The sequence below is a fragment of the Zingiber officinale genome, chromosome 7A, assembly GCF_018446385.1.
Source record: "Zingiber officinale cultivar Zhangliang chromosome 7A, Zo_v1.1, whole genome shotgun sequence".
In the NCBI taxonomy this organism is placed as follows: Eukaryota; Viridiplantae; Streptophyta; class Magnoliopsida; order Zingiberales; family Zingiberaceae; genus Zingiber; species Zingiber officinale.
This window is the reverse complement of record NC_055998.1, coordinates 136,820,816-136,892,904: the sequence shown is the minus strand read 5'-3', so window position 1 is coordinate 136,892,904 and position 72,089 is coordinate 136,820,816. Positions and strand designations below refer to the sequence as shown.

The 72,089-nt window shown below is 35.7% G+C and overlaps 2 protein-coding genes across 2 annotated transcripts in view; one reads left to right on the top strand and one right to left on the bottom strand.

The window, feature by feature from the left end:
- The first annotated feature begins 20,085 nt into the window (after nt 1-20,085).
- LOC122002750 (integrin-linked protein kinase 1-like) lies at nt 20,086-39,596 on the top strand. Its single transcript, XM_042558054.1, has 11 exons — nt 20,086-20,503; nt 21,173-21,247; nt 21,366-21,482; nt 27,628-27,722; nt 36,240-36,360; nt 36,456-36,535; nt 36,736-36,795; nt 36,866-36,987; nt 37,075-37,160; nt 37,241-37,356; nt 39,062-39,596. The coding sequence occupies exons 1-11, from the start codon at nt 20,174-20,176 to the stop codon at nt 39,186-39,188; spliced, it is 1,329 nt and encodes a 442-aa protein (XP_042413988.1). The 5' UTR covers nt 20,086-20,173; the 3' UTR covers nt 39,189-39,596.
- A 29,446-nt stretch (nt 39,597-69,042) lies between these two features.
- LOC122002749 (CASP-like protein 5B3) overlaps nt 69,043-72,089 on the bottom strand; it is a 6,814-nt gene continuing 3,767 nt past the window's right edge. Inside the window, exon 3 of the mRNA XM_042558053.1 lies at nt 69,043-69,274. Within this exon, the coding sequence (XP_042413987.1) occupies nt 69,074-69,274 (201 nt within the window). The 3' untranslated portion in view covers nt 69,043-69,073. The remainder of the gene's footprint in view (nt 69,275-72,089) is intronic.

Here is a 72,089-nt window from a genome sequence, read left to right as displayed (position 1 = left end):
ATCCGAGGTGACTCGATCTATGAGTGGTGCCCACACTAGGTCTCCACAGCGGTGTGCAGGTTAACAACCTGTTGGATTCAGCCATAACTTTACCAAATTAACTCCAAATCAATCTTGGTTTGAACTAATGTAATCCTTATCTCTATACATATCCATTGGATTTAGTTCAAACATGATTCAATTTTAATTTAGTGTCCTCACTTCATGTCCTAAGATTTACTTAATCCATTTATTATTATATATTTTATTTTAAAATTCAATACTTAATATTTCAAGTTTCAATATTTCCTAATGAAAGGGTACTAATAGATAGCTAATTAGATTATGGAATTTCCAAATATGTGATCAATTTCAATTTTTGGTAACAAATGGTGATGAATTGACCAATCAAAGTAATGGTAAGAGCTTTCAAATATATAATATTATTTTATAACCAAATATGAGAGGGGGCAGTCGCACCCTCTCTTCTCTACATCACCATGCCCCTGATGTGTTCAACAAACCTGTTAGGTTATTCATCATGACTTGTTCTTGTTGGATTAGATAATTTAATTTCTAAGAAAAGATAAAGATTTTGATTGTCTATTCAATGACTTTGATGTAAGATCAACCTAACATGACCCTTTAAATTTTAAATGGTCATAACTTTTGTCTTAGGACTCAGAATTAGGCTTTATTGGTGGCCACACATGCAGAATTTGAAAATCTATATTTGTTATAGGTACCCATAATCGCCAATTTTTAGGTTCAAATTCCACCGTTTAGCCCCTCATCCAAATATTCGAAGATTTTATTACTACTTTTAGTAATTTTTATTTGTATGATATTTAGGGTATTTTTAGTATTCTTAGTATTTATGGGTCATAGTGTGTCATATTTTATTTATTTTAATTTTTGTCAAGAGATTTCCTTCTTTGGAAATATTTTTTTCTTTCTCTACAAGATTGAAACTAAGGTCCAAATATTATGATTTCTTTCCTTTCTTTGTCTTAGATTGTAAAGTCTATATAAACATTCATCTAGTTGTATGAGGGATCATCCCTCTTTCATTAACAAAGTTTCCTTTTTTGGTAAATTCGATAAATTCCCCTTATTTTTTGGTGTCTCTCTTCTTGAGTTCTCCTCTAATCTCCCCTCTCATTAGCTCGCAAGATAATTGCTCTCATGCTAGACATCAGTTGGTATTAGAGTCGGCAGTGTTTGATTGAGGAAGTCAAGCATTAGATTCAATGGAGGGTCGTTGTTATCGTAGTCATGGTCGCAACAATAGAAAAGTTCTAATTAAGGAAGTCGAGCATTGTGGACATAGTATCCAAGACATGATGACGATTGAGAATTTACGGACGCAAGTTACAGAGTTAACCTAGCAGATGACAACAATGGTGGTGCACGAAATCTTGAAGGTCAGGAGATTTCAGATTAAGGAATTTAGTCTACCTTCGAGAATCCTTAGTACCATTAGACTACTAGCCAGGAACATCGTGTTCGAGAGGAGCCTTATAAAGACCTTAATTTTCGGTTGAACTATCTAAATTTTCTAGTACATTTGTAACGCCGAAAAGTCTCAAAATACTTTTATAAATATCCTAGTATTTTTCTGGAATTTTAGAATATTTTTACAGAATTTTTAGAGTAGCGGAAGTAGCAAAAATAAATAGAAACGAAAAATAGTCTAAGCGGGAATTGAACCCGAGACCTACAAGACTCTAAGTCTTATAGATAACTCTAGTAACCAAGTGAACCCAGTAGGGCCGTGTTGAAAGAAAAGGGAATCAATTATATTTATGTTAGAGTTGGGCCGAATTACCCACTTAATATAAATAGAAAAATTATTAAGTGGAGAATTGTTTAACGATAATTCTTTTCCCTCAACCCTAGTCACGTCGCCCTCTCCCTTCTCTTCTTCTCTCGGCGCACCAAGCCCCAAGGGCTAGGTTTCCGTCCCAAAGACTCCAGGAGCACTTTCCGGCGACAACTCCGGTACGAGGACGCTTTCCTCCGTGAGAAGAACACGTAGACGTAGGAGGATCGTCGAGAAGATCGTCTTTCCGGAAAAACCTAGCGATCAGATCGTAAGGAAAACTAGCGCAGGATGTAAGAAACCCCTCACCTGCAGTATAAGTAGCTATTCATGTGTTTTATGCAGTAGTTTAGTAGTAAGCAGATTTTCAGTACGTAGGGTGTATTCTAGTGCACACCAAGTGCTTGATATAATGTTTAGCTCAGTAAAATACTACAGTATGCATTTTAATAGTTCAGTAAATGCAGTAGAAGCATTTAGAATAACATATTTAGTCTTGCTACATCTTATATGGGACTACGGTCCAATGGGTGGGCTCCCACAGTCGCCTCTAGGTTCAGACAACCTAGCTCTAGGTTCAGATCACCTAGAAATAGCAAGATAAGAACAATTCAGCTATAACCAGTATTTTATTTTCAGCAGTGACAATGTACTGGACTAGATGTCCATTGGGTTGGGCTCCCATAGTCGTCCCTAGGTTTAGATAACCTAGTAAACCCTACTAGATGCGGAATTTGCAACCCCGGGTTTAGCTAGGGATGCGCGCACAGCAAGTACAGTTGCCGGGCCCATCAGCAGCATGATTATATATTTTTATCTATTTATATGATAAATAGTTTTTCAAAGCTTCACAATTTAGTTATGTGATTACAGTTCAGAATTTGTATCAGCTTAGCATTAGTTTAATTAGTTATGGTATCAGTTTAGTTCTACCTTGATGATACTATAAGATATGATCACCATGATCAACTTTTGATTTCTATGTTGTATGATAGAATGCCATGTCATGCTCTAACATGTTCAGTATATATTTCAAATAGCATGTTTTAAAAGCATAAATTGCATCGTATGCATGTTTTGTGAGGTAGATGATTTCTTACTAAGCTCCCAAGCTTACAAATACCTCTTTCCTTATACTGCAGATAAAGGTAAAAGAAAGATGGATTAGCGAAGGCTGGAGGACAATGCAATGAAGATGTGTGTGGATAGGAACTTGGAATAAAGATCTTTGGAGAAACTAGCAACCTAAGAACTTAGCCTTTCATTATGTTATTCCTTTATGCACTTTAGTTATTTAAGTGTCTTGGATTATGAAAGTTATGCATAGATCGTTAATTGCCATGACATTAGATAGCTAATCATGAGTAATGATAGGTCTAGTAGCTTTGTTTTGATTATAGAGTTGATATATGTGAGTTGGGCACGAAACAGTGTTGAAATCAGACTTCTGATATGAAATCAGAAACCCCAATCGATCAGTCGATCGATTGGAGGCTCCTCAATCGATCAGCTGATCGATTGGGCAGCTTGTTCCGCGAACAGTAAGCTCCTGGATCGATCAGCCGATCGATCGAGGAGGAACTATCCGCGTACAGGAAGCTGATGGATCGATCAGCTGATCGATCGATCATGGATCGATCAGCCGATCGATCGGGGAATTTGCTCCCGCGAACAGAGAGCTTCTGAATCGATCATTGGATCGATTGGTCAGTCTGGATCAATTAGCCGATCGATCCATTAATCCTCCCGTGCACAGTAGCACGCTGAATCGATCACTGGATCGATTAGTCAGCCTGGATCGATCAAACGATCGATCCAGAAATTCATCCGTGCACAGTAGCACGCTGAATCGATCAGTGGATCGATCCAATAGCTCCAATCGATTGAGTGATAAGCTCAATTGATCGGGGAGCTGGATTTGACTAGAAACCTTTAGTTGTAGCTCCTTGATCATGGGGGATGAAAGATATGTCATGTATATCTTAGATCTCATCCCTTAGCACAAGTAGAACAAAGAAATTGCCCTAGCATAAAGAAAATTTAAATTAGATCAATTTTTCGCACCTTATAGTTTAGCACAGCATAATGTGACGGTCTGACCTCGCAGCCTAGTATCAGTAGGAGGCGGGTCGTTACAACATTATACGTAGAGAGTTTTGTCGAATAACTAAATGAAGTGGAGCAAATCTTTGAATATGAGCAGGTTCTGGATCGAATGAAAGTGAAGCTGATTTCCATTAGACTCAAGGGGTGAACACCGACGTAGCCGAACACAAATAAGGCGTTCACGGAATAGACAGGGTAACTTCAAAATAAATGACTGGAGAAGATGAAGAAGAAAAGGCTGAGGGGTCACTTTCTACCTTTCAGCTATACCAAATTATGTTTCAATAACCTCTCTTGTTGTGATAGGGCGAGAGATCGGTTGATGATTATAAGGATGAGTTCCACAAGCTAATCACCTGAAATGATCCATCCGAGATAGAGGAGCATATGATTGCACAATACATAGGGGTGTTATGATTGCACAATACTTAGGGGTGTTATGATTGCACAATACTTAGGGGTGTTGTGTTAACCCCTCAGCCTTCATTCATTTTTGACGACGTCTAAAGCTTATCAGCGCACACTAGTTGTTGAAAGCAGGAGTAGGTTTCCTACATCAATTAACCTTGTATCCTTGTTTCCCACAACGATAACACGTGACAAGAGCCTATGCACTCATCGCAAGTCCACTATGTGTATCTCCTTTCCAGAACTCTTTCGAAGGCAGATAAACCTCTTACAGATTTGTAAAGACAATCACATATATGAAATAGGAGTAGCAGCATAAGGATTAAACATGTAAGTAAAAACAAACTCGTCATAGACCATCTGGAAACCCTGAGTGTCATGACGCTTCTTCTGGTGCTTCTTGGATCACATGAGCAGAGTTTCGAGCAATTTTTTAGCACTAGCACGAAGATGGATGTTTGCAAGAGTTACTAGAAGGCGCTGCCTTGACTCCCCTTTATACAAATCAATTGGTACTTTCTCGGTCGATTGGAGGCCCTCCAGTTGCCTGGACCTCTGCCGACTTAGTTGCAAACTCAATCCTCTCCGAAATAAGTGTTTACCTCCCGGTCCACTGGAACACCATCTAGTTGATTGGAACTTGGTCAAAACCCATCCATTAACCAAACTGCCTAAACCTAATAAAGTTCCTCTCGGGTCGATTGGAAGCTCTAGGGTCGATCAAACCTTAGGTCGTTTAGAAGAGTTTTAGAGTGCTTAGAACATTCGGGTCGCCAAAAAACTTCTAGGGTCAACTGGAGCAATTTACCCTTCGAAACTTGGTCCAGATTGTTGGGTTACGATGGTTGCAGATAAAGTCCCATATTAAAAACACATGGAATGGATCATGGACTTATAAGGAAAAGATATTTCCATTAGTATGAAATTTTTTGGGGTAAAATCTAAAAATAAAATCATGAAAATTTAGGCCTAAAATGGACAATATCATACAATTGTAAAGATTTCTTAATTTCTTCGATCATAACAATTGGTATTAGAGCCCGAACTTTCAGAAGAAATAACTGCTTATTGTGTATAAGAGCCATGATCCAATCTAGTCATATGGATTATTGATCTCGAATGAACGAAGTGCGGGCTCCCATGTCTAGATCAAGACAACTAAACACTAGGTAGAGAAGCCCTAGTTGTAGCTAGGGAAGAATGACTTAGTAGGTTGGTTGGACTGAGAGGTCGGTCCTAGTAGGTCGGGTGGACCGAGGGGCAAGAAATCTTAGTAAGTGGATTGAACCGAGAGACAGAAAAAGTCCTAGTGGGTCAAGGATCAGATAATATCAAATGGATAGACTTGAGAGAGTGGTCCTTTGTTCAAGGGGGGGAATTGTTAGATTGCAGTGGTTGCAAATAAAGTCCCATATTGAAAACACATAGAAAGGACTATGAACTTATAAGGGAAAATATCTCTATTGGTATGAGACCTTTTTGGTAAAGACCAAAAATAAAATCATAAGGGATTAAACTCAAAGTAGATAATATCACATTATTGTGAAGATATCTAAATTCTTTTAGTCCTAACATAGTTCTCCTGAACAAGCTCCAATCTCCCGAGTCTTCGTCCAACTGTATCTTCCTATAACACAAACATGGAAGCAATATGCAAAACATGCAAACCTAATACTTGGTTTATCTAACCTATTAGGTTTACTTGCTTGAAGTTCTCAACCTGAATTTCCACTGCCTAGTCCCACTAGGACTTACATTGCATGGTTCTAAACCAGGACTTTCACTGCCTAGCCCTGCTAGGACTTCCATTGTGTTGGTGTAGTTTTGCACAAATGGTCTAACTCAGGTTTTAATGAATGACAAGTAAATTAAGTTATGTTCTGTTGTGATCTAACCACATGATTAAGTGTGCAGTGCGAAGTCCAGATAAGTCGATGGGTCGACCGGATAGCTGATACGAAGTCTAGATAGGTCGACGAGCTGATCGGATGTCTGGTAAGAAATTTAGTTAAGTCGATGGGTCGACCGGATAGCTGATATGAAGATCAGATAAATCGACAGGCTGACCGGGTATCTAGCAAGAAGTCCAGCTAGGTCAATGGAACGACCGGATAGCTGACATGAAATCGAGGTAGGTCGACGGGCTGACCAGATGTCTGACAAACTGGTAAGTTAAGGTAAGTTACTGGAGGAGAGTGACCAAGTGAGGATGTGTCCCGGTTGAAGGGACAGTAGACATCGGTCCAATTTAGATCAATTTGGGATCCCTAAGCTGAGACCTTGACTAGTTCTTGGTCCTGGGAGGACAGGAACTAATTATGACTCTTTATTATTAAATTATTATTTATTATAATACTTGTTTTACAGGTTATTTAGACTAACGTTGTTTTACAGAACAAAAGGGAAAAAGTTGCATTAGGATGAACAATGTCCGAAGACGCCTTCAAGTAGTGAAGGCGCCTTCGTACTATTCATAGAAGGTGTCTTCCATGGCTATGGGAGGCGCCTTCCGCAAGATAAACTTTAGCCGAAGTAATGGATAAGTGTCGGGCTGTTTGGGATCGAATTTGCTTCATTGGAGGCGCCTTCCATGCCTTTTATAAGACTGTCTCAAGAAGGCATTGGTACACAACTGATATACGAGCTACTGCGCGTTCATTTAAGCTTCTGACTGCTCCAAGCTTCTGCTACGACTCTGCTACAAAGCTACTGCACCCGATGACTGTTCTGAGGACTTTCGATCGTGGTCGGTAGACTGGCATTGACGCATGAACACTTCTACATTCAAACTCAAGGTGTCGGTAACAAACTTTACTGTTGTACTTACATTCTGCAAACCGAAAGTGTAGCATGTTACATTTATCTGAATTATTCTCTATATTTGATTCCCTGTTCTGGGAGTACCAGAAGAGATCTTTAGTGAATTACCTATCGATAGGTCCGCGGGACCTGAGTCTTGGAATAGGAGTCGCCGAAGGCTCTGAACCAAGTAAAATTGATCGTGTTTTCTTGTGTTCTCGTTCTTTTTAGTTTTTCGCTGCATTCGTACTTTTATTTTAAAACTAAAAAGATAAGTTTTTGAAAACCACGTGATTCACCCCCCTCTCACATACAATTGATCCAACAAGTGGTAACAGAGAGAGTTTTTGCTCTAAATTGGTGTAACCATCAATCAAGCCGGGGGAATCATTTTTAGATTTCCTTATTTTTTGCATTCTATTTGAATTGGTAAAACTTTATATGTTCAGATATTTTTTTTTATTTCGTTCGATTTTAATTTGAGATTGGTGCAACACCTCTCAAAGTTTTCTATATTTTTATATTTATATCTTAAACTCTGCTAATCCAGAACCAAGTCTTGGTACCTTCTTGAGTTTATCTTTTTAACACTCAAATGACACAACTTGAAGGGTACAACACCGTTCGTCCTCCCATATTCAACGGTGACGACTTCTCGTACTAGAAGAAGCGGATGGAGGTATATTTGAAGACTAACTTCGACCAGTGGTTTAGCTTCACCAGAGGCTACAAAGCTCTCATCGGCAACGCCGGAATTCTAATAAACTTGGAACATTGGAATTCGAAAATGAAGAAAAAGGCTCAGATCGACTTCAAGACTCTCAACATAATTCAGTGTGGGCTAATGAAGGAAGAATTGAACCGTGTCGGCCCACACGAAAATGTGAAGGAGCTGTGGAATAAACTTATCGAATTATACGAGGGAACCAACGATGCGAAGGTAACAAAAAGGGATATTTATGTAAATAAATTATTTAACATAAAATTACAGGAAGAAGAATCTGCAAGTCAACTGCACACGAGGATAAAAGACATCCTCAATGGACTTCACATCATTGGTCACCAGATGGAGAACCGCGACTTAATAAGGTATATTCTAAATGTGTTTCCTTGAAATACACTGTGGCCATCCATCGTGGATGCCTATAAGATTTCGAGGAACTTGTTTAAATTTAAATTAGATGAGTTATTTTGTGAATTAGAGCTACACAAATATACTAATACCAAAACCGAGAAGGGTATTGCTCTTATTGTAGGGATATCAAAAGAACAGTCCAGAACCAAACTTGAACCTGAAATTGAGTCTGACCAAGAGTCAGAGGATGAAGAATACCTGGTGAACCTGGTAAGAAAGATGTTCACTAGGAGAAAGAAGAATTTCAGCAATAAGGACCTGCAAAAGATCAACTCCTTCTCAAATTCCAACAGCAAGAATGTGACCTGCTTCGGATATAACAAGAAGGGGCATTACAAGACTGACTGCTGAATCTGAAGAAAAAGAAGGCCCTCAAAGAGACGTGGGGCGAATTGTCCGGCGATGAATCAGACGGTGGAGAACCGAAGCACACCAACTACCTCGCGTTGATGGCTTACGAATCAGAATCGAAAGATGGGTCCGAACTCGAATCGAGCCATAAGTCCGCACTCGTTTCCGAAGGTTTCGATGAGGTACACTTTACTTTAAGCAAAAGATTTTTCAAAATTATTGCATGTTTAAATAAGAAATTAACTAACTCTAAAAATTACATAAATGAACCAACAGAAGAAAATAACAAACTTAATGAACAATTAAAATCAAGTTCAATAATTGAACCAATTGAAGCTGAAGTTCCAACTCAAGTTGCAAAACTTGAGCAGGATAATCTCAGACTGAAAAATGAAATAATTGAACTAAAAGAATTACTACAAAAATTCACAACTAGATCCAAGTATCTCAATATAATACTTGGGTCACAAAGAGCTGTGTACAACAAGTCCGGACTCAGATGCAAGTCCAGCTCAACCAACAAATCTTTTATATCATTAGTTAAATAAAATAAGACTCAAACTAAAGCTTGGGTTCCACAAGCGTGCCTAACCACACAAGTAGGAATCAACCAATATTATAGACCTAAAAATGAGATACACTACATAAATTCAAATCCAACTAAAACATTAAATTCAAACTAAAATAAATTTGCAAAACTAAATTCTAACATTAAAAATAGAATAAAATCAAACAAATTTTATTATCATCAAGTCCACTATAATTACAAAAGTAATCGACACAAATCCAAAACTTGAACATCAAGCTCAATAATTCAGGGGGAGACTCAAAATTAGTTGCACCTCTAAAATAATAACTTACCTGACAGGGTAATTAGGACTAGCTAAAATAGGGACAACAGTTTAACTTGACAAAAGTACTGGTGAAGTTTTGGATGGTAGTAGGTTAAAAAACTATATCTATGTATGTCCAGGAAGATATGACTTTCACCTAGTGCTTTTGATTTAATGGAACTATCTGAAGCTACCCCTTACGGATCTTAACTAGTTAGACTAAGGTTTTGTACTAAGTTCAGTGGATATGACTATTTGGAAAACCTCGATGGCATGATTATTCTAATGATGTTCAGGTGACTCACCACATCCAAAGAATGTTTGTTTGTTGAACTCAAAGCTAAACCTGAATCTAACACAAAGTTAAACCAAATCCTGAAATTAAACTTAACTCATCTCACAAAATTATAGGATTCTCTGATTGAAAATGGGTGAGACGACTAAGGAATCTAAAATTAAACTTAAAATTAAACATTAAACATTAAACTTAAAATTAAACATTAAACTTAAAATAAAAAAATAAATTTAAAAATTTAACTCAAACTAAAATATTAAATTTAAAATTTTAACTTAAATTAAAATTAAAATTTAAACTAAAAAATTTAAAATTAAAATTAAACATTAAACTTAAAACTAAAAACTAAAAATTAAATTTAAAAATTTAACTCAAACTAAAATTAAAATTAAACTTAAAATTTAAATTAAAACTAAAATTTAAAATTAAACACTAAACTTAAAACTTAAAATTAAATTTAAAATTTAACTCAACTTAAAATTAAAATTAAACATTAAAATTAAAAAATTTAAATTGAACTCAAATTAAAATTAAAATTAAAAATTAAAATTTAAACTTAAAATTTAAAATTTTTAAAAAAATCTCAAAAGCGCCTCCGACACCATCGGAGGCACCCTCAGGAGAGGTCGGAAAAATCCCACCTAAGCAGTGGAAGGCGCCTTCAGCCACCCTCCATAACCTATGGAAGGCACCTTCTATTAAGCTTGAAGATGCCTTTAAGCAGTATTTTTCCAGCGAATAGAACATCTTTTGTTCGCGATCTCGGACACAACAAGGCGCCTTCCAGCCACGATTTCTCAACATTTTCATCTCCAACACCTCAAAATGCCTCCTAGGTATAACCTCAACTTAGTTTATCTTGTCAATCTTTAGTTCTTATGTATTTTTCTTGTCAAATTATATTATAAAATTAGGAAAAAAACATGTTACCCCTAGACCTAGCAATACTCCATCTACTTATGCTAGATTTCCTATTGAGCAGTTTATATTGTCCTTCTTACAGCATGCATGCCCTGAAATCTAGGTACTTAAGTAGAACCTTTTTTACTCAATAATGCACCCCTATCACACAGATTATTGAGTACTACCAGTTAGATAAATTGGTTTACTGTAGTCATGCAATAAATCTCGATTTGTGTGCTCAGTTCTATAACAACTTAGAAAAGATAGATGATATGACCTACTCCACCAGAGTTGGTGAAAAGGATTTTCACTTTTCCCCCACCTTATTATATGATAGTTTAAGACTTAGGAGAACTGCATGCACATTTTTGTGCTACCCTGGTAGGGATCTGCCATTTGACGAGCCCTACTCCCATATTATAGTATATGCTATCTATATGTATTTTTTTTTGAGAGGAATACAATGACTGACTTTAGGTCATTCTCCCTCAGGGTCCAGGACTATATCTATATCGAGTCCTGACCACATGCATTATGCCGATAGCATCTTGCGACGTTGTGATGATGCGACCCTCCCACTCTTTCTTTTTGTATGTTCTTTGTCAGCGTCTAGACATTGACATTGCACTACATGTGTTTCATAATGTCATACATGCATCTGGTCTCGTTACTAGGCGTCAGGTTCATATGCCCTATTGTCACATCTTGACATACATATTTTCGACCATAGGGGTAGATATGACCCAGGGAACGTCTAGCTCCCTTAGTGCATATGACGAGTTTGGTCAGTGTCAGCTAGCTCTAATGCATATAGACATCACTACTCAGGGGGTTCTAGCCTGAAGAGGTGGGTCGTAGCCAGCCATATCAGTTGAGGTCGAGGATGCCTTTCCACCTATTCCAGCCGAGGGAGAGGAGTGGCCAGAGTTTATGATTGAGGAAATATTTGGGTATCCTCCGACTTCGGCCCATCCCTCGACTTCTCTATCCGTCGAGGATCGACTCGCTCGACTTGAGGAGTCCTCCGCGTAGCTTCGGCAGTCAGTCTCGGATGGATTCAACACACTCCGGGGGAGATGACCACTGGATTTACTTCTCTCCGATATGACATGGGCACTAGATTTGAGCAGTTTCTTCAAGCTCTGCGCACTCCTGAGCAACCCCTACCACCACCTGCTGACGATGATCAGACCTGATTGTGTTACATATATTATTATGCATTGTATATGACTTGACTTACTATTTTTAGTTAGTTTTTTCTTAGTCTGATTGTTAAAATTAGGAATGCGTTTCATAGGCTAGGACCAATATTATTTTCAAATAATTTACAAATTCTAGGGAAAATTTTTCTTCATTTTTTAAAATTTTCTTATTTTTAGAATTCTTCAAAATCAATTTTTAGCCTTAGCCTAGATAAAATCCATAGAAAGCATGTTCCTATAGATCTAGGACTTGAGTATCTCACCAACACATTAGGGCTACTTTTAGGGGTGTAAATCAGCTAAGTCGCTCATGAGCTATTCGAAGCTCAATTCGATAAAAGCTCGTTTAATGAGGCTTGTTAAGATAAACAAACCAAGCTCAAGCTTCGCAATATTTGGCTCGTTAGCTCATGAACATGTTCGTTAAGCTCATGAATAAACTTTTAAATAAAAAATAATAGTTTTGATGTTGAATTTATAGATTTTATACTCTACTTATGAAATATATAGATAAATATATTAAATTTATTTATTAGAATAAAATTATAAATTTTAATAAAAATATTATAATTTTCTCTAAATATATAATTTACTTTTTAATGAATATTTAAATTTATAATTTATATTTATTAAGCTCGTTTAAGCTCAATAAAAGTTTGAATAAACTCGTGAGCCATGAATATATTTGTTAAATAAAGCTTGAGCTCGGCTCGATTATAAACGAGTCAAACTCAAACATTCAAGAGTTCAGCTCGGCTTGGCTCGATTATACCCCTAGCTACTTTGGTTGTGATTGTCAAACTTAGAAAAGGGGTGAGATGCATAGGCAGTTGTCTGGACTTGAGATATTTATATCAGTGTATCAATATAAGTCTGAGTGTTAAATACCCAACTTAGAATAATTGGGTTAAGTAATCCAGTTTAGTCAAACATTAACTGGACAAAGGACTTAACCTAACTTACCAAGTAAACACTACTATATTCTAATAGTTAGTTAGTAACTAACGGTTAGACAGTTAAAGACAATTTATAGTTGACTAGATTATTTTGAAATAATCTCAGGTTCAGAGGAAGGATTAATAAGTAAATAAATTTTGAAAACATTCATTTTATTTTTTCAAAAATCTATTTTTGAAAAAGATTATTACATGTTTTGAAAAATTATTTTGAAAACTGTTTCAATTTTTTTTCAAACTACTTTAAAATAATTTTAAATGTTGCAGCAATTAGTATTTTAACTTTTATTTTGGAGAACTTTAACTTTAAATCTTTTAAAAAAATTTTTGGAGAACCTAGCATTTTCAAAAAATTTTGAAAAACTTTAAAGTTTCTAAAGTTAATATATTTTAAAGTATTTTTAACTTTATTATCCTTGTGAAAATGCTAATATACAGTGTTTTAAAATTTGTTTTGAAAGATGTCTTTAATTTTTTTTATTTTTAAAATCTGCCTTGTAAGATGTGTTGAAAATACTTTAAAAAAGTTTTTGAAAAAGGTTCTTTTCAAAACTAAATTTTTACCTTTGAGATTTTTAATAAGTTATTTTCTTTATCATTTTAAAATGCTAAGTGGTTTCAAAACTATCTTTGTACCTATTTTAACATATATTGTAAAATATTTTTTTTACATTTTGAAAAGCTTTTATGGTTAAACATTTTTCCTCCCTTAAGTAATCCTAAGAATTATTTTATTAAAAAAAAATCTTTGTTTACTTTCCTCAGCATATTTTTTGCTTAAATATCTATTCATGTTTTTTTTATAAATGCCAAAGGGGGAGGGTTAATAGGTTAAGTTGATTAAGTTAACAAACTTTGAAACAAATTAAAATCCGAACAACTTAAACCATATTATTTGTCCATTTTTGTAATTTTTTTTAACTTAACCAGGTTGTCATTGCATCAAAAAGGGGGAGATTGCTGGTGCATTTTTGCACTAACGATCTAACTTAGGTTTTGATGAATAATAAGTAAGTTAAGTCGACGGGCCGACCGGATAGCTGATACGAAGTCCAAATAGGTCGACGGGCTGACTAGATGTTTGGCAAGAAATTCATATAAGTCGACGGGTCGATCGGATAGCTGATACGAAGACCAGATAGGTCGACGACCTGACCGAATATCTGGCAAGAAGTCCATCAAGGTCAACAGACCGACTGGATAGCTGACACGAAGTCCAGATACGTCGACAGGCTGACTAGATGTCTGACAAACTGGTAAGTTAAGGTAAGTCACTGGAGGAGACTGACCAAGTGAGGATGCGTCCCGATTGATGGGATAGTAGGCGTTAGTGCAGTTCATATCCATTTGGGATCCCTAAGCTAAGACCTTGACTAGTTCCTGGTCCTAGGAGGATGGAACTAATTACTACTCTTTATTATTAAATTATTATTTGTCCTAATACCTATTTTGCAGGTTATTTGGACTAACGTTGTTTTGCAGAACAAAAGAAGAAAAGTTGCCTTCGGATGAACAGTATCTGAATGTGCCTTTAAGTAGTGAAGACACCTTCATAATGTTCTTAGAATGCACCTTCCATGGCTATGGGAGGCGCCTTCTGTAGGATAAATTTTTTCCGAAGTCGCGGATAAGTGTCAGACTGTTCGGGATCAAATTTACCTCATTAGAGGCACCTTCCATGACTATGAAAGATGCCTTCCATATCTTTTATAAGGCTGTCTCGAGAAGACATTGGTACACAATTGATATACGAGCTACTGCGTGTTCATTTAAACTCCTGACTGCTTCAGGCTTCTGCTACGACTCTGCTATAAAGTTATTGCGTCCGACGACTGTTCTGAGGACTTTCGATCATGGTCGGTAGACTGACATCGACACACGAAAGCTTCCATATTCAAACTCTAGGCGTCAATAACAAACTTTTCTATTGTACTTATATTCTGCAAATGGAAAGTGTAGCCTATTATACTTATTCGAATTATTCTCTGCATTCGATTCCCTCTTCCGGGATACTGGAAGAGGTCTTTAGTGAATTGTCCATCGATAGGTCCGCGAGACTTGGGTCTTGGAGTAGGAGTCGCTGAATGCTCCGAACCAAGTAAAACCGATCGTGTTTTCTTGTGTTCTTGTTCTTTTTAGTTTTCCGCTATGTTCGTACTTTGATTTTAAAATCGAAAAGATGAGTTTTTGAAAACCACATGATTCACCCCCCCTCATGTGCGATCGATCCAACACATTGTCTGATTTCTAATTAGGACTTCCACTGCCTAGTCCTACTATGTTTTTTCACCAACCTACCAAGTATCTGTTCCTACTTGGACTTCTCACTCATTTTTAATCTTTAAGTCAACATTGACCATACTTGGACTCTTCGCTTAATTTAATCAACCATGATCAAGTTATTTGGTCACCTTTGACCAAATTTACTTAAGCATATTGTTTAAACAAACATTCAAAATTATGGAAGTCAAGTACACCAAGAATTTCCTCCCTTTTAATATTTGACAATATATTTAAGTTACACTAAATTACTTAGCCTAACATTTAGGATTTATGTCAAATTTGAGAATTTTGGATTAACACATTTTTTTTCTCCCCCTTTAGGGATATGAAAAATATGTAAACTCCTAAGGATTTCCTTAGGTGTTGTATCAATAATCGGATATTTCCTTAGTAAAAAACTAACCCTTAACTTTCTTGAAAGACTATTTTATTCATTTTGAACGTTTTCAAAAAAAATATTTCCATAAGAATGTCTATCAAAATGAATTGGACAAGTATTTTTCAAAAAATATTTAAAAATTTTGTAAGACAAGATTTTTGAAGCATGTTTTTAAAATATTTTAAAAAGAAATTTTAAAAAGTTTTCAAGTATTTTTCCAAGATATAAACATTTTTCCAACCCTAAAGGAATTATGAAATATGAGAATCTTTTCAGAAATGTTTTAATAAATTAAAGAAGTAATTTTGAAACATGAAAATAGCTTCGAAAAATTTATAAGAAGAGATTTTGAAAATACGTCCTTTTTAATTAAAAAAATTCTCAGTATTTGAAATATTGATGAGCCTTCTTCATAACCTGATATTTTCTTAGGATATCCGTGTTAACTACAAAAAAAAACATCCTATATTGTTATAAAGCTATGTTTAGTTGGGTGTAATGTAATCTAGTTTGTAATATAATTAAATTTATATTGTAATGTAATGTAATCTTGATTACATTACTACGTTTGGTAATATAATGTATGTAATCTTTGATTACAAAGGTGATTACATTCTTTTGTTTGGTGTCCATTATTTTTTATAAGGAATGTAATTCATATTATTATAAAATGACAAAAATATCCTGTGACCTCTATCGACGGTCGTCACACCTTTGTCGGAGTTTGCGGCAACCATCGGCAACCAGCTGCTGCCGCCACCGTCGGTCGCCGCAGCAGGCCATCGTCTTCGCCAATCGGCGGTCGGCGACCGACGGCGGCCGGCGGCGACCGGCGGCGACGGCCGGCGATGAAGGTCGACGACCGGTGGTGGGCAGCGGTCGACAACAGACTAGGGGTATATTGGCATTTAAACTTTGGTGAAACAATGACCTCATAATGTAATCGGATTACATAACATTTGCTTTGTAATCCAGATTACAAATCTTCACTACCTTTTGTAATCTAGATTACATTACATTACAAGTTTTAAATCAAACCAAATAAAATAATCGACTTTGTAATATAATCTGGATTATATTATAAAGTATATTACAGACTACCAAACGCAGCCTAAGTGTTTTGAGTGAGCCCTCTTTTTATAAGTGTGTATATAGTTGTTTTGTTGTAAGCACTGTATCTTTTGTGTTGGTTATAGTTGTATTGTTTTGTATTAATCGTATTCATATTTTCAATGGTTTTTGTTCTCTATCGTTCTCTATTGTTGTTTTGATTTTGTTGTTTTGCTACTATGATGACCACACGTCACATTGTTGAAAACCATTGTCTATTCACTATAAAAAACAACAACAATAATTAAAAATCACCGTCTATTTACTGTAAACAACAACAATTAAAAATCTCTATCTATGATCTAAAAGAATATTGGCAAATCAACGCATAAAGACAGATAGCGTTATCTTTTACTTCAACTAATAAAGTGTTTTTTTTCATAGACAACAGTTAACCAATGTTGTTTAGTATTTTTATTATAGTGCTAGCATTCTTAGGTAGTTAGGTTCGCTTTTCACTTAGGAAAAAATCTCTTGTAGTGCATCATAATTGAGACTTAAATCTTAGATCTTTTAATTATCTATTGGAAGACCCTAACCATTGTATCATTGTCCCAAGAACAAATCTTATTAATCTTTTGTGTATCATCTAATAGCCCACGAGCCAAATGAGTTGCAAAGCCATTTACCAAACCAATAGTTGACCCCAACTTGATTGAGTAGATTGAATTGAATGCTAAAGAGTTCTGGCAATCTGGCGGGTGCCTTTTCTGTTAAGAAAGCTCAACCACTTAATTTTTTTAACAGATTTTGAAACAAGCCGAAAGCATTTTCAAGAAAAAATTACGATTGTTACTTGCACAGATGATCTGGTTTGCATATTCAAAGGGAGAGTTAATTCAGCTTATCTTCTTGACCAAGAAAAACATTAAATCAATAAGTTTCTTTCATGCACTAATAATTTTTCTTTTTGGTAAAGAAAACAACTTAGACTTAGATTGTAATTTAAAAAAATTAAAAAAAAATCTTTTTCTCTCTTCTAGTCACTATCTCTTGGATTTAACATTTTCCTTAAGTCTTTCCAAACCTATATCGGAAGATCTCTACAATCCGTAGTTAGAAGTCCTCCCCAAAGGAAGCCCGAATGATTGCTTTGATGAGTCATTTTATCCCTCGATCTAGGATCGGATCAATGTCTAAATAATAAAAATCATCAAGAGATATTGCTAGACAGAATTAGTGAAATAATTGTTCTCTACGCTTGAAAAAAATATTGCTAGACGAGTTATTGAAGTAATTATTCTACAACTAACAAGAGAAAATAACTTATTCAGAGTTGAGTTTTCGGAAGGGTAAAAAAATAGGAATAATTTTTACCGTATGATAAGTTAGAGTCAATTAACATTTTTTATTTTAATAATAAATAGGAATAATTATTATACTAAATGCGTTTAGCATATTTTGCTAAATTAGATTATTTATTTCTTTATTTATTTTAGCGTCAAATTCTAAAATCATATAATTAACAATATTCGAATTAATACAATTTTTTTTATATTTTATATTCAAATTAATACAATTTTATACTCTCTTATATTTTTCCTTTTGGGCAGAGGCGTTGTCCGGTTGATTTCGTCATTTTTCCAAGTTTTTAATGGTTCACCAATTAAAAACTTAAATATTAACTGAAATTATTATATAATTATTTTTAAGTCATCTATTCATAAAATTGTAAATGAACCAAAAGTTTATAAATAAGGGTGTGTTTGGTATGCATGTTTTTTATTTTTATTTTTTGAAAAATGCGCGTTTTCTAGAAAATAGAAAGCGACTTTTTGTAATTCTCTGTTTTTCTAGAAAACACTAGTTATTTTTTTAGAAAACAAGCACGAAAAATACAAACCAAACACCATTTTTCAAAAATACACATTTTCCATAAAATGAAAATGAAAAACACACGTACCAAACGCATCCTAAGTTTGGTAGTCTATATACAAGATCAATTAAATAAATAAGTTTAAATAACTAGTTAAACTAAACAAGTAAATTTGAACACATATATATTCAGCTCATTAATATCTGTGAACAATATTCATGAATAATATTTATGAATAATATTCGTGAACAATGGTCATAAAACATATTCATAAATCATATTTATTAATAAAATTCTAATATAAGTAATATAATTAATAATTAATATTATAATATAAATTAAAATAAGAATTAATATTGTTTTAATATATTAAATAAATAAGTATAAATAAAAAATAGAAGAAAAATAAATATAATTATTTGAAACCTCAGTGTATCTACAAGGAGACCTTATGTCAACAAGGAAAACAATATATATATTGAGTGTTTTAATTACGATTACGGTAAAATAAATATTTATTTTTGTTCGCTACAAATAAAATAAGGGAATTTAGTACTATACTTTAATTGTTGGAACTGTGATTCAAAGGAAATAAACCATGGAGTTGAGATAACTCACTTAGAACACCTTTTAAAAGATTATATGGTATTATTAGATGAAAAAACCTTTTTTCAAATAAATACTCAAATGTTTGTGAATCTTTGGGTATTGTCCTAAATAAATAAAAAAAATAAAAGAAAAGAAAAATAAATTTAAATGATTAAGATCAATAATTAATCAAACAAGTAAAAATTTTAAATAATCAAATAAGTTTGAATTGAGAGTTCAATAACATCTAAAGAAACTAAGCTCGAACCAAACTTGAATTAAGAGTTTGATAACATTTAAACGAACCAAGCTCAAGCCAAATTTGAAACAAACTCAAGCTTATAAAAAATAAATTAAGTTAAATTTGAGCAATAATTTCAAAGGTTTGATTCATTTTAAACTCAACTTGATTTAACTCGATTACCTTATTAAAGAAACTTAAACATCCCAAAACTCAACTCAGTTTGAGTTATTTACAACCCTATCTTTTTGCGTTAGAAGTATTGATATATAGTGCATTTATATATTTAAATTAAAAATGTACATAGAAAATTATTACATAATATATATATATATATTTTTTAATTAAAATAGGTATATTCTTAACTAAAATTATTATATTTTTATTTAAATTTCACATTTTTTTAAATTTTTTTTAGATCTATAGATTTTATATCCCTTTACTTTCTATTACTCTTTTAACTATTTTTTTATCTTGTGATATTATTTTCAAAATTTATATTTTTTAAGATATTATATTTTATAATTTTTAAAATTTATAATTCATGTACCAAGCTTTTAATTTTGTTTGACAGAATTCAGATAACTTATTTTCTATTATATTTATTTGAAAATATATTTTTAAAATTTATTGATAAAATAAAATTGCTAGATGAACAATTTTTAAGGTTTTTGAACTATATAAAGGCATATTCGACTTTCCAAAAAAAAAACCCATTTAATTTTTTATTTGTAATTTCCGGAGGATTATTTTTATCAATATTCTGAATACAAATCACAGCTGTGTAACTTTTTATGGACTATTTTCTTATAATCAACGGCTTTATGTTCAATTAATTTAGAATTAATAAATAATCCTTTTTAGCAGATGCTGCCCATTAACGAACGGTCCCAGGCGACGGATCCGTTTTCCCCAAATTAGAAGGGAAGAGCGTCGACGATCCCGATTCCCAAGGTCAAGGAGGCCGATGAATAACGACGAAGCGAACGCAGCCGCTGGCGATGGCTCCGGAGGCAGCTCCGGCGAGGGGGCCTCGTCGTCTCCGCCGAGGGTCTCCGAGAAGCGGAAAGAAAAGGCGCGAGTTAGCCGCACGTCGTTGATTCTGTGGCACGCACACCAGAACGACGTCTCGGCCGTCCGCAAGCTCCTCGAGGAGGACCGCAGCCTCGTCAACGCCCTTGACTACGACAGACGGACTCCGCTCCACGTTGCGGCGCTCCAAGACCGGATCGATGTAGCCAAGTGCCTCCTCGAGTACGGTGCCGACGTCAATGCCCAGGACCGGTGGAACAATACGGTGAGCCGCGTCTTTTGCCGTTTTCAGCACCGGTTCGTTGGATCTTGGTTTGGATTTTTATCTCTGTTACCAAATCACGATATATATATCTTTTTCTGATATGGATTAGCTCTTCGTTGCGATATGTTGAATTCAATTAGTCGAGTTATGTGGATTTCCTTATCTTTCTTTCGTTACATAAATGGGATCCATCAAGCGAAGGATATCTTGTGTGGAGTGTGATCAGAGAAGAATAGAAAAAAGGTGTCCAAGTACTTTTCAGATAATTCGATTGGTTGAATAACGTTTTCTTTCGTCATTACGCATTTTTTATATTTTTAATATTTTGAAATATTTCTTGTGTTAATTGGGCCATTTTAAAGGAATGCCTGACTTTGATATTGTTTTGATTAATGGAGAAAGAAAAAGATGAGTACCTGGAATTCTTGAATGCGACAATACTCCTGTGAAAGTTTTTTTTAATGATCCTACATAGGATAGATGTCTCTTTATGATCATTTCACTCATATGGCCACTTTTTACAAGCTTGAATTCACTGTGCACAGCTATATTTGCTTATTTCTTTCACATATTTGAGGATACTGCTTTGTTTGCTTTATTTTTTAGTTGATATTTTTGGACAATACGCATCTTTATTTAATTGTTCATGAACTTTTTTTTTTTTGACAGCCACTGGCTGATGCAGAAGGAGCTAAGAAGGAGGCCATGATCCATCTGCTAAAGTCAAATGGAGGCTTGTCTTTTGTGAGTTTACTGCCCTGATACTGCAGACAGCACACTGTAACATACTTTAGCACACTTTTGATTGTCAGATCTCTTCATTTTTCTAACGAAAAACTACTTTTCTATGTTCACTTTGCAGGGACAAGATGGAAGTCATTTTGAAGCAAAGTCAGTTCCTCCCCCACTTCCTAACAAGTGTGACTGGGAAATTGACCCATCAGAGTTGGATTTTACAACCGCAGCACTAATTGGCAAGGTTGTTCTTCCTTTTTTTTTTCTCCCTTTTGCAAACATCATGGCATTTCATATTACCTCATAGCCTAGGCAGATGGGGCTGATACCAAAAGATTTGTAGTATTTATGTTTCACATTATTCTTAAGAGAGAACTGGTAGTTGGAGTTTGGATAAGCAAAGTTATATGTTTGTCAGTTCATTATGCTTTTCAGTAGCAGGTGTTGATATAATTATAACTCAAATGCCTGAGCTGTGCCATAACTTAAGTTTTGTGCTTTAGGGGTGGATCCACTTTTATGAAAATTTATTTTCATAAACGTTAGAACTTGCTGTTAAGTTACTTTTATTATTCTTGGTCTTAGGTGCTAACCATGTACTTGTCCCACTAATTTACTTATTTGGAGAAAACAATATCTGAGCTTTAGAATTCCAAGAATTTGTTAGACCTTTGCCAACATGCTGGTGAATTTTAATATTTTTGCAGTTACCACTGGAACTATACTTATTTATGACATAGATGTTTGCAACATAGATGTTTGCAACATAGATGTTTGCAACATAGATGTTTGCAACATAGATGTTTGCAGCAATCTTAACTTCTTATATCTGGTAGTTAGATAAGATAAATTTAGAGGCATGGTACTTTTTCATTTATAGCAATAAACATAGGAGTTCAATTCAAAAGGGATAAGTTTTAATCAAACTATATATTTAATCTATCTAGTGTTAGACATGAGTAACAAGAAAAAAATTCAAAAAGATGAATGAAATTTGCCATGAATATTCTTCTTGTCAAGTAAATTCCCCATTGATGATCCTTGAAAATTAAAATTGTATTAACTCACAAAAATCATATTGTACAAGCCTACTTATAGATGATACTAGAGATGCAAACGAATTGCGCTGACTTGTGAACTTTTCAAGTAGGCTCAAAAAATATTTGATTCGTATTTGAAATTATCAAATTCAAGCCTCCATCGAACATGTTCAATAATTTTTTGAGCCAAATTCGAGCCCATAATATTTTATTCAATTGTTCATGAACCGCTTGCAAACTCTTATATATTATTTTTTATTATATTACACAATAAACATATTTTTAAATCTGTTGTATACAACTTTGGTTTGAATATGCTCAAATTAAGCTTCCAATAACTTCACTTGAACTCCAATTTGAGCCATTGCAAGCTATAGTGCGATTCTGCTCGAATCAAGGTTTGAACAACTCTAATTGAATTTGAGTGTGAATTTTATTTCAAACTGAGTCTTTGACAAAATTATTTGTATTTTAGAACTTTCAATCAATTTGGTTTGTTTGCACCTTAGATGATATCACTCACACTGACATATATAATTAGTTAATTAATAGTTGTAGTTATATAAGGAAGCAAAAATATTCTATAATATTTTACATTCCCCCTTATGCTGTTGAATAAACGTATCTAGGACTTTAAATCTTTAGCTTTAGTGAGGATGACTGCTCTTTGAAGACTAGTTGGCAGATGCAGTAGCTTATTATTCCCTCTTCTTTCTTTTCCTTTATTTATGAAGTGGCGATTAATCTTCATAGGTTCTTTAATATTTTCATAGGTTCATAGGTTATTTATGAAGTGGTGTTTCGTTCTATAATGATGAACCATGTTCTTTGCAATACTAATAGTTGATTGAGTTTTGCAGATTATTTTCATAGGTTCTTTAATAACGATTCTTAATTCCTTTTGAGTCTTTGTAGCCACATCCATTCACATATATCGTGTGTTATTGCTTTAAATTTGGCTTCTGTACTGCTTCTTAACACAACAGACTATTACTTGCTATGTCATGTAATTAAGTTTCTCTATATATATGTTCAGTAGCTGGTGTTAGGTTTTTAAATATCTCAGGATTGTATAGAGTGCCTCCATATGCTCTTCATTTGGATTGTTTATGAATTGACTCACCATGCTAACCAAGTAGCCAATGTCAAGTTTTATGTGTGATAAGTATATGAGTTTGCCCATGAGCCGTGCCTTTATCAACTGGTGCACAATCTTCTTTGGCTCTTAGTTTGATTGCATAGTCCATGGAATTGCTTGTTGGCTTTCATTTGAGGATTCTTGTTTCTTTCAAAACGTCCAGAATATATTTTGTTTAGAGATTCAGATTCCTGTGTTTGGCATAGCTATTTCCATTCAAAGAAAATATTTGAGGCTTTCCAAATTTTTGTTTTTGAATTATTTGGCACTAGGCTCTTGAGTGTACTTATCTCTTGCATATGATCTTTTGTTTGAATACTGTCATCTATGCATACAATAAGGATGATAATTCTCCCTCGAGGTGAACATTTAACAAAGAGGGCGTGATCTGTCGGAAATCATAGATAACCATACTGCTTGGTCACTCTAGTCAATTTGTCAAACAAAGTTCTTGGGGATTGTTTGAGTTCATATAATGATCATTTCAACATACAAGCTTTGTTGATTATGGCTTATGACTCGAATTCAAGAGGGATGCTCATGTAAACTTCTCCTATTAGGTCTCTATTGAGAAAACTTTTTTTGACATCTAATTGATAAAGCGATCCGTCTAGATTTGCAATCATAGATAAGAGAATTCAAACTATGCTCAATTTGGCTACAGCGAAAGTTGTTTCGTAATCAATTTCATAGGATCGTGTGAATCATTTTGCAATGAGTTGGGCCTTGAGTCGATCAATACTTTCATCTTATCTTCTCTCTATTTAATTGTGAAGATGAATTTGCAACCTATAGGACGTTTTTTAGGTGGTAGTAGTTGAGTGATCATCCATGTTCTATTCTTCACTAGTGCTTGGATCTCTTCTTTAATGGCAACCAACAACCTTCCTTTTCAATATTGTGAGAACTTCCTGATTGGATTTAAGAATCTATATTTGATCTAGACTTGCCACAAAAGCACTATACTTATTAGATTGTCCCCTTGTATGACACAAAGTTATAGATTGGATGTTTTGTGTCTCTAACACCCTTTGTTTTAACTCCCTTTATTTTTGCAACAGGAAGATCACAATCTTTGGAAGACTTGGGTTTAAAATTACCTTGTGGATCTTTTGATCTTGGGTCCGGTTCCAATTCTTGGATATGCTCAAGGAGTACTTGGTGCTCTATCTCCCTTTGGTTCTTTTCCCTCCTAAGACATGCGAGAAGACATTTGTTGTTTTTGGATTGATTGGTGTCTAAGGAACAAAGGCTAAAAAGACTTGGGGATTTTGTTTAGTTAAATAGCAGTTGGAGAAGAGGAAATGTTTGGGGAAAGAAGTATTTGGAGGTTCGGGTATTTATGCAGGTGAGTGGTATGGAACCATGGGTTTATTTTGGTGAGTAGGGACATTTTCTATTTGGTATTAACCGGATTTGATAGGGTGTGAGGAATATCTAGGTTATTGATCTCCGTATTGATGTCCTGAAGCTGATATTCTTGTATGAAATTATTCTCTTATGAATATTAGATTTTGGGTAATATGGCTGATGCTAAAAAAAATGTAACTTCCATAGAGCTATAGATTTTTTTTTTTTTTTTGTAATTGGAGAATAACATTTATACCATTTTGGATAGGAAGAATATCCTATGAAGATACACTTAATGACTTTGAAATGAGTTTTCCTTGGTATTGGCTATGAATTAGGATAAAAATGGAGCAATCAAACAACTTGATAGGGATGAAAGATATGAGATGTGTGGCTGGGTGTGTTTTAAGAAGGATCTAAAATGGGTCTATAATTTTAGAACTCGAAAAGGCATTCTATTTATGAAGTAGGTTGAGATGGGTATGACTTCCCCCAATATTGTTTTGGTACATGTGTAGAGAACATGAGAGATCAAACTATTTCTATGAGATGTTTGATTTTACTTTCTGCTCACCATTTTGTTGAGCTGCGTTAGCTTAGATGAACAATTCTTGAGATATATAAAATATGGATAATGCTAGCATTATTCCCTTTCGAAAAAATAGAAATTGCATTTTGACTTATAAACACTAAACAACTGGTATCAAGCAGATAGAGCCTCAGGTATTCTTTAGCATTGCTAATCATGTTTCCTAAATTTAAGACCTCAAATTCACAAGAATTTAGAGAAAAATTAGTGACAAAATTGTGATCTTGAGTGCGTCTACTAAGTGGTAGTAAATTATAGTTTAATTGAGGCACTAAAAGAACTAAGTTGAGTGTTTTAGGTATTTTGAATTGGAAAGTGATCAGTTTGCTATGCTATACTGATTGATATGTTCTTATGGTATAGGCTGAAATTTGTTGGAGTCTCTCTATCTCCAGTCATGTGGTTTGAAGATCTTGAATGTACAATCCATGAATTCAATTTATCATTTCTAACTCTCAAGACACTTGTAAAATTAACTTTTTGCGTTTAAGATCTGGTCTCGATTGTGATCTACAATCCATGAATTCAATTTATCATTTCTAACTCTCAAGGCACTTGTAAAATTAACTTTTTGCGTTAAAGATCTGGTCTCGATTGTGATAATATAATTGACTTCTTGTGATTGCTTGATCAATTGCTTCAAAATCTCCCGCTATAGTTTGCTAAAAGGATTGGACTCGACAAACAAAAAATTTCTCTGATTGCGATGTTGCCTCAGTTTTGTAGGCGCGAGGGCTTGCAATTTGCTGGTTTCTCGTGAATCTTTCAGCTTGTTTCATTGGTGTGACTAAGCTTGTGGCAATATCAACAATATGAGCATTGCCTCTGCTCATTGCCATTGCCTCTGCTCATTGCCATTGCCTTGATTCTGAGGCCCATGAGCAGTTAGAGCAGAATTGTTCACTTGATGTGTAGTTGCTGGAGTCCCTAACATCACTTTTTTCCTGCTTTCTTCTTTCTGAATCTTTGAAAAAGCATCTTGAAGGTTGAATTATGACCTCATGCCTTAAATTATTCCTCGGGATTTATCAAGGTTTTTGTTGAGCTTGAATAGAAATTTGGACATTCGTTTCTTTTCAACAATTTTCCTATATTTGACTCTGGATTTAGCACAATTCCTTGAATGTTCTTTGCACATATCAACTTGTTGCCAATAATGTGAGAACATTAGGTCACCGTCAAATCTTCGTGTTTCAAATCATGTAGAATTATTTTGTATTTTGAACATTGTTTCTCAGATTTCTCTCGCTGTCCCATATAGAAAAATCTTTTCTTATATCTCATTGTTTGTGGAATTAATTAATCACAACATTATGATTTCAGATAAATAATTGTGCTTTCATTTGCCACATATGAACATCATCATCGATTGGGATCATTAAAGATAATTGTGCCCATTGAGTTTGTGTTTTGTAATGAGGATTTGACTGCCGTTTGATATTTCACTAGCGTTGAAGACAATGAAATTTTGATGAGAGATGATGTCAGATGTTGTGGAGGAACTAAATTTTTCTGTGGCGATTCTGAATTTTGATGTTGATGTTGTGATGGCAGATATTGTGGAGTAGGGAACAGATGCTTGCAATGATAACAAGCAAGGATTATCAACGTCCATCAACAATGGAAGACGAGGTCAATGTTCACAGTTGTTCAATGCCTAAGACGAGAGATGACTAGGGTTTGGAGAGATGGCTAGGATTGATATGTTTATATGTTAAGTAAATGCCCTGTTGATGATTTATCTGTTTAAATGTCAAAAGAGAGTTTTCATGCTTTGTCCATAGGTGTTCAATGTGTTTGCACGCTAGAACTTCACACAAACTTTCTGATTGAATGTTTCCACAGGCATAGTTTAAAAGCTCCATACCAGCTCTTCTCGAGTTTGTACTTACTGTTGCTTCCTAGCACACATTAGCCTTGGTTTGGAATTATGGATTTGAATGAGACAGGCTGGTTGAAATTTCTTAGCGATGCATCTTAGTTTTCAAATTCTTTAAAAAGTGTCCATTTTTTAGTATTGAGTAATAACAGTGGTTAATGTTGCGAGTAGGATCAATCTATGCCACCGTCCTTTCCAGAATGATGCGTCTTCCTTTTCATTATTGTTCGACTTGTTACATGTCTATTCATAGCAGTTTTGACTCAAACTAATTTTCAGATTTAATTTGAAGTTCAGTTAGGAAGTTTGGTGTTTGATGTTAAATTCTTCTGGTATTTGCATCCTACTGGTTATATCCAAGTCTCACTAAAATGTTGTAGCTCATGGTTGCAGGGTTCATTTGGTGAAATCATAAAAGCCTATTGGCGTGGAACACCTGTGGCAGTCAAACGTATTCTTCCTTCTTTGTCAGATGACAGATTGGTGGTGTAAGATCCTAATGTTGTTCTATCTTCTAGAATTTGTAATTTTTGCTCTATTATTTATTGCAGAATTTTGAGCTTCTTATATGTTTGGAAATTAAATGATTATGTACCTTCAAAATTGAAACCCTTTGGGGGAAAAAATTAATCTAAAATTGGTTTTCAAGAGCTCATTATTTTTTTTGTGAACTACTTTTTCGACATAAAGGAATTTCCTTCACCTGCATTGTTTAGTTAAGACCACGTATATTATCCTCTGTTAATTCTCTGTACGATTTCTTCCACTCATGAATTGCAATAATTATGCTGTTATGTCAATTGGCAAGAGCGTCTTATATGCTATTAGTTAGCATATAATATATGACACGTATGCTTAATCTCACATAAGTTGTCACATCCTTACACACCCACTATTAAGTACCTTAGAATATCACAACAATTATCATCCATATAAAAAATGACGACATTGAGAGAAAAAAATAAAAACATCAATTGACATATTTCCCAAATTTTCTTACAATTTCTAAAATATGCCATAATGACCTTTATTACAACTATAATAAAATACTTTTAAGGGAATAGAGGTAAGCAACCATGTCTAAAGGTCCTTGAACTTTTCCCAATAGGTTTGCTAGAAGAATAAAAGAATTACATGAAACTAGTAGGGTAGCACTACCATCGTTTTCCTGATAGGTTTGCTTGACCAATTATTTGGATATGAAATAATAACAACAACCAAGCCTTATCCCACTAGGTGGGGTTGGCTATATGAATCCTTCTATGCCATTGAGCTCTATCTTCAACTATATCTTCATCTATATTTAAATAAATTTTATCTTGTTTTATTGTTGCTAACCAAGTCTTTTTTGGTTTTCCTCTTTCTCGTTTGATATGTGTATTTGTCATAGTTTCACATCACCTAATTGGAGCATTTATTGGTCGTCTAAGTACATGTCGGTACCATCTTAAACGTGTCTCTTAGGGTATGTTTAGTTCAAGTTATCATGTATACCCTTTGTAATGTGATTACTAGGCAATACATAACCAATGTTATGAGGAATAAAATATGACCAATTGTTATTTGGTTCAACCTGGTAGTGCAACAAAAATTTGTTTGTTTGAAGGTTTTAATGAATAACTTAGTTTAATATATTACTATATTACCTTCAGTTATAAAACCAATTTACTTTTTTTTTTCTTTTTTTTTATGCTTTTTTAATTTTTTATTATTTTTTACATTTTTTTAAATTTTTTTACGATTTTTCTATTTTTCTATTTTTTTAATTTTATTTTACATTTTTATTATTTTTTAAAATTTTTATGTCTTTTCTATTATATATATATATTTACATTTTTTTAAAATTATTTTATGTTTTTTAAATATCTTTATATTTTTTTTACAATTTTTTTTATTTTTTACGTCTTTTTCTTTTTTTTAAAGTTGTTTTTATTTTATTTTTTATATTTTTTCTTTACATTTTTCTTTTTTATCACAGTTTTATCTTATCTGAGGATATTTTAGGTAAAAAAATTTGTTAACCTGGAATCAAGAAAAACCTCAGTTTTCCGAGGTTTTTCGATTCCGGATTGCATGCCCTTTTACTGACGTGTCAGGCATGAAACATTACTCAGGAATCATCAATTATCTAAACCAAATAGGGTTTTCGTTGATAACCTTGGATGGATAACTAAGGTTATCAAGGATAACCCTCAACCAAACGCACCCTTAGAGTTTTTTCTTAATAGATGTAATTCCGACTTTCTCTCTAATGCTTTTATTTCTTATGCTGTCCATTATCGTATGTCTATACATTCATCTTAACATCCTCATCTTTATAATTCTCATCTTCTGCTCATGTGCTCGACTGATAGTCCAACATTCAGCTTCATATAACATAACAGGTTTAACTGCGGTTTTGTAAAGTTTTCCTTTAAGTTTTAGATGTATTTTACGGTCACATAAAATATCTGATGCTTTCCTCCATTTCAACTATCCTACTTATATTGAAAAAAATATATTATAGTAGTAGGTCAACACAACTGCTAAGTTGCGTTTCCTTGGGCCAATGTGAAAGAGTTAACAATATAATTACAAATGAGTAAAGATTTATATGAAGGGTAAAAGATGCAAGCAAAATGTTGTATCACATCATAACAAAAGCATAGAATACGTACGCATCATGAATCATAATGAGTGTCTAATGAAATTTCCACACTCCCTCATACGGTGTACCTTCGTACCACTATGTGCCATGAGTTCACCATTATCCTTGCAAGAACAATGAACTTCATCACCCTGTCTAACAACTCAAATCCTAAAAGACCATCACATGACATACACCTACTAGTATTGATCTCGGACAAAGTGTCTATGCATGCAAGACAAAGAATAGAACAATAACAACCCATTCTTATCCCACTAGATGGGATTGAAAGGATATATAAACAATATGAAAAAAAGAAATTCTTATTGTGTTAAAACAATCAATTGAATAAATCTTGTTTGACTTTTCTAAGCTTCATATTCCTACAGGAACATTATTTTACCCCTATTTAATGAATTAATATTAAATAAAACAATTAAAAACATCAGTTTAATAAACTAGAAATTTTAGTTCTAATTTAACCAAACATCCTAATTATAAATTAATCAAAACTTTTTTTTAAAAACTATTAAACTTTTCTAAATTATTCAGAAACCTTGATTTAATAAATCTAATAAGCTTTAGTTTGGTTAAACCAGTAACTTTTAATTAATTTGAACAGAACGTTATTTTATTAAACAAGTAAACGTGGATCTAATTTAATCAGAAACCTTAGTTTAATTAATCTAGTAAACCTTAGTTTTATTAAACCAGCAAACTTATTGTTGATTTGAACAGGACTTTGTTTTATTAAAACAATAAACTTTATGTATCAGAAATTTTGATCTAATTAAACTAAAAATTTAAATTTAGTAATTATTCATAATTTTAATTTAACCAAATTAGAAAATTTAGGTTAGTGATTAAACAACATCTTAGTTTTTATTAAACTAGAAAACTTGTGCTTGTTAATTAACTAAAATCTTAATAAATTAAAAATTCAAGTAGTGATTAAGTTAACAATTATATAAAATTTTTCAGATAAATTTAAGTTTGTGTATTGATAATCAATTAATTTGTGAAACTATTTGACAACAAATAATATTATACAATTAGATTGTATATTGAATTAAACATCTACCAGAACTATAGTATTGAACAACTAAATTTTTCTGACCTGTGATGTATCTTCACATAATTTGGGGATGAACTGAGGGGTGTTTGGGGTGAACATAATCACCTTTTGCTATAATGAACAAATAAATTTTTTCAAAAATTAAAAATTAAAGAAAATTAGATTATAAATCAAAGAGGATCCAAAATTTCAAATATTTAGATAATTTAATCAATCAGTTTGAATTACTAATTCGATTATCAATATCAAATACTATAGTTAATTTTATATATAGAATTTATTATCTAAGCTTATCACACGTGAAAAAAAGAATTAAATACTTTATCAACAAATGTGAATAACAAATTAATTTTAATCGATTTAACTAGATTTATACAAAATCAAAGTTCATAAATTTGAATCATCAACTATATGTTCATTCAACTAAGTAAAAGATATGCAAGGCAATGGTGCAACGACATAGCATCAACTCAGTTTTCCAAGCATTTAAGGATTGAGTCTAGTTCGGCGAATTAATAGATAAATTTTCCTTAATGGGCAGTAGACCTAAGAACTCTAGGCTTACCCTGGTGGTCGGTGTAAACTTTTGTGGGGCCGTGCCAGTCACTCAAGGATTAATCGGTGTAAGTTGGATTCCTGGTGAAATATACAATGGCTCTAATACGACATATGATAAGATGATTTTAAAGTTGAAAATAGTAGCTAAGAGTGTACTCGGTGAGTCAAAGGGACATGCACCACTAAGTAAGAAATTTTAGTGGTGGAATGAGAAAGTATAAGAGAAAGTGAAGGAAAAATGAACAATTTATAAGAAATTATATATTTGTAAGAACGAGAAAAACTTTAAATAATATACAATAGCCAAGAAAGAGGTTAAGAAAGTAGTGAATGAAGTAGAAAATAAAACTTTTAAATGATTATATCAAAAATTGGATACAACAGAAGGGGAAAGAGACATTTATAAAATAACTAAAGTGAGAGAAGGGAGGACAAGGAATTTTATCCAAATAAAATGTATTAAAGATGAATTGAATAGGGTACTAGTAACGATGGAGAAATAAAAAACGGTGGAATAGATATTTTTATCAACTTTTTAATGAAGGTTTAGGTGACCAATAATTTAAGTAGGTCAAATGAGTATAGAAATTTAAATTTTTATTGTAGAATTCAAACTTCAAAAGTAGAATTCAAACTTTAAATGAGATGCACAATGGAAAAGCCATTGGCTGCGATGATATTCTAATAGAGGTATGAAAGTGCCTAGGGAAACAATGTATTGAATGACTTATAAAATTATTTAATATGATATTGAAAACAAAAAACATGTCTGATCAATGGACGATAAATACTCTACTTCTTTATATAAGAACAAGGAAGACGTACAAAATTGTACACAAACTATAGGGATATTAAATTATTGAGTTATACCACGAAATTTTGGAAAGAGTAATAGAAAAAAGATTAAGGAAGGAGACCATGATGACCTTAAATCAATTTGGGTTCATATAATAGAAGCTATACATCTTCTTAGATAATTAATTGAAAGATATCGGGAGCAAAAATAAGATCTATACATGATATTCATTGACTTAGAAAAGCTTATGATAGAGTTCCAAGAGAAATTTTATAGAGAATTCTAGAAAAGAGAGGTGTTAGCGTGACATATATTGAACTAATTAAGGATATGTATGAGGATATAACAACCAGAATAAAGACTTCAGGCGGAGTAACTGAAGCATTTCCAATAAAGATAGGGTTACATTAAGGATTAGCTCTAAGTCCATATCTTTTTACACTAATTATGGACGAACTCGCTGCACACATTCAAGACACAACCGTGGTGCATGTTGTTTACAAGTGATATTGTTTTGGTAGATGAAACATGTGAAGGAGTAAATGCTAAACTAGAATCTTGGTGGGAAACATTAGAAGGGAAAGGTTTTAGGCTTAGTAGAATAAAGACAGAATATATGGAATTTAAGTTTAACAATATTGGATGTAATCAGGCAATTGTTAAGATAGGAGATGACGAGTTGCCAAAAATCGAGAGTTTTGAATATTTTAGGATCATTTTTTACAAAACGATGGAAGAATTGAGAGAGATGTCTTACATAGAATACAAGCAAGATGGTTGAAATGGAGAAGAGCGTCAGGTGTTTTATGTAACCGTAAAGTACCTCTAAAACTTAAAGGAATGTTCTACAAAATCGCTGTTAGACCTATTATGTTATATGAAGCTGAATGTTGGGCTATGACTTGAGCACATGAGTAGAAGATAAGAGTTGCAAAGATGAGGATGTTAAGATGAATATATGGATATACGAGGATGGATAGAATAAGAAATGAGAGCGTTAGAGAGAAAGTTGAAGTTGCATCTATTTAGGGAAAATTCCAAGAGACACGCTTAAGATAGTACGAGCATGTACTTAAACGACCAATAAATGTTTCAGTTAGGCGATGTGAAACTATGACAAACATGCATATTAAACTAGGAAGAGGAAGACGAAAAAAAGACTTGGTTAGCAACAATAAAATAAGATAAAATTTATTTAAGTATAGATGATGATATAGTAGAAGATAGAGCTCAATGGCGTAAAAGGATCTATATAAACGACCTCACCTAGTGGGATAAGGTTTGATTGTTGTTGTAAAAGATATGAATATTAAGTTGAACATAAAAGAGGATGCCAATAGATTTTAAAAAATGATAATCTCAGATAGCATCATTAACTATTCTTGGGTAACCGTCACCGGCCCCCCACCAGCCACTAGGGTAAATCAGGAAGCACACGCGGCGATCAGTCCAGAAGTTCAACATGCTTTGATTGTGCCCCTCGAGGAAATGTCAATAAATTTTAAGAACTATCAAATTATGACACAAAGAAAGATAATTAGTGTATGGAGGAAATGGCAATAGATTTTAAGAACTATCAAATTATGACACAAAGAAAGATAATTAGTTGAGTACACGTTTTTGTTTTTTTTTTGAAATTTTAGAATTAATAAAATAGGAGAAACTAGCCATTCCTAAAACAATCTTTATCCTTTTAAATTCAAAATTTAAATTAGACAAGTAGATTTATGAAACATCCAAACTGACAAGGATTTGTATTAATTTGAATTTAATAATTCTTGTTACTTATACAAAACAAATTCCTATCCTTTAATTATTACTAAAATTGTCACAGAAATGGTAAATGCTAGTTGAGTTGATCTCTAACTAACTTAAATAAGTTTTCTACCATTTATATGGGTTTAGCATTATGAAATCTAGTATGAATCACATTTCTTATCAAGTTATGTCTTATTCTAGCTATTAGAGACACCGATATTTAGGCTCGGTGAGGAGTTCTTGTTAGTGCAATTGTGCCCCAAGTGGTTGAATTCGACCAATTGATTGATATTAAGGAGATTAAGATATTGGTTAGATTATTGGTGCAATCATGCTCGAATGGTCATAGTTGGTCAAGTTTTTATGTTTGAATAAAAGGTTTAAATTAAGATAATGTGATTTTTAAAGTAGGTTAAGGTTAATCAGATACTTGACAATTGGAGAACTTCAACAAGTATTGACATCTAAGAATTCCGACACGTGTTGGTAAAAGTGAAGTCCAAATATGTCAAGAATGAATTCTTATTTGGCAGTTGGATAAGTACAAGTAGACCGATAGTGACTTGATACTTGATAGATGGAAGTCCAAGCAAGTCAAGGGTGACCGACCATATGCTTGGTGGATGAAATCTTGCTAGGTCAATATTGATAGGACATTAGGCAAACATGGAAAACTCGAAAGTAAGGCTTCTTGGCAGAGGAAGACCTAGTGGCTCCTCTTGGCCAATGAGGAAGTCTCGGAGGGGAGATCTTTTAACAAGTTGCGGAAGTCTTGGAGTGAACTCTTGGCAAGGAAAATCTAAGGTGAGTTGAGAGTGTATAGGTGATTTGTACTTTGGGTTTTAAGCAAACTATGATTTTGGCAATGACTCAACATTAGATTGGTTGTATTCGGTGATTTAGTTGACTTAATCTGATTTTAGTCAACTGGTGTAAATTGACTAGGCACTCAACTCAGAATGATTTGCTCATGAATAAAATGATTTTGTTCAGTGTTGATGAGAAAGTTGACTAATATTTTTAAAAGAAAATCATTGATTTGACAGAGAAGGCAGACATTGTCAGATAGGTTAGAGGACCAAGTAGGTCACTCAAGTGGGAAGAGTGGGAATAGTAGTTGCGGAATTTGTTGTTAAGTAGAAGGTTATGCTGATAGATACGCTGCTAGGCAGAAGCTTATGCTATCACAAAATTCAACTGAACAAGTCTGGGTTGAACCAGAACAATATATTGTAGGCAGAACTTAGACTATAGATAAAAAGGCAAAGGAAGTTTGTCAAAGTTAATAAATGTTAGTGACAGTGAATAAATAATGGCAAGAAGGCTTTGGAAAAAGTCCTAAGAAGAGCTCCATGCTTGTATTGCTTTCTGTATTATATTGTATTTATTTTATTTACATGTTTTAGTCTCCTTATTTTAAGAATTTCTTTGCCTTCCAAAAGAAATTAGGAAGGAGAAAGATAGTGGGATTCAAGGGGTGACTCACCGAACAAGTCATAGGCTATGCAACTAACAACTAACCAAGCAAGGACTTGAGTTGAGAGATTGCAATTTCACATCATAGCTATTGACCGTTCCTCTAGCCGGTTCATCAATCTTAATAGTTTCAACAAATCTTTAATAGGGGATTTTGTGTGTCTCACTTTGATTAGGAATTTGAGAGATTTTTATGGCTAAGCTACCACATAATTGTTGTATGGTAAACACATAAAGCCATGACACTGAGTCTTCAATGAAGGGGAGAGATATCTTGTTAAAAATTATGTAAGTATGCAACAGTTCATTTCTTTTCCATCCCCATCCCTCAAAAAATCTGAATAGTCTTTCTTATGCGGGTTAGGTCTTTTATTATTAATTTTTTATGTCAGAGAAACATGTTCTAGTAAAACCTGAATTTCCATACAATTGAAATTTCCATATTTGAAGTGGGTCTTCCAAAATCATCTTCATCCAACTATTTGGAGTGGATTAAGATCCATCCTCGTGGTCTTGATATTTTTAATGCTAGCTGTCAAGACCTAGCACAATCCTTGACATTTTTCATCAAGAATGCAACATGATATCATTGTGCACTATCATTTTAGCAGTTTAGTGACAGTTTTCTGTTTTAATTCGACCTTATAAAAATATGTTTTGTTCTAACAATGAAAACTCTGCTAGTATCCTCTTACAGTTCTCTTGTTATGATACAGCCAAGATTTCAGGCACGAAGTACATTTACTTGTAAAGCTACGCCATCCTAATATTGTCCAATTTCTTGGTGCTGTCACAGATAGGAAACCATTGATGTTAATCACCGAATTTTTGAGAGGGGTCTGAAAATGATTTTCGTAGCCCGTTTTTTCCCTCTCCAAAGGGACACTAAGATCATCTTGTTTGCTGAGTGAGTTTTATTGTTTTTGTCTCAGGGTGACCTTCATCAGTTTCTAGAGGATAAAGGTCCACTTGGTCCATCATTGGCCATCAACTTTGCCCTAGATATGGCCAGGTAAATCTTACTTTGCAAATATCTACAACTCAAATCACTTCAGAGCTAAACAATTGCTAGTTTTCTCTCAAAATTCTCAGAACCATACATGATTTGAATCAAATCTTCGCCACTTGTCTGAATACTTGTTGATCATGCAACTTTGTAACCATACATAGTAAGTGGTAGTTGCTGATGTTTAATTTGTACCCATGAGACAGGGGCATGGCATATCTCCATAATGAACCAAATGTTATAATACATCGAGATCTAAAACCAAGGTAAGTTCACTTAATGATCATTCTGCTGTCGGAGATCTTTCAGAGGTTGATTTGCTGATTGTACTATCAGGAATGTCCTTTTGGTGAATTCAAATGCGGACCATTTGAAGGTTGGAGACTTTGGATTGAGCAAGCTAATTAGAGTAGAACACTCGCACGATGTGTACAAAATGACTGGAGAAACTGGAAGCTGTGAGTGGCAAATATAGTTTATCAAATCCAACATTGACTTCACGTGATTTAGTTAGTTAACTTCTGATTTGTATTCAAACAAACCAGATAGATACATGGCTCCTGAAGTATTCAAGCATAGAAAATATGATAAGAAAGTTGATGTTTTCTCTTTTGCGATGATATTGTATGAGGTATGCATATTTTTTGAGTAGCAATTTGGTGACTTTTCTACTCTTGGATGTATCCTTAAAAATTCTTGATATTTGCTCAGATGCTGGAAGGTGTCCCCCCATTTTCAGCCCATAAACCTTATGAAGCTGCCAAGCTTGTTGCAGAGGGAAAACGTCCATTATTCCATAATAAAGGATATATTCAGGAATTGAGGGAGTAAGTGTATTGAAACTGTCTTCAATTTATTTATTTTTTCTGTTTCCATTCATTTATACCTTTTCCTCACCTTTTTTTCCTAATGAAATTTTAATATTAAAAATTATATTTGCATTGGATCCTACGTCTAGTAGGATAAGACTTGGTTGTTGTTATTGGATTGTACACCATAGCATTGTAATGGAGGATTAAACTTGTCACAAGGGACTATCTGGATACATTTTCCTGACTTGAAACCACCACAAATTTTAAATCACCAACAGGTTGGAACAATTTGCTGTCATTTGATTAACAGAAAGTATATACTTATGGCCTCTAGATATACTGCTATACTTGCAGGTTTTTCCTCTTTTGTTAGTACATTTAAGCACAGGATAAGACGAGGGTTTGTGGTTTTCCCTCTTCCTGTAACTACTACTAAGTCCTGTAACTACTACTAAGCACAGGATAAGGCCAAGGGTTTGTAGTTTTGACCAACTATGGTTCTCCCATTGCTTCTCAGCGGATGCTTTAGAAGATTTATGTCACTCACAATAGGATGCTTACCAAATGAACATAGTTTAAGTGCACTTAGACATCTCTGATATTCCAACATTGCCCACTTCTATAATCGTCAGTATTTGCCCATTTCTTATTAATGTTTAATTCTTTAATGAATGAAACTAGGATGAAAGTGGTAGGTTATAATATCATGATCTCTGACTCGATGCAATAGATTTGAAGAAAATAGTAAAAAATAAAATAAAATAAAATAAAATAAAATTTAGATCATGTGCTAATTTATTCTATTGGTTTAATTTAGCTTTTTAAATACTTCATTTTTTTTTTTATCATATCTTATCATATCATTCTCCAGCAAGAAGAGCTTGACTCCCTATGAGATGTCATGATATTCCTTTGGTCTTTCCTTAGAATAATATTAGAAAAAGTATGGCCATCTTTAAGCCATTAAGGAATATAGTTTTAGCTCAAACAACCTTACTCATGTTGTGTCTAATGGTATTAGAGCAAAGTCAGGTTCTCATTTCAGTTCTGTCTTTTGTTGTACTCTTCCCTCACCATTGCACGGTGTTTTTAGCATCCTTTCGATTCGTGTGGAAAATTTATTTTTGTGTGATAATTCAAATTCGAATTTAGAAAAGTTTAAATATTTTCAAATATATTTTTAATTAATATTTTTTTATGATTCTAATCAATAAAATTAAAATTTATTTATTTCTCTCTCTTTCCTTTAAAAGAAACAATCCGATGGTAAACATTTTACTTATGAAATTATTTTTTCTTCCTTTTTTCTATCCTTAACTATTTTCTTCCTTTCTAAGAAGTAAGGCCTTAGAAATGAAAGAAATTAGGAGACTTAAGATTATGACTTGTTAGTTATATTTGAACTACACACAAATTAGAAGATAAATAAAGAGACACTAATATCTTTCATATATTTTTAAAATGGGATTGAGACTTGTTAAATTGCTATAAATGGTGAAAGTTGCATAGTGTAATCTCCACTAGTGGAATCACTATACTGAAAATAAAAACTAAGCCTCACCTTGAACACAGGTATGAGCAATCAACAGAATGATTTGATCCTAGTGCTCGACTTTGTCATACCATCTGTCTTGATTGTAGTACACCAGTGTATACTCATCCTTTAATGTTTACTTGAAGGGAAATAGGATACTTAATTTGGTATGTGATTTGTTTGCAGCTTGACAGTGCAATGCTGGGCTATGGATATGAATAAGAGGCCAACCTTTCTTGAGATTCTCAGGAGGCTTGAAAAGCTGAAAGAGAGCCTGCCATCAGATCACCACTGGAACATTTTCGCTCAGTAGAACACCCAAAGCTTCTTTGTTCTTTTCTATTTTGTGTTTTTGAAATCAAATCCAGTTAGAAATTTGTCGTTTTGGTGGATCATGACTGCACTCCAAAACTGCTACCAAACTCTATTCAACGAAGAATAGATCTGCTACATAGAGTTGTTTCCCCCCCCCCCCCCACAGATTCAGGGTCTTCCATTTCCCTTCTTCCGTCTGGATGCATAAGCAGTTGCAAACATACTCTGCTTTACTCCGTCTGTCTGTCAGGAAGAAATTGTTTTCTGCAAATTGTTGTCGATTTTAGAAATTGTAGATGCAACATCCGCTCCTTTGAGATTCTTTGTAATGCACTCTGATATGTGTGAAACCATGAATTGACCACCAAGGGATATATTTTAACAACTGGATAACAATTTTTCTGAATGTGATGGATTGGTTTTCTAAATTTAAATGTGACTAAATCAACTGAAATATCAGAATTTTAAATTATTGGAATAATGGTAGATTTATGTTTGTATTCAAATAAGTACATAGTGCAATGATAAATAAGTACTTACCTTATTTGACTTTAAGGAGTAAAATATTTAAGAATATGTCAAGCATCACTAAATGGTGAAATTTACTCACCAAGAAACTTGAGGACTATAAAAGATCAAAATCTCACCATTGTTTTTTTCTCCTGCTTCCAGTGAACTCTCTATTGTTTGGAATTTTGAAAAGAAAAAAAAACACAATGACCTTGCTAGACGACATCTCTTCTCTAATATTTCATTGTCAAATAATCATTTTTCTCCTCATTTAATCACAAACAGACATTGGAGCTTTATGCATAGAAAATAACTATTTGAACTAGAATTTTTTCCTATTCTTCACAAATCGCTTTTTCATTTTTGACAGTATGTTAGGTTTTGAGGGAATTTGGGAAGAAGATTATTTTGAATTTTAGCATCAACATGTAGCTTTCGAGGGAGGATTTTCAACTAGCTCTGGGGTACGGTACTGGTAAGAGATAAGACCAGCTCCTATATAATAAGGATTTGAAACTTATGTAGGACACCTTGCACGTTAGCAGAATGCGAACCACTTGTGATATTGGGTATCCGTTAGGGTTTAGGGTTTAGAGTTTAGGGTTATTTAAATAGTCAATAAGAAACTTCCATGGAGAAAGAGATTTTTTTTTTTGGATAAACTAGTTATCTAGTTATTCAGAACGAGGAATTCGAGAGGTGATCAGTTCGATTCTATGAAAATTTTTCATCAGCTAGCAAAATAAATCATAGATTCATCTAAACGGTCAATATTTTTAGAGTCATTATCCTATGAAAAATTTATTAGATGGTTAATGAAAAATTTCCACGAGATTTTCAACTGCTGTACTTTATCAAGTACCTTAATCATTGTTTTTTATGTTAACTGTTTTGTATAATAAGTTGGGCATCATCAATAGATATCTATAATTTAGCTCAAGGCATGTGGTATAGTTTAGGCCCACTTTAGTAATTAGACACTATACACATAGTGAAATCGTCACCTGATGAAATTATTAGGCACTATATAACGAAAATAATAAAATATAATAATCATAATTAGTCTCATTAATTAATTATCTTTGAATGATCGATCCGGTCCTAAAATTTTTTTCTATTGATTATCAGAATAAATCAGAAAGCGCACGATACGATGATAAAATTAGTGTCATTTCTACCACCATATCGACTAAATTTTATATTTTTGAAAGTATTTGATGTAACAACCTCAATCAATCAATTTATGTTACAATCCATCCTATTAATTCTAAAGATTGATACGTTTTCTCTTGATTCATTTAGTAAATAAATTTAGAGGATAACTTATACCACCTTGGAACCCAACCTTTCTATTGAGATTTGAATTTTGATCATCGTATTTGTTTTCTTAAATGCTTTATCACTGGCTCACTGCACTACGCTCATGAAAGCAATTTAAATTACATTTATTGTTTCTTAATTTGGATGTTATTTTTATTGCGTATGCATTTGTTATTTTTTTTTACAATGTTCTTTTCTTATAATATTAGTTCAAATTAAAAATAAAATAAAATAAAATAATTTTATTCCTACCCTGTAGAATAGGGAGTGTCGGATAGTGTTGACGAGTTGATGTCATTGGTTATAACCACGACGACAATAGTGATGTAAGACCAAGAGAGAGACAAAGGTTTAGAAATACTGCAAGATCTCTATACGTCCTCCATGATTTTCAATCATCTTCTAATTTTAATCATCAAATTAGATTTGATTAATTGATGATGAAATTAACTAAAGAACTAACTAGCTAATGACATCTTTTCAACAAATTGATTTTCAATATGGATTAGCTAGCGCTTCCCATATTTATTCTGATGATCGATGAACACTACAAGAAAATGCTATAATAGCGACCGCTTTAGCGACCGAAATTATATCGGTCGTTAATATAACGACCGCAATAAAGTCGGTCCCAAATTTAGGGACCGAATATAATTCGGTCGTTAATTTAACGACCGATATAATTTCGGTCCCTAAATTAGCAACAAAACGACAAATTAATTTCGAAACGTAAAATTAGCGACCGATTTAGCGACTGTTTTATTTATTCGGTCTCAACCAGTGAGTCTTGTAGTTGCGTAGGCATGTAGGGGTAAATTATTGGGACCGAAATTAAAACTTCGGTAGCTAATTAGCGACCGCTATTTAGAATCGGTCGCTAATTAGCGACGGAAATTTAATTTCAGTCGCTAATTAGCTACCAATTCTAAATAGCAGTCGCAAATGTCTAAAGCTTTCACTTCTTTCACGAAAGAATTTCAATTGTTTCGTTAAATTAGGAGATCGAATTTAATTGCTGTAGCTAATTTACAAATAACGGTATTCAAATGTGTTGAATAATTAGCTATCATTATATTTATCATTTAAAGTTTAACTTAATTTGTTATTTAATAAGATTATTTATGGCTAATTGGTTAATAAATTGTATAAATTGAAATTAAATTTAATATCGATCTCTAATTTAACGATGCAAATAAATTATTTTACTGGTTAAATTATTAAGTGATTTTCGCTAATAATGTTATTCATAAAATAAATTAATAAATAAATTTTGTAATTTAAGTGTGGATATAACTTTAATTTTGTGCATTTTTAACTACTAAACTTTAAATTTGATCACAAAATTGAGACAGAATAAAATATGCGGTCGCTAAATAGAGACCGAATAAATTATTCGGTCGCTATTATCTTCCCAAAAGTCGCACGCAAGCCCTAAATCCCGAACTCCTCTTCCCATCTTGTCTCCACGCGATCCCCTTCTCCCGTCTCCGCCCGATCTCCTTCTGCCATTCTCTCACACGTGATCACTCTCTAGCCGGAGATCTCCTCCGGCGTTAGCTTTTCTCCGGCGCGGGTAAACATCTATTCCTTCACTCGTCCTCGGTGTCGCCTCCTCACCATAAACGCCGCCCGACCTTTCCTTGCCTAAGCTTGGCCGGCCTGAGCTCGACATTTTCTTGCCTGGCCTGAGCTCGGCCTTTTCTTGGCCGGCCTTTCCTTGGCCGGCGTGAACTCGGTCAGCGAGTTCGGCTTTTTCTTGGCCGGCCTTTCCTTGGCTGGCATGAACTCGGTTAGCCTAAGTTCGGCCTTTTCTTGACATGTACATTCCTTCACCGGCCTGAGCTCGGCCTTTTCTTGGCCGGCCTTTCCTTGGCCGGCCTTTCCTTGGCCCTAAATATTAGTTAGGGTCTACCTTCATGTTTTCGACATAAGAGACGGTGTAGATTGCTCGCCCTCCTCTATGTGCTACTATGAAAAGTTATGAAAACACAATAATCAGAATGCACAAATTCTGAGTTTCTCTTGTTTGTGATCCTATGATGAGAACACATTTGGAATTAGACAATATATATAGCGTAAACTGTAGTAAAACTCATTTGAGTAGAAGGTGTTGGCCCTATACTACCAACATTGGTAAAGAGCATTGCTTTGCCCGTTGCAACTCTCGTATGACTTGGGTACATTTTTTTTTACTGATATCCTTCGCTATATTTGTTTGTCAATTACTCAAGAGAGCCTTCATTATTCATAGATGAATTAATTGAGGAGTTTTTCCCTACGTCTAGTATATAATGATCTAACTATTAATTACTTCTAGTCATTAGTGTATTTTTTTCCCTTAACAATTTTAACTTACTGTGGTCAGTAGGCCACTAACATACTTTGCTCTTGGTTAAGGAGAATCTCTCTTGCATTGGAGAATAAACCCTTACATCTGCTTTGTTTATTCATGAAATTGCTCTCTGTAATCTCAAATCTTCCCACAGTTTGAAGATATCGTGGCAAGTAAAATACAAGTATTTGGCACCCTTGACAATACCATGATTGCAATTCTATAGAGCAAATGCTAAGTAATTTTCTATATAAACGGATGAGTCCTGTACTTGCTGTGACATCATTTTACAATAGAAATTGTTTTTTGCTTAACCAACTTCCTCTCTTTTATTATTTCAGGTATACTGCATTGTCTGAGATCTTATTTCAGGTATGTGCATTGTCTAAATTTATGGCACAATTTTTGTTATTATTTCCTTTTCAGTGATATTATATTTTTAGGTATATTTCATTTAATACTAACACTGATTACATTTAATAGAATTCCATTATGTTTTATTGATAGAATTGTTATACATCTTTATCTTTACACGTTTAAATAATATTGCAAATTTTTTTAGGTTACAATGCATATGAATAAAGCTTGGATGTACAATAGGTTAGAAAATGGGTTTATTATCGATGAATTTTATGCTGGAGTTGACGAGTTTGTCAACTTTGCTAAGCGTCATCCAGAATGTTTAGATGGAGAGAAGTTAAAATGTCCGTGTAATCATTGCAAATGTAGAAATACAACTTTCCGTGATGAGGATACTGTGAAAGTACATATATGTAAAAAAGGATTTGTTCCTAATTATTACAACTGGTACTGTCATGGAGAACCTTATGTGTTTGAGCCAATTGGATATTCTGGTGCTTCATCATCTGTCTCTATTGGTCAACCAGAATTATCATTTAATGACAATACAATGCAATCAATGGTTTACGATACAATGAATGCGTTTGATCATAATAATGTTGATGAAATACCAACACCTGAAGTACAACATCTATATGACATGTTAAAGGCCAGTGAAAGAGAATTGTGGGAAGGCATTCCTTCTGGTCATTCTCAACTATCAGCTACTGCAAGGTTGTTGAATATTAAGGCGGAACATCATTTCTCAGAAAGATGTTATGATGACATTTGTCAATTAATGTCAGAGTTGCTCCCTTCCGATAATATAATGACTGATAGCTTCTATAATACAAAGAAATTGGTTAGAGGTTTAGGTTTACCTGTTGAAAAGATAGATTGTTGTATAAATAACTGTATGATCTTTTGGAATGAAGACAGTGAGCTAGTTGAGTGCAAAATATGTAATCACCCTCGTTATAAGCAGCATAGTCGCATATTAGGGAAGAAGATTAAAAAGTTACCATGGAAAGTTATGTACTACTTCCCGTTAACTGCTAGATTGCAACGCTTGTATGCATCTGCCGCAACTGCAAGCCATATGAAGTGGCATCATGAGCATGCACATGAAGGAGATTTAATGTGTCATCCCTCTGACTCACCTGCATGGAAACATCTTGATACAATATTTCCCTCTTTTGCAATGGAACCACGTAATGTAAGATTGGGACTTTCAGCAGATGGGTTCCAACCATTTGGTCAATCTGGACAGCAATATTCATCTTGGCCAGTTATATTAACACCATATAATTTACCGCCATGGATGTGCATGAAAGATGAATTCATGTTCCTTACTGTGCTTATTCCAGGTCCAACGAATCCGAAAGATAAGATAGATATTTTCTTACAACCTTTGATTGCTGAGCTGAATGAATTATGGAATGTAGGGTCTGAGACTTATGATATTGCAAGTAAAAATAATTTTATCCTACATGCTGCTTTATTATGGACGATTAGTGATTTTCCAGCATACTCAATGTTGTCAGGATGGAGCACCGCTGGTAAATTAGCATGTCCACATTGCATGTCAGAGTCTGATGCAATTTCATTACCTTGCAGTGGGAAGGTATCTTGGTTTGATAATCATCGAAAATTTTTACCAGTTGAGCACCCTTTCAGGCGAAATAGGAAAGATTTCATTAAGAATAAAATGGTAAGAAAACTTTCACCATCAATTAAGTTAGGTGAAGAAATCATTGAGGACATAGATGACTATGGATTTGTACAAGTAACTCAAGCTGGTTCTGATGAATTAAATAAGTACATTGTTAGGCAATGCAAGTGTGGCTGGAAAAAAAGAAGCATATTTTGGGAGTTGCCATATTGGAAGTATCTACTCATTCGACATAATATAGATGTGATGCACGTGGAGAAGAACTTTTTTGATAATATTTTTAACACTGTGATGAATGTTATGGGAAAAACTAAAGACACAGTAAAATCACGTGAAGAACTGAAACAATTGGTTAACAGACCTGAGTTGCATCAGAATGAAACAACCGGTAAATTTCCAAAGGCTTGTTATACATTGGATAAAGAAAGTAAGCAGATATTGTGTAGTTGGTTGAAAGAAGTAAAATTTCCTGATGGATATGTCTCGAATATGGCTCGATGTGTTGATATGAACAAATTGAAAATGTTTGGAATGAAGAGTCATGACTGTCACGTGTTCATGCAAAGACTTATTCCAATAGCTTTCCATGACTTACTTCCGAATAATGTTTGGCAAGCACTAACAGAATTGAGTCTATTTTTCAGAGATTTGACATCGAGAGTGATTATGACATCAGAAATGCTACAACTAGAAACAAATATACCTTTGATCTTATGTAAACTTGAGCGTATATTTCCACCCAGCTTTTTTGATTCAATGGAACATCTACCTGTTCATTTACCATATGAGGCACGACTAGCTGGTCCTGTGCAGTATAGATGGATGTATCCATTTGAACGGTTTTTTAAAAAATAATGTTCATAACAAAGCAAGAGTTGAGGGGTCAATATGTAATGCTTATCTGGTTGAAGAAGCATCTTCTTTCTGCTCATATTATTTTCCTGATACTGTAAAAACTAGACATCGCAAGTGTCCTCGGAATTCTTATGATTCTCAACCAATAGACCTAGAGATGCTATCTATTTTCAAATTTCATGGTAAGACAATGGGTGCATCTGGTAGTAGATGGTTAAATCCAAATGAGTATCATGCAGCAAGAACATACATACTTCTGAACTGTGACGAGGTCAAACCCTACTTAAAGTGAGTTAACTTTTAATTTAGATGCATTTATCCTTCTATGTAATATTTGTTATATCATATGCAATTTATAATTACATTCTTTATTAGATTGTACGAACAACAACTGCAACTGGAAAATTCATCAATAAGTGCAAGTGAGGTAGAGAAGAAGATAGAGACGGAATTTGCACTTTGGTTTGAAATATATGTAAGTTAAAGAATAATTTTTTTCATAGTATGTATGTTATAATCAATTTATATCATAACTATTTTTTTAGGTAAAGGATCGTAGAATTTCAAATGTGCAAGATGAAAGGATAAAGAATATTGCATCAGGACCTCTTCATAATATAAGAGTCTTTTCTGGGTACTATGTGAATGGCTTTAAATTTCACGTGGCACAACGTGATTCACATACAATGACCTCTAATTCAGGTGTTTGTGTTAAAGGATCATCCACCAACACTGGTACTGAATTTGATTACTATGGCATACTTGAAGAAATCATTGAGGTCGAATATCCTGCTTTACCCATAAAAAAGTGTGTGTTATTTAAATGTTCATGGTATGATCCAACTCCAAGAACAGGTACTAGAATACATGCAAATTACAATTTAGTTGAGGTGAATGTAAACAAAAGATTCAATAAATTTGAACCTTTCATTTTCGCGGTGCAAGCTAGCCAAGTTTTCTATCTTAAATATCCGACGAAGCGAAGGAGATCTAGTGAATGGTTATCAGTTTGTCGAATCAAGCCTCGCTCGAATATAGAAATGCCGGACTCCATCACAACCAAAAATCATGATGCATTTCAGAATGAGGAAGTGGAGATACATTCAGTTGATTCAGAGATTCAATCTACTTCACAATTACTTATAGATGTAAATGTCACTTATGAGGATATAGATGATGGAGAGATGTCGAGTAGTGAGGATCTAATAGAATCTAGCGAGGAAGAAATAGAAACGGTTAATGTTATTGATTGTAATGATGATTAGATATTAAGCTTGAAAACCGTTATTGTTTGGGATATTATTGCTTTCTACATGTTCGATAGTGTATGTGTTATAATATTATTTTGCAGATATAATCATGTCTAGTGCACCAGTATGTGGTCAGATTGTATTGACCATTGTTGGGGGTTGGTATGTATTTATGTTATTAGCATTTTAAATTCAACTTTTCTTTATATTGAATCATGATTTATTTTATTATACAGTTTTATTCCCAATGGTCATAGTGTGGCTGCATACATTTCAAAAAAATTTAAGGAACGACAATGTGCTGCTGGTGTCACTTGGAGGCATGTAGATCAAGAAATGAAAGACTTTTATTATAATGAATTTTTGGTAAGTAATATTTTCTATATTGGACACGGAATAATATTCTTTGATACTAATTATTTTTGTATTGTTGTAGAAAAAATATACCTGTGACGCAGAACATGAGGTGGAATTCAAAGCAACATGGAATAATTACTGTCAGAAGTTGTACAAGGATTTAATGTACAAGTGGAGAAGAAATGCAACAAAACCATCGTATATACCAGAGGATATTTGGGTTGCATGGCAAAAAATTTGGACTGCAGAAAATTGGCAGCGAAAGTCAGCTACTGCGCAAAGCAATAGAAAAGCTGAGGTCGGTGGCACGAGTATGGGATCTTCAAAGCACACGGCTGGATCACGATCTATGGTTGAGCATGCCATTGAATTGGTATGCTTAAAATAACCTTTAGAACTAATTAGTGAAAGTAATTGTATTTTAATCTTTTAAATATTTTATCCATGCAGGAAAAGACATTACAAAAACCTGGTACTTGTTGGGATCTATTTCGTAAAACCCACCAGAAAAAGGATGGCACATTTGTGGATTCTAAATCAAAAGCTATTGATGTAAGCATATAATCTTGTTTACCACCCAATTTTAAAAAGGATTATCTTTGTTAATTGTTTATTAGATATTAATAAATTTTTTGCACAGGACAATATGACTGATCGTGTTGCACAGGCATCTCAGCCTATTGTAGAGGGAGGGGACGTACCAATTTTATCAGATGAAGCTATAAATGATATTTATTATGAAGTTGTTGGCGGAAGTAAAAAAAATGCCCTCTACGACCTTGGCTCTCAAGCACGAGTTGCATATGATTGTGAGATGTCTCTTAGGGCCAGGGGTCTACCCAGTTCTTCATCCATTGGTATTCAAGGCTTACACCAAGAAAATCAAGATTTGAGGGATCCGGTCACAACAATAGAGGCGTCAATAGATGATCGGGTCAAGTCTACAGTAGAGCAGTCTGAGCGATTGATGAATGATCGATTCAAGGCGGCAATAGAGCAATCTGAACGATCGATGGATGATAGGGTTAAGGCAGCCATTGAGCGACAAATGCGAGAATTCTTTGATCGCTATTCAGTAATGAGTCCTTTTGCTTTTCCAACACCGCATCGTTTTGATTCACAAGAGACTCAAGACCCAAATCATCCTGATAAATAGAAATTATGAGGTGTGCTGGGCCTGATCTAGTAAGGATCGTAGCACTAGTGTTTTTTTAACATGCCATTTACCTTGATTCCAATATAAATTTTAATTTGTGATTTTTTGTAGATGTACCATCACTCCAGCAAGAAAAATGAGATGCAAAGCGGCGTATCGTCCATCTGAACTTCTCTGTCCTCTTCACTTCCGGTAAGCTTCTATTCAAATTTTAGATCATGTTATTAAAAAAATTCTTAAAGAGTTGTAGATTTAGAGTTAACTTGACTCGTATCAAGTGTATATATATTGCAAGTAAGAGTTAAGCTCTATATATATGCAACATGTATTCCATGATCCATATTTTTGTTAAACATCTCTTCCTATTTTTGTTTTCATTAATAATATATTGTTATTTTATTTGATGCAGGATTGGATAAAGAAGGTTGTTATTTTATTTTTGAGCACGTTGACATGTTTATCATCAATGTTTGGATATCGTCTATTTTATTGCTTTTGTTTTGTATCAACTGGATTTGGTTTGTAATATTGGATTTGATTTGCATGTATAATATGTAACTTTTTGAGGTTTGTATTAACTGGATTTTATTTGGTTGATGTTAAAGTTTATGATAATGTTTGTGTTGTCATGGTTGATTGTGAAGTTGGATATTGGTTAGTATGATATTGTGTTGTCATGGTTGATTGTGAAGTTTATTTGATGTTCGTGTATGATATTGGTTGTATTGTTTGTATAGTATTTTGTTGTAAATAGGATACAACAAATAGGAGGAGCTGTATTTTTCCAGAATTAGCGACCGAAAATATAAATTCAGTCGTAAAATAAAGCAATGGAATTTTTTCCCTAACAGGACTTTAACGACCGATATTTAGATATCAGTCGTTATTTAATGACCGAAGTATAAATATCGGTCGTTAAAAACGACCGCAATATAAAATCTGCCGTTATTTACCATTAAATAACGACCGATATTTATATATCGGTCGTTACTTACCGACCGAAATATAAATATCGGTCGTTATTTAACGACCGATATTTATATTTCGGTCGGTAAGTAACGACCGATATATAAATATCGGTCGTTAAATTCCTGTTAGGGAAAAAAAATCCGTTGCTTATTTTACGACTGACTATATATTTTCGGTCTCTAAAATTAGCGACGGATTAAATTTCGGTAGTTATATTAACTACCGAATGAATAATTCAGTCGCTAAAACAGCTTGCGACGGAAAAAATACCGACTTTTGTTTCCCGTCGTTGATCGGTCGTTAAATTGTATTAGCGACTCTTTAGCGACCGAATATTCGGTCGCTAAAGCTGATTATTTTTGTAGTGGAAAATTTTTTTAGAATCAGATTAATTGTCTTAGGAATTAATTGATTCGAATAACTTAATAATTAAATTTAAAATAAATAAATAATCAAGTATCAAGATTCTCAAGTAATAAGATTGTCAATCTTTTAGAATTTAACAACTATTATAAAATAATTTTTCAAACTTTTTAAAGTTTAAATTAAAAGTTAACTACCTGTTAATTAATTTGATTTTAAGATCTCACATCTTAGTTGCATAAATTTAACCTTTAATTCACAATTAATGCCATTGAATAAATTAACAAATAATTCCAACTAAATTTTCTATTAATCAAAATAATTAACTCTCAATTAACTAATTAATTAAAATATTTAACCTTTAATTATAAATTTACCAATTCTTCCTCGAGCTATAGGAAAGGATCTATAGTGACTACTTATGATTGATACGTACAGATTAGATGAGGATATACCCCTAAAGACTTGATCTGTATACATGTATACATATACTCTTGAATATATATCCTCTTAACACTTAATTACACACCCTCAAAGATACATTTATTTCTAACTCTCCAAACATAATGTATTAACTCTTGGGAGATTATTAGTACAATCATTTTCCGAGTCAAGATTGATCAGTTTTACTAAGTTCGAGTGGATTCGAGTTTGAGTTTTGATGTTTACACAATATGTTATGGACAACATGCTTGGACAATATGTTGTGGGACAATATGTAAGAAAAATTCAAGTGGGTCAAGGAGGACGCATGTTGGCAAGGAAAGTCTGAACTGCTGTTAGGCAAAGGAAAGTCCAAGTGAATCAGGGAAGATCACACATTAGCAAGGAAAATCCTAACTACAGTTAAACAAAGAAAAGTTCAGTGGATCAAGGAGGACCGTACGTTGATAAAGAAAGTTCAAGTGTATCAAGGAGGGCTGCACATTAGCAAGGAAAGTCCTAACTGAGATTAAGCAAAGGAAAGTCCAAGTGGGTCAAGGAGACCACACATTGGCAAGAAAAGTTCAAGGAGGATCACACGTTGGTAAGGAAAGTCCTAACTATTGTTAGGCAAACAAAATCCAAGTGGATCAAGGAGGGTCGCACATTGGCAAAGGAAAGTCTTAACTGTGGTTAGGCAAAAGGAAGTCCAAGTGGGTCAAGGAGACTGCACGTTGGCAAGGTAAAGTCCTAACTGTGGTTAGGCAAGAGGAAAATCTAAGCAGGTCAAGAAGGACATCACTTGGGTCATGGCAAAGGAAAGTCTAAGTGGGTTAAGGAGGATATCATGTTGACAAGGAAAGTCCAAGTGTGTCAAGGAGGACTGCATGCTGACAAAGAAAATCCTAACTGTAATTAGGCAAAGGAAAGTCCAAGTGGGTCAAGAAGGATTACACGTTAGGAAAGTCCTAACTGCGGTTAGACAAGTAAGTTCAAGTGGATCAAGGAGGATTGTACGCTGGCAAAGGAAAAGTCTAACTACGGTTGGACAAGAGGAAAATCTAAGTGGGTCAAGGAGGACCCCACTTGGTGATCGGAAGTCTAACAGGGTAAAGTCCACGTGGATCAAAAGGTTGACTAAACACTTGGTGGAGAAGTCTTAACAGGTCACGGTTGACTAGAGATTGGATAAGGGAACCCTAAACTCGGGTTAAGTGAGTTAGGACTAGCCAATCGGTTAGGTAATTGATTGTGCCAAATCGATTGATTGGGAGCTTATCTTTGCGAAGAAGAAAGGGCTCAGATCGATTGAGTAATTAATCAAGGTCAAACTCAATCGATGTGATCGATTGGGAGGAAAATTTCGCGAAATATATAGGTGTTGGATTGATTGGGTAATCGATTAAGACCTACGCCAATCGATTAAGTGAGCGATTGATCACATTTCTTCATGACAAACAGGAGCTCTTGATTGGGAGAAGCTCGCGAGCGAACATAAGACTTCGTAATCAATTGAGTGATTGATTAAGAAGACCCATAATCGATTGTTAATCTATTAAGTGATGAAGAAAAGAGCCGTTGAGAAGTTTGCATGGCTAGATGTGCTCAGATCTGACGTGACAATCAATTAGGGGTAAGACCAATAGATTGGGAGTCTTAATCCGCGGGATATAAAGGTGACGACGAAGATTCAAATGCAACTCTTTTTTTCGATTCTTTCTGCCTGTTCTTGAAGGTTCTTGTAGTAAAGTGTTGCTACATTTCCAAGCATCAAGAGGTGATTCACATCAACAAGAGATCAAGAGCAAAGGTTCCTCTGTAGTATTCATTTCCTTGTTCTTGTTGTATTTTTTGTTGTATTTCTCGTGTATTCTCGTGTTGAAGTTTGTACAAGACTTCTTCGCCTTTTAGAAAGAGGATTTCATAGTGTACTGTGAATGAGGAGAGTGAACCCTTGGATTACCTTAAGGAGGTGGGCATCAAGTAAAATTAAGGGTGCTAGTGTTTGCTTCGAGTTTCTGCTATAACAAATCATCAATGAAGTAATTGGAGCTAATCACCCCCCTCTAGCTCTCTGAAGTATCCTAATATTAACGAAGACAACGCCAAGTACCGAGCCTTCGTTAATACCCTATTCCTAGGGTAACTTCTCCCAAACACTCTTAGAGTCCGTCTGAAAAAGAACATTTCCTATCGCATATGGAGCCAACATTTGACCCTCCTCCATAACTCAACAATAGGGGGTACCTAAAAAATAGACGCTCCTGTGTTTTTAACACTTGTCAATAAAATGCACATTGCTTATCCTCGGGGCGGTGTGATGGTTAGGCAGACTAGCAAGTCCTAGTGAGTGAAGCCAGGTAGTAGTGGAAAGTCCTAGTGAGCGAAGCTAGGCAGAAGAAAATCCTGGTGAGTGAATCTAGGTAGTAGTGGAAAGTCCTAGTGAGTGAAGCTAGGCAGAAGAAAATCCTGGTGAGTGAATCCAGGCAGTTGTGGAAAGTCCTAGTGAGTGAAACTAGGCAGAAGAAAATCCTGGTGAGTGAAGCCAGGTGAAAGACCTAGTGAGTGAAACTAGGCAGTAAGGAAAGTCCTGATGAGTGAAGCCAGGTGAAAGACCTAGTGAGTGAAACTAGGCAGTAAGGAAAGTCCTGATGAGTGAAGCCAGGTGAAAGACCTAGTGAGTGAAGCTAGGCAGTAAGGAAAGTCTTGGTGAGTGAAGTCAGGTGAAAGTCCTAGTGAGTGAAGCTAGGCAGTAAGGAAAGTCCTGGTTGTTGGATCGTAGACGTTCGATAGAGGGGGGGGGTGAATATCGATTAAAAAAATTATTGAGAATACGCAGCGGAAATAGAAAGCAATGCTAACACAGACCAATTTTACTTGGTTCGGAGTCTTTGTCGACTCCTACTCCAAGGCCCGCACTCGTTGAGTGTTTTCATTGGGCAATCACTAATAGTTTGTAAATAGAATTACAATATTAAGTATAAGAACTATTAAAATATAATACCGACAACAATAAGAAAGAACACTTGAATCGCAGGTCGTCGGAAGAGCTTCGCAGCGTCGCAGGAGCACCAGAGATTGAATTCAGAGTTGTTGTTGGAGCTCCGCCTTTGACCCTCCTTATATAGGAGGCTCAGGGCGCCTGGAACCTTCAGGGTGCCTCGACCATGATGTAGCCGACCCAACCAGGAGGCTCCATGTGGCGACGACGCAAGGAGGATAAACTTTGCCTCCGGGCGCCCAGATCCCCTCCGGCCGCTCGGACCACCTTTCTTCAGAAAACTCCTTCTCCTGCAAGACAAGGTCAGTCCGAGGTAAATATATAATGTATATTCTGCAAAACAAAGTATTAGCACAGTTTATAATTTTAACATAAAGAGTATGACTTAGATTCTGTATTTCCGAGACCAGAATCTAGTCACAATCTCAACTTAGATTTCCGAAATGGATCTAAGTTGGATCGACGCCTAAGTTCCTTTCCCGGCAACGCGTCCTCACAGTCACTCCCCTCTAGTGACTTACCTACTAGACGTCCGGTCAGCCCTTCGACCCGTCTGGACTTCGTGCCAGCTATCCGGTCAGCCCATCGACCTAGCTGGACTTCGTGCCAAACGTCCGGTCAGCTCGTCGACCCGTTTGGACTTCGTGCCAAATGTCCGGTCAGCCCGTCGACTGTTTGGACTTCGTGCCAGCTATCCGGTCGGCCCGTCGATCTAGCTGGGCTTCGTGCCAGACATCCGGTCAGCCCGTCGACCTGTCTGGGCTTCTCCTGCACACTCGGTCAGAGTGTTAGATCAACAACAAAACTAACTTAACCTAATTTGTCATACATCAAAACCTGGGTTAGACCATTAGTGCTAACCGCACCAACACTGGTGAGTGAAGCCAGGCAGAAGGGAAGTCTTGGTGAGTGAAGCCAGACACAGGAAATCCAGATGGGTCAAGGTTGACCAGACATCTGGTGGAAATCCAAGTGGGTCATGGAGGACCGGACACTTAGCACGAGGAGAAAAGTCCAAGAGGGTCAAAGGGATTGACCGGACACTTGGTGAGAGAGTCCTAGCAGGTCAAGGGTGGCCGGATCCTAGGCATGATGTACCAACAGGTCATGGTTGACCGGATGTTGGTTTAGGGGGTTTTGGACTTGGTTTTGGGCAAAAACAAGGAGCTGGATCGATCAGCCGATCGATTGGCTCATGCCCAATCGATCGGCTGATCAATTGGGTGAGTCCCTGCGACAAAGGCTTCCCCAATCGATCAGTGGATCGATTGGAAGAATTTTCGATCGCACAGAAAGCCTCCCAATCGATTGGCCAATCGATTGGGAGCCTCCAATCGATTGGTTGATCGATTGGGAGCTGCGATTTCGCGGAATAAGCCTGGATCGATCGGACGATCAATCTAGACAATTCCCAAGAGCACAGAGGCGCTCTGGATCGATCGATCGATCGATCCAAAGTCTCCCCAATCGATTGGGAGCAATTCAATCGATTGGGATTCGACCGTTGGCATCGTATTTAGCTGTTGGCGAGCGTTTCTCTCTGCAGATCTCTCGACTTTCTTCTCCAGTAACAACAGCGACCACAGAGCTTCTCCACAGTCACTCTCATGCCAGATCTTGAAGGTTCTTGGAGGTATTTCCAAGTCAAGAGGCGAATCTACAGCAAGAAGGAGAAGCTAGGGTTAGGGTTTATTGTGTAAACCGTGTAAGCTTTCCCTTGTACTTGCTTATCTTTGTTTCTTGTTGTATTGAGAGTATTGTAGGGCTTCTCTGCCTTCGATAGTTACCGAAAAGGAGTGTTTACATAGTGGAGGGTGCGTGAGTGTGTGGATCCTTGGATTAGTCACATCTTCTTGAGGTGGATACCAAGTAAATCCTTAGTGTTAGCGTTGAGTGTTGTTTCTTTGTATTTTTCGCTGCATTTCACCACAAGAAACAAGCAACGAAGAGCATGAGATCACGCCGAGCTATTCACCCCCCTCTAGCTACATTTCGGTCCCAACAAGTGGTATCAGAGCAAGATCGTTCTTCACCGGAATCATTGCCGGAAGGGGCAACAAAGCTAGAGGGTGAAGAAGTTGAAGCAAATTCATCAAAGTCAAAGAATTCAAAAAGTCTCAACTTCAAGATGGAATTCCAAGACGGACTTGGATTTGATACAAGGGTGCCTCCACCATTCACAATGATGAACTTCGATCTTTGGAGATCAAGGATCAAGAATTTCTTGATGGTGGAGATAGAGCAATGATTTGCTCTAATGGAAGGCTTCGAAGCTCCAAAGAATTTAAAAGACAAGATCTTAAAGAAGAGCAAATGGAGTCAAGAGCAAATTCAAAGGAGCGAGGCAAATGACAGAGTGACCAAGCTATTGGTCAATTTATTGCCAAGCAATTTTTGGCTCAAGTCGGAGAATTCAAAGATATCAAGGAGCTTTGGAGCAAATTGACAACGATTCATGAGATCCCCTCCACTATACCAATTTAAGAAGAATCCAAAGAGGGCGACTCCGTGAGTCAAGATTAAGAGGAAGAGGACTCCGAAGTTGAGAGATGCTCAACTTCCGAAGAAGAAGTCCAAGAAGCCTCATCTTCAAAGAAATGCAATGGAAAAAGCAACGAGGGAGCATACTCTTTGTTCCATATACAAGATGAAGATGATGAAGGCTCCACCTCTAGGATTGAGAGGGAGCGATTTTCGTTGACATCGGATCAAGAAGAAAAAGAAGTCTCCACATCTGGGTCAAGAAATAAGAGGATGAAGAAGCTTCCATCTCCACAAGTCGAGTCAAATCTATTGGAGGAGCATCACTGTCGGAACAAGAGGAAGTTTCTACCTCCGGATCCAAAGGAGAAGATGCCATCCCTACACATGAAGGTATAAATATTTCATTTAAAAATAAAAATCACATTATATGCTTTGAGTGTAGGGAACATGAGCACTATAAGAGCAAGTGCCTTAAATTGGCTAAGAAGAAGGGCCAAGTGACACCAAAGGGCAAGGAGAAGCCCAAAGAGACCGCTCCCGGAACAAAGAAGAGCAAGGAGCACATTGTGTGCTTCTCTTGCAATAAAAAGGGACACTATCGGAGTCAATGTCCCAAGGGGAAGAAAGCGGTCAAGGCTCAAGGAGGAAGCACAACTCAAGGGGGAGCCTCCAAGGTAAAACGAAAGGTATCATTTATTGAGTCTACCCCTTTAAATAATGGTAAAAAACATGCTAATTCTAATTTTTATCATTTTAATGCTATTTACCATAAAAATAGGAAGCATGATAGCATTAAAGAAAAATATATGACTCTCCATGCTAAGACTACCACACCTAGGGTTAGGAAGGTAGGTAAAAATTTAGGCAAGAATTCTAAGGATTATAGTTATAAGCCTAGAAATAAAAATGCTCAAGGATTTAAGGAAAAACCAAAAACTAAGGATTTAATGAGAGAAAATCAAGTCTTGAGGTCAAGACTTGATAAATTAGAAAAGACCCTAAAAAGGATGGAAAATATCCTAAAAGGGCAAAATGAGCAAAATCTAAGTTTAGCACAACAAGGGTCATCCAAGGGTCATAGAGGTTTGGGATATAAACCTAAAACCAAAAAGGATGTGTCTTCTTACCATAGAGTTCCATATAGTTATGGAACCAACCCTAGGCTTAGTGATCAAGTCAAAAATACTAAGGAAGTTATTCCTAGAAGTATTTTTGTAACACCAAACGTGACCAAGATTTCTAAGAAGTCTAAGAAAGTCACTAAGAAGGTCACAAGGGAAGCAATCCCTAGGGTTGACTTAGAAAATGTGACCAAGGCCCTTAAGAAGCCTAACAAGGTCACTATGAAGGTATCTAAGGAGACTATTCCTAGTGAGTACCTAGAGCATCCAAGGAGCACCAATAGGTGTTGGGTTCCTAGGAACATTCTCTCTATCCCTTAAATGGGTTAGAGAGTGTCAACTCTAATTGAAAGGGTAGTTAACCTAATTATGATGAAGTTGACACTTTAAGAGCATTTTCAAGGTTATTATTAACCTTTGAAAATGAAATGGATAACTAAGTTACTCTTGGAAAGGGTAAGATGTACCATAATGTGAAAATTTTGATTTTAAAATTAAATTGGCACATTTAGGAAAATCATAAGAACTACCAAGTTGGGATTGTGGTATGTTCTTAGGAATTAAAGGCAACTTAAGCCTTAACTTAATTTGTTACTCTTTAAAAGAGTAATTTGGGCAAAAAAAAATTTTGAGGAATTTACTTAATTTAAATTGGCACAAAATTAGGAAAATCAAAAGAAATATCAAAATTGAATTTTAGCATTTTCTTGGGAAATAGTGGGCAATCTAGGTTTTAAATTTTAATTTAGCTAAGGATTAAGGATACTTAGATAGATAATCTAGGGATTTCATTTATGCTAATTTACCATGCATTGTTTGTCCATCATATGCCATGACATCATATTTTGCATTCATGTTTTATTATGAAAAACACAAAAATACCATGTCATGTCATACATATATCATGTAGTCATAGGAAATTTTCTTTTGAAAATTATTTATCTTTGATATATGCCATAACACATCATGCATTGTTTTTAATTCCTTGCAAACTAAGGACAAATGACATTCATTAACAAGTAACATCCTTGGTGGATGTTCCTAACATCAAAATGCCTAGATAGATATACATGATCCCTAGATTAGGGCAAAATCAAAGTTTACATCTCACTAAGAGCTATAAGGTAACTTGTATGTGGTTTCGTACACATTAAATACAAGTGAGATGTTAGGATGATGAACAAAACTCAAGATGTTGATTTAGTGCATTCTTTTGAGTTTTAAGTTCATCAAAACACATAGTTATGTGTTTTCCAATCATTGGGAAAGCTAATGTACAAGTTATGTTCATTGAGCCCAAAGAACATTGTTGGAAATTGGTTTTGAAAATGATTTTAAAATATTTTTGAAAAACCTTGATGAAGACTATCTTTTGATAGTGATCATCATTGAATAGTTAGACACAAACTTGAAGAAAACACTAAGGTTTTTTCAAGTTTTCAAATTTGTGTCAATCTTTGAAAATAAAAAGTATTTTCATAGAAAACTATTTTTTCCTTGATAATATATACCCTAAATAATGTCTACATTAATTTTCATGATTTTTGAAATTTTGTAGAATTTTCTAGGGTTTCTGAAGTTGACTGAAATGAAATTTCAGCAACTTTAGACCTTCAATCGATCACTCGATCGATTGAAGGGTCTCAATCGATCGGGCGATCGATTGAGAGTGAACTTCTCGCGAATAGGAGCTCATTGGATCGATCCACCGATCGATCCACACCAGCTGAATCGATCAGTGGATCGATTCAAGCAGGTTCAATCCATTGGGACCCAACTCCAATCGATTGGGGATGCTGATTTTGGCTGGGTAAGCTAGATTTCAGCATTTTTAGTCTATAAAATCATTCCTAATTCCTCAAAACACATTTGTATACAATTAGGGGGAGTTTTCATGATGAAAACAAGGATGGATTGGTCAAGGAAGACTAAGTAGAGGTTTATGTTGAGGTTTGGTTTCAATATTAAATTTTTGAACTTCAAAACTTCAAAATTTGGGTTTCCTAAAGGTTTAGGATTCCAAGTCATTGTTGGTGCAATGACAGAAGTTACGTGCATGTCTTTAGGGGGAGTTACTCTTTAAGGACATGAAAATCTATTTTTCATACACCTTGGAAGGTGGTTAACCTTCTTTAGCGAAAATGCTCAAGGTTGGGCATTTGAATATAATGGAGAGTGGATATCTTCATTATTCAAGTGTGTATGCTCACGGATGAGCATTTGATGACAATGAAGGGTATGAGACATTCATTTGAATCGTGTGTGAATATACCAAATGGTATATGCTCAAGGATAAGCGTTAAGAATAATGAAGGGTATGAGACCTTCATTATTGTGTTGTAAACAATGAGTGAAGTTGTAAACAACGTTGGGTAACTCTTCAAGGGGAGAGTTTTTGATGTGTGCCAATAGGGGGAGAATGTGTGGCTAAGTTATGCCTTCATTACCTAAAGAGGGAGTTTGCCCTCTAGGAAAAGGGGAGAATGAAGGAAACCCTCATTCATACATTGGCATGAAGAAAGTTGAGGCTATGAGATTAGCCTAACTTAAAGGATGTATTGTCAAACATCAAAAAGGGGGAGATTGTTGGTGCAATATTCCCTAGGTCAAGGTTGACCTGGTTGACTGAGCTTGAATTGGGTCAAGCTCGAGTCTTGATGTTTGGATTTCGATGTTTGACAATACATGGAGACAAGACATGGAGATTGCAGGTGCAATTGTTCATGTGGGAGATTGTGAAGAAGAGTCAAGTAGGTCAAGGTTGACTGGATACTTGACTGGAAAATCCTAGTAAGTGAAGCCAGATGAAAGTCCTAACTGGGAGGTTAACTAGAAAGTCCTAGTGAGTGAAGCCAGACAGTTGTGTAAAGTCCTAGTGAGTGAAGCTAGGCAGAAGAAAATCCTAGTGAGTGAAGCCAGACAGTTATGGAAAGTCTTAGTGAGTGAAGCTAGGCAGAAGAAAATCCTAGTGAGTGAGGCCAGGTGAAAGACCTAGTGAGTGAAGCTAGGCAGTAAGGAAAGTCCTGGTGAGTGAAGCCAGGTGAAAGATCTAGTGAGTGAAGTTAGGCAATAAGGAAAGTCCTAGTGAGTGAAGCCAGGCAGAAGGGAAGTCCTAATGAGTGAAGCCAGGCATAGGAAATCCAGATGGGTCAAGGTTGACCAGACATCTGGTGGAAGTCCAAGTGGGTCATGGAGGACCGGACACTTGGCACTAGGAGAAAAGTCCAAGTGAGTCAAAGGGATTGACCGGACACTTGGTGAGAGAGTCCTAGCAGGTCAAGGGTGGTCGGATGCTATGCATGATGTACCAATAGGTCATGTTTGACCGGATGTTGGTTTATGAGGTTTTGGACTTGGTTTTGGGCAAAAACAAGGAGCTGGATCGATCAGCCGATCGATTGCCTCATGCCTAATCGATCGGCTGATCGATTGGGTGAGTCCCCGCGACAAAGGCTTCCCCAATCGATCAGTGGATCGATTGGGAGAATTCCTGATCGCACAGAAAGCCTCCCAATCAATCGGCCGATTGATCGATTGGGAGCTGTGATTTTGCGGAATAAGCCTGGATCGATCGACCGATCGATCCAGGCAATTCTCAAGAGCACAGAGGCGCTTTGGATCGATCGGTCGATCGATCTAAAGTCTTCCCAATCGATTGGGAGCAATCCAATCGATTGGGATTCAACCGTTGGCGTCGTATTTAGCTGTTGGTGAGCGTTTCTCTCTGTAGATCTCTCGGCTTTCTTCTCCAGCGACAACAGTGACCACAGAGCTTCTCCACAGTCACTCTCACGCCAGATCTTGAAGGTTCTTGGAGGTATTTCCAAGTCAAGAGGCGAATCTACAACAAGAAGAAGAAGCTAGGGTTAGGGTTTATTGTGTAAACCGTGTAAGCTTTCCCTTGTACTTGGTTCACTTTGTTTCTTGTTGTATTGAGAGTATTGTAGGGCTTCTCCGTCTTCGGTAGTTACCGAAAAGGAGTGTTTACATAGTGGAGGGTGCGTGAGTGTGTGGATCCTTGAATTAGTCACCTCTTCTTGAGGTGGATACCAAGTAAATCCCTAGTGTTAGTGTTGAGTGTTGTTTTTTTGTATTTTCCGCTGCATTTCACCACAAGAAACAAGTAACAAAAAGCATGAGATCGCGTCGAGCTATTCACCCCCCCTCTAGTTACATTTCGATCCCAACAGGAGGAACATGTGATGATATCTGGAGTTACTCTCGAGCACCAAGCCTTACTTCCCGACCCGCTAGTCTCCCTTCCCAAGCACTCCTGACTCCCCATTCTCCTTTCCCAAGCACTCGAAGTTCATCCAACAACATCTTATTCGGACTTGGGAAGGCCACTCGGGATGTGTGCTCCTGAGCACTCAACTTTTGTCCTACAACATCCCACTTGAACTCGGATCACTTCTTGAGCACTTGACTTCGCTCCTAGTCTCTACTCCCGAGTACTCGACCTTTGTCTTATGGTATCCTACTAGGACTCGAATCACTTCTCGAGCACTCATCTTCACTCCTAATCTATGCTCCCAAACACTTGACCTTCATCATACAACATACCACTTGGACTCGGATCACTTCCCAAGAACTTGGCTTCGCTCCCAGTTGGTCTATGTTCTACAGCATACTACTTGGACTCAAATCACTTCCCGAGCACTCAGTTTCTCTACCAGTCTTTGCTCCCAAACATTTGGCCTTCATCTTATGACATCTCACTCTAACTCAGATCACTTCTCTCCCAATATTTGCTCCTGAGCACTCAACCTTCGTCCTACGACATCCCACTCGAAAATGGATCACTTCCCAAGCACTCGACTTCACCCCTGTTAGTCTTTGCTCCTGATCACTTGACCTTCATCTTATGACATCCCACTCAGACTCAAGTTACTGCCCAAGCACTCAGCTTCACTCCCAGATCAACCTTGTCAGAGGTACGATTCAATAGCTGTCGCCCTTGGTGCCCTAACCACCCCTTAGATAGACTACTGACGATCGCATGCCATTCTAGGTGGAGATTCTCAAAGGTACGACTCAGTGGTTGTCTCCCTTGGTGCCTAACAACCTCTCAAGTGGATATCTAGTGGGCATGTGACATCTTATGTGGAGATTTCGGCAGACCATGTCAAGGGTATAGTTCAATGGATGTCCCTATTTTTGTGTCCTAACTGCCTTTTAGAGGATAGTTGGTGGGCACATGGCATCCTATGTTGAGATTCCCTTCCGTCAGCTATATAATGATCGGTGGAGGTAAGTGAAAGTACGATGGTTTTCCTTATCGCGTGCTGAGGCAACTATTCTCTAGCAATAATCTCTTTGTTGAATATTTCTCTCTCTCGTGTTTTTGTGAGCGTCATCTTTTAGCTTTGCGCTGACTTGATCATTGGAGGGGTCGCACAGGCAACGCCGACCCCCCACTGATGAGCTTTGACTCCTAGGCCATCGGGAGCATGCCGGAGGATGATAGAAGTTTCCTTCCTAAAGGCAAAGGAAGAGGAGGAGCCTGAGTGGGTAAAAAAGAACACCATCAAGTATGTTTTAAAAGCTTTTACCTAAATCTCACTTTTGACATCCATGGTAGATGCATAAAAAGTATCTTGGGATTTAAAATATGAGTTGAAAAACTATGTAAGAAAAATGATGAAAAGAAACAATCAACTCAATAGAAAAAATATATCAAGAGAGCTTTTAGAAATAAAGCTTCAAAGAAGGGGAAAAAAAATCCATTGATAACATAGCATGTTTGGAGTATCACAAAAAGGATAATACAAGAGTGATTTCCGTGAGTTGAAGAATGACAATGAAAAAAACATTAAAAGTCACTTAGGCTGATCGATCTGATTCATTAAGAGATGAAACACCATCCACCAAGGCAAGAAAACATCTAGCTCTATTTGAACATAGCATGACAACTCATTTGACAAGGCTGTACCTTCAAGACATCACCACCATGTCTCTTTTTGTTAGGATCTTTGATTGTAGTAATATAAAAAATACTAAAGAGGGAGGGGTTGAATAACAAATATTGATTTGATCATTTATCATGGTGGCAAAAAGCGAGTACGTTCGCCCTCAGTACCCCCGTTAACCCGCCCCAGGGCCAACACAGAGATGATAAATCACGGGTGACTACTAGCCTTTGGAATAATGAATTTTGATCATTGATCATGGTGGCAAAAGGGGAATACGCTCGCCCCCAGCACCCCCGCCAACCCGTCCTAGGGCCAATACGGAGGAGGTAAATTACGAGCGGCTACTAGCCTTTGGAATAGTGACTAGCACATAAGGGATACATTTACTTAGGCTTTGCCGAGATTCAAACCCCAGACCTCATGGTGGCAACACCTCATGTACTTATTGTTGGAACCCCAAGGTTGTTTTGGTGTGATCAACAAGTTAAGTTAGGTCTTGCGTTGTTTCTAACCTTGTGTCTAAGTGTGCAGGAGCTTAGGAGCACAGGTACTTGAGTGAAAGACGCAGCTAGCGAGAAGGACGACACGCGGTGCGTCCGAGGGACGAGACGCTGCGGAAGAGTACCCCGGTGGACGAGAAGGAAGCGTGTGGTGGTTTCGAGGGACGAAAGCCGGAGCAGAAAATTACTTGGGGAGCAAGAGACGCAGCTAGCGAGAAGGTCGACACGAGATGCGACTGAGGGATGAAGACTGCGGATGAGTACGCTGGTGGACGAGAAGGAAACACGCGGTGATTCCGAGGGACGAGAAGCCGGAGCGGAAGGCTGCTCGAGAAGACCGGAAGTTGGGTTCGGGTGAGCCCTTTTCCGGATTGCCGAGATCACCCAAGCGAGCGGATCTGGAGCGGAAGAATCGGACCGAGGCGGGTCCCGGATGAAAAAGTCAACATCTGTTGACTTTGGGCTCTGGGGAGCCCGGAGCCCTCCGGGGCGTCCGGAACCCTTCCGGGCGCTCGGACCTTGAATATTGACCAGAACGCGTCTAATGCGTTCTGAACGTTGGAGGATAAAGTTTTATCCCCCCAGGGCGCCCGGAACCCTTCCAGGCGCCCCGACCAAGGCTATAAATATAGCCTTGGTCCAGAAGCTTTTCAATGAACTCTGAATTGTAACTCCAACGCTTGTAAGCTTTAGTCTAGAGTTGAGCTTCTGTTTTCTGCGCTTCAACGTTGTACGAGGCTTCTCCGCCTAAAGGAGTTATTAATGAGCTTAATCTTCCTTGGATTAACAACCACATCGGTTGTAACCAAGTAAACCTTTTGTGTCTCATCTTTTTAATGCTTTATTTATTTGCTCTGCTTTATTTATGCAAGTGTTAGCTTAAAGAGTTTGAGGAAAGTTATTTTTGTTTTTATTCTATAGGACTATCCAACAACCTCTCCTAGCCGGCCCAACGGTCCTATACTTATCTATAGTTGTTAGTGCAATGGAAAATAAAAAGATAAAACTCAACAACAAACACACACAAGACACCTAGATTTTATGTGGTTCGGAACCTCTGATTCATACTCCAAGGTCTAGAGTTCTAGTGATACCATCATTATCTTTCTCCTTATCGACACTTTTTGGAGGTCGAGAAACATCTTACAAGACATGTTCTTACAAGCAATACAACCAAGAGTATAAAGATAAAGTAAAAAATGAATACAATGCAAATAAATGACTTTACACAATGTAAACTTTATTTTCTCAATTTCTTGTTACTTTGTATTACTCCCTGAAAGCTCTCAAATGCAACAACACTCGCCCATGATCTCAAGAATCTATTGTCTCGAAATCTTCATGAAGCCTTCTTTCATAGGGCCGGTTGTTATTCATCAATTGATTACCTGCACTTTGTTAGATGAATGATTTTCCAAAATTCAAACATTGTTTGACTTTTATCTGTGCAATGATTCTTTCCAGCTTAACATCTTGGTCACCAATCAATTGTAGTAGTCAACTTAAAATTTTTTTATTCGATTTCAAGATGAAAATATTATTCATGGTAATGCTGAAAATATTATTTACATTAGTCAACTGATACTATCCATATAGTCGACTGATGCTGTAGTCAACTGTGGTACATAGTCGACTGATATTGTTCACATTGTTGAAAATACTATTCACTCTAAATTTTTTTATGTCAAGAGATCCCCATGTCTCTGATAGTTTCTCATATAACTAGTACATGTCAACCTTGACTTCCTAGAAACTTATCCTTATCTAGTATCAAGTTGACCTTAATCTATAAGGATTTACTTTGCCTAAAGACTTCTCGTCTCTAAGATTTCACCCGCTACCTGACATCATATCAATATTAACTTGTCAGGACTTTACTATTGCCAAACATCCAGTACTCCTTGACATGTTTGGACTTCCATTCCTATTCTTAACATTGGACTCCTCGTGACCTATTAGGACTTCAACCATATACCTGACATTCAATCCTCCATGACTTGTCAGGACTTCCTCTCTCATACCTAATATCCAATCCCTCATAACCTATCAAGACTTCACTCACATGCCTAACATCCAGTCCTCTATGATTTGTTAAAACTTATATCAATGTCAAATATATAGTCAACTGTGATCCATTTAGATTTTACACTTGCTAACTCTCTATTGGACTTCCAACTACCATGTTTCTAGTTAATCTTAACCTACTTGACATCTCGCTCAATTATCAAACATATTGATCAAATATTGAAATTCAATTCAAGCTTGATCAATCTTGATCAGAGGTCAATTGCACCATCAAATAACACCTTAACATACAAATAAAAATTTCATTTTCTCTTGGTTGGGTTAATGAAAGGCTAAACACACATTAGTTTTCCTTTAATTATGTTAGTAACAAGGGTGATTCAATATAAAATAAGACAACTCATTTAGATAATTTCTAGATGGAATGAATTGGTTCAATTGTCAAACAATAGACTTAAATCTTATTAAGAAAACCTTATAGATCAATGACTATTATTCAAACCAAGTCTACATCTAGTTGATGCAGGAGCATATCTTCTTTAGAAGCCCAGGTATTAGCCCCTTCTAGATGTGGTTCAGATCATGACTCTATATGACATAGGAGATGACCCTATATCGGAGGATGTTGTGTGTTTTTGTCCGACACTATCGTCGTACAAACAAGTTAATGCAGGCTCAACACCTTGATATATTCTCCATGATCCATCATGTACATTTTGATGTGGAGTTGGTATTTAAGAAAGTACAAACACATGTATACAAAATCTTGAATATCTACTTGGATATGATATTTCATTGGACAGGAGCAACTATCTTAGGGATCTTGATATATCTTTTGATTATATATATATCTTTTGATTATATATATATATATATATATATATATATATATATATATATATATATATATATATATATATATATATATATATATATATATATATTAAAAAAAAAAGTCTACCTCTAATTGACTGATAACAGTTCGAATTGACTCAAATTCTCCAATCAACTAAGTTGGAGAATATCACAAGTTTATCGACCGATAACTTTCAACTTTAGTTGACTTTATGAGGATTCATTCAACTCAAACTTTATTTAGTTAAATAAGATTCATTTTGATCGACTCAACTAGTCAATACAACAAATTTATCTTTCCAACCGTCTCTTGAGTTGACTCAATTCATATTCAAGCTAATTTAATTCAAACATAGAGCAAGTCTATGCTTGAGCATAGGATTTTAGTCAATCAGATAGTCGACTATGCAATCAAACCTAATTTGACCTTTGATCCGGCGGTAAAAATGGGGGACCCATTTTTTGAAGGGTCTCAGCTTGAGAACCGATGAAGGGCTGACTAAGTGGTTAATGGCCACGCCGAGCAGCTGAGTAAGTCCGAGCGGAGCTAGACATAACCCATCCAAGGGTTTGGGTTTCCGACGCCAAGGCAGGAGGATCGAAGGGCCGAGCGGGATGCCGCTCGGCTGGAAACGAAGGGCCGAGCGGGTTGTCCATTCGGCCAAGATAAGGGCGAGGGTACAAAGGGGGCCGAGCGGCCTATGCGCTCGGCTCGGGATATGGGATAGCAGCTAAAGCATGTCTGATGATTAGACCGTACACAAGATCGCACGATGGAGGACCTTGCCGTCACATCATGGAAAGGTTGATACAGTAGCAGTATGGCCTCATGGACATCTTCCTGACATATCCATATCTGGGCATGGCCCTTCTGACAGACCCATACCTGGGCATGGTCAAAGGCAGGTGGTTACTTTGATTGGTGCGCCCAGGCTTCTTCGGGAGGTCTATATAAGGCCTCCATTTCTTCACCGGAGGTATGAGAAATCTTGATCTGGAGACCACCTTCTTGTTATTCCTCGCCTGACTTGAGCGTCGGAGGGCCGTCGCCGGGACACCCCTCCCGGCTCGGTTTTGCTGCAGGTTCACCGGAGCCCTCGAGGACCCAGCAAGGAGCGCCACATCCCCAGCGTTCGTTGACCCTTGGTTCGAACAGGATCAACCTTAATAGACCAAAGTTGTGTTTTGTATTTGAGCAATCTGTTTGGATAAATTAAGTACGCCAAAGTTAATTGGATAATTAATAGTCACAAAGATTAAATGAGTCAAGATTAACTAGATACTTGATAATGAAAAAATTATGTAGACAATGAAAGTTCTAATTGGTCAACAAAAACAAGATGTTAGATAGGTAATGGAACTCTAGGGAGGGCATAAAGGATTGGATGCTTGCAATGATAAAATTCATAATTGGTCATGTAGGATTAGATGCATGATAGTGAAGTCTTAGAAAATGAATTCTAATAGTGAAAGTCTAGGTAGGTCATGGAGGGACAAATGCTTAACAAGTGATAAATTAAAGTCCTAAAAAATTGATCTCTAGGCATGGCGAGTCCTAGAGTAGTAAATTCTAAGCATTGGAAGCCTTGTCATCTTAAGGTTGATCTAAGGTTGGGTAATGGATGAAGTATTGGAGAAATGGTCTTCACCCATTGGAAGTCCCAAAGGTGAGAAGTCTTTAGGCACAATAAGCCTTGGTGGGTTAAGATCAACTGGATATTATACGAGGATGAAATCTTGGTAGCATGTGTATAGAGGAAGTTCCAGGTGAAAAGAATGAGGTAAAGAATGGTGGTAGTGCATCAGAAGACCATGGCACATGTAGGGGTAAGTTTAAGGTGGAAATACTGAGGTGGTGGATCAAAAGGTGCTATTATTGAAGATTATGGGTAATTTTACTATTAACGAAGATTATGGTAATACTGCTAATTAACATTATGGGTAATTTTACTCTTATTATAGCTATTATTGGTGGTTTCGAATGGCATTAAGAAGACAGTCAGGATACCTCTGATTGTTTTTAGTCAAAGACACCAGGCTGCCTAAGATGAATCCAATCACCTTGGGATGTAGATGGCCTTTACCTTGCTGCTGCAAACATAATTTGATGTGGTTAAGTTGCTTTTGTTGGTCACTCATGGTTCTCTTCTCTTCGTTCTATATCCAAACATCAAACAGTCCACAATCTTGGTGACATATTTTGAAGTCATGAATTGTCAGTAATCTTCATAAAATTCAAATTCCTGGCTCAGCAGCCACACTGATCGCAACAGAGGAAGATATAAACTTTGAACTATTTCACTCCACAAATCTCTGCAGTATCTTTACAATTTTTTTTTTTAAAAAAAACAGGGTACATGTATGATCAGTCAGATGTTAGAGCAGAAATGATATTTTTTCAACAACAAAAAGAAAGAAAAAGAATAAACATATTTATGATCAGCTAGATGTCAGGATCCAAAACATGACTAGAGCAGATGCTGAGACAAACATCCAGCTGATAAAAGCCATGGCAGTAGAAACTTGAAACTTGCCACATGAAAACTGAGAATATGATTTGCAGAAGTTCGTGTCCTTCACAAACAAAACAGTCACACCTGCTGAAGAGCATGCTGCTGCCAGAGACAGAGTTGCTGTTACCTGGATTATACAATGAATATAAGTATCGCAATGCTTGAAATATGTGTTACTTATTTGCATTCATACTAATAATGGGTTGGACATCTGTCTCAAGAACAGCTACACTGATGTAATCATTAGCTTATGACGACTTCTCAGCCTCGTACAGAGTTGATGCCGTTACAACATATTTTCAAATAGAATACATTCAAATAAGGAAAATTGGCTATTTGAACTTCCACTTGTTGGTGCAACCATAGGGGGTATATTATCACAGCCGCTACACATAGATTTACATGACTAAATAGTAACCTAAGACACCTATTTTAAGTAGATTCGTACTAATGAGCTGAGCACTTAACAAGTTCAAAAAGATGCCAAAATCAAAACCACATAATAATCAAACTTTTCATATTGGAATCAACAATTTAATTATTGTGCAAGACAAATTCGATGCTGATGTTTCATTTAAACATGACAGTTGTGCTTGTTATCAGACAAAAATTGAACTTGATTTTGCACCAGATTGTACCAGTGTTGAAATTCTTCTTGGATCTATACAAATGGATCAGCCAAAGTCCAGCATTGGTTATAAACAATTTATATTGGAATTTAAGATCCATATTCCATACTAATCTTTTATCAACAGCATGATGCTATATCTATTTCTAAATCCTTATCAAGTTACCATTCTTTCCTATTCAACTAATCATTCTCTATTTTGCAAGGGTCTCTTTGTCCAAGTATCTACAACATACCATATCCGCAAGATATATGTTGCAGTAGCCTTTGTGTTTCTTGCTTCAAGCACTTATGTCATTCCCTTGCACCCTTGAAATATAAATTTACTGGATGGATCATGCTCACAATTGACTGCACACAAAGATTACCTTTTATCCAGAATATTCAAGTTGATCCATCATCTCTTGTGCAGTTACAACTTACAGCGTAATGATCACTACTCATGCTATTTCTTTTCCCATGTGGCACTATTTCTTTTCCCATATGGCACCATGGATTGCCTAGAATATTGCAATCAGACAACAAACTACCTATCTTGCATGGCTAGATCATGTTGACAACTGACAACACACAAAGATTACCTTTAATCCAGAGTGTTCGAGTTGACCCATCATCTCTTGAGTAGTTACAACTTCAACGTAATGCACTCATCTAAATTTCTCTTCCCATATGACACCATGAAGTTTTATAAAACAAAAGTAAGATCTTCTATGTTATATTGAGTTGAATGTTGAGCTATGAAGATGAGAATGTTAAGGAGGATGTGTGGACATATGAGAATGAACAGGAGAAGAAATGGGAGAGAAGCATTTAAGATGCTATGAACATATACTTAGACGACCAATAAATGTCCAAATTAAGGGATGTGAAATTATGACAAATATGCATATTAATGGAGAGAGCGGAAGACTAAAGAAGATTTAGTTAGTAACTATAAAATATGATAAAATTCATTTAAATATAAATGAGGAATTGAGGATACAGTAGACGATCAAACCTAATGATATTGGAAGATTCATATAGCCCCACTTAATGTAATAAAAGTTTAGTGGTTGTTGTTGTTATATGACACCATGGATTGTCTAGATTATTGTAATCAGAAAACAAACTACCTATCTTGCATACTTCTCACATTTTTTCACTTATTCTTCGTGGAACTGTATGTGATTTTATAAGTAGATGGGTTTAGTCAAATTGGATGATGCATCTTGAAAATGAAGTCAAAATTGCTATGTTGTCTTCAGATGGTTTATGGCTGAGTCCAAAGACAGATCTTGCCTAACATGGCATCCCATACTTTCATGCCAGTACATTTGTTATTTATGCTCGCATCATGTTTAAGCAATAGATCTTCATGGAGTATATGGAGTATATACGTGTCATTTGTTGTTAAGATGGCATTAAGTAGACATGTCTTTGATGCAATATTTAAAAGTTCAGCGTATATATGATCAAAAGAAGTGAAATAAAGCCCCCGGGACAAGTGCAGCGGCAGAGCGTCTTCTAGTTTCTTAGGCATCTAAGGATAGTCCCAGCTTCATTGAATTAAGGGTGAATTACATTTTAACCCCTGAGATTTGACTAAAGTACAAAACGACCCTCGTGGTTTCAAAAGTAACAAAAAAGCCCCCTGACCGATAACATTGTAACATTATAACCCTTTGACGCTGGGAATGCACACTAAAATGTTGATGTCATCATAAATTCCTTTTTTTTGGACAATAATACCTTTATTATGCTGTGAATTTAAATCCGGGACAATACTACCCTTTAACAAAAGAAAGGTAATTGCAAAACAACCTGATGAACTAATCCTGCGTAGCCGATCTGGGCTCGTGTAGCCGATAGGAAGGTTGCCTCCGATCGGTCAATGCCCGGTCGAGAAGACCAATGGATATCCGCCCTGCAAAAGCGAGAAGTATCCGACCTAGCAACGCCCGATTGGGAGTGGTGTCTCCGGTCGGGCAACGCCCGATCAAGTAGTCAACCGGGTAGCGTCCGATCGACAAGACTAAGAAACATCTGAGTGACCAAGGTATTATTGACCAATGATTTTATATATGAGGTTGTTTTGCAATTACCTTTCTTTTGTTAAAGGGTAGTATTGTCCCAGATTTAAATTCACAACATAATAAGGGTATTATTGTCCAAAAAAAAGGAATTTATGATGACATCAGTATTTTAGTGTGCATTCCCAGCGTCAAAGGGTTATAATGTTACAATGTTACCGGTCAGGGGTTTTTTTGTTACTTTTGAAACCATGAGGGTTATTTCGTACTTAAGTCAAACCTCAGGGGGTAAATTGTAATTCACC

Bases quoted from the DNA above. Each gene is read 5' to 3' on its own strand.
- LOC122002750 (XM_042558054.1), top strand. From the start codon at position 20,174: ATGAATAACGACGAAGCGAACGCAGCCGCTGGCGATGGCTCCGGAGGC. The intron at 36,796-36,865 runs GTAAGTTCACTT...TTGTACTATCAG, and splicing joins CATCGAGATCTAAAACCAAG to GAATGTCCTTTTGGTGAATT. The intron at 37,161-37,240 runs GTATGCATATTT...ATATTTGCTCAG, and splicing joins TTGCGATGATATTGTATGAG to ATGCTGGAAGGTGTCCCCCC.